This window comes from Vitis riparia, chromosome 11 (genome assembly GCF_004353265.1).
Source record: "Vitis riparia cultivar Riparia Gloire de Montpellier isolate 1030 chromosome 11, EGFV_Vit.rip_1.0, whole genome shotgun sequence".
NCBI classification, from domain to species: Eukaryota; Viridiplantae; Streptophyta; class Magnoliopsida; order Vitales; family Vitaceae; genus Vitis; species Vitis riparia.
In genome coordinates, this window is record NC_048441.1 from 11,780,846 (window position 1) to 11,852,934 (window position 72,089).

Consider the following 72,089-nt stretch of genomic DNA (forward strand, 5'->3'; position numbering starts at 1 on the left):
TCCCAAATATAATACAAGAAAGGGAATGGGGTATAGTTCGTTGGAATTCAAAAGTGCAATAGAGTCTAAACAATTAGAGATTAGAGCCAGGGTGAAGTGGCAGCTGAAGTTTAGGAAAGGTAATTGAGGAACAAGGCTGATCTAACACTACAAAAACGTCTAACCATTGGAAGTACTAATTTTAGGAATCAATAAAAAGAATAAAATTGATCAAGGAACTCAAAATTGAAAAAAAATAAATGAACAGGGCAACAAATGTATTGGAAAAAAGAAAAAAGAAAAAAAAAAAAGAACAATCATAGATGATTTCAATCTCTATGCATCACAAAAATAAAATATCATTTCCTTGTACCCTTTTTCCCTTAGCAAAATGAAAGAAGAGAAAGGTAATTTATAAGTAAACTGTGTGCAGAACTTCAGTTTTTCAATCATTCAGGAGGAGAAAACCCAGCTTCTGAGAAAATTCTTAAATCAAGCAACTGTTGATAAACTTGCCCTTTTTCAAGTCCAGAAATGAATATAAAGAGATCCCTCTGTGAGAGGCAGGAATAAAGCAAGGCAATATTTTTGAGAGGAAAAGCAAACAAGAACTTCAAAAACATAATATTAAGACCTCTCTTAGGAGACTAGCTTGGCCAAGAAAAATGAGGCAGGACACACTCTGTGTTTTACGTTCAATGGAGGTTTGTAAATCTTCTAGTAGTACTGCCGATGCTGAGAACCACCAAGAGTGGGCTTTGCCAACAAATATAAAATCCTGAATGGCCATGACTGGCATGATGCAAACATGCCCAGGTTGAAAGCTCTGATCCCAATCATATTAAATAACAACTGTTCACTATCTGAGTTTCATACATCTTGCCATCAACAAAAAGAAATGAATCCTGTTGTTTCTCAAAGATTCATTTTGTCCTTTAGGACATTTCCCGAGGTGATTCTCTCTAAATCTGTCTCCACAAGCTCTAGACACCAAGTTAGAAATCAACTTGTCACAAGGAAAGCATTTTTGTCACAATCTTCACCTTGATAAGCTTCTGGGAAACTTCTCAAAAGCGATCTTAGCAACTTCTATTTTCAAGCTCCTTACAGAAGAGCTATAGCCAAAAAAGAACCAAGCTGTTTTCATAAGCAAGTTAGACCACACTTCTTTTCTTCACATTCTTTTTACTCATAAGATTTCAGTAAATTTATCAGAAGCAATTAATCAGGAATTTGAATTTCATATACCTCATGAAAATCTATTGGTCATGCAGCTAGCTCTATTCTTAAGAATAAAGCAGTCTATTTTCATACAATGGATGTCGTGCAATGTTCAACTTAAGACAGCATGAATTACTAAGTATTGGAATGTGTACAGTGTACACCCTGATTTTTGGGGTTCTAGTCAGACTCCATAAAGAAGAAATAAAGAGTATTACCTTTGTGGAAAGGGCACAGTATAATGACATTGCAAGTTGATCCACCTACTGGAATTCTGAGTTTGTATTGTATGGCATGCTAACTTGTGAGATAATCAGTGTCTACTGCCATGGAATTAAAATCTCACAAAAAGCATTAGCCAAAAAGGTAGTACAAAAGTTTGGTGTCTTAACCAAGCATTAGGTGTGACAGTTGGCTGATCACTGGCTTGAAAGCATATGATTATCCAGCATGCATAAAAGCGCTAAGTGGGCCAACAAACTACGGGGACTCAATAGTCCACCAGATACCTTATTCTCCATTATGAGAAGCAAAGAGCTATATCAAAGGGATAAAACCACAGAAGGTATCGCCAGTGGAGATTTTATTTTTGACATGCAGAACACTATTAAAGCAAACAAGGAAGCTAATCCAAGCACCAGATGTTTATGCGAGAAAGAAGTTGCACTTTAGACAGATCCAGATGCTCTGATCCAAGCAATTTTAACTCCCACCATTCTCTCAAGGTGAGACCTTAAAAACAGAATAATGATGCACAACACAAGGAGACTCCACATGTATTCTGAGGATGGAGAACAGAGGATCAAGAGAGCACCAATCTAATCTGGGTTTTGAGTATATGATTGCCGTTCAGTTTGCACCTGTTTGTAATGGTAACCACATTCTTATTGCATGCTACTGTTTGCAAGATGAGGGAAAGTGGAAGAATGCTATGAAGGAAGTGATTCTCAATGCACATAAACAATTGCTTGTAGAGCTACCTAAGGAAAGAAAAGCTATCAGTTGCAAATGGGCCTTCAGGAAGAATGGAGCAACATTACAGGATGAATTAAAAATTTCAAAGGCATGCTCAGACAGGAAGAGACTCACTCCAGAAAAATCTAGTCTCCCATGCTGAAGCGGACTTGTTTTTGGATTATGTTGCCATGGTACTTAAGTTTGATCTTGAGGACATTTGAGTTCAAGAGATCACTTTGTGAACCTAAGCCACCTCTAAGTAGTGGCAGAAGCATTTCATTGTTAACAGAGATGCTCTTAAATGGGTGTTCAGAAAAGAGTTTCTGGTGGCTCTTTACAACCTCACTAGTGATAAAAACCCCTGGTCCTAATGGATTTACTATGGCATTCTGGCAAAAACTGGGGGTACACAGCAGAGACATGATGCTTCACTGAGGGATCTTCCTCCTTTTGTTTCTATTTGAGAAAAGTTCTAATGCTACCTTTGTGGTGTTGGTGCCAAGAAAAGGTGGGGCAGAGGCCATAAAAGATTTTAGGCCGATTAATTTGGCTAGTAGCTTGTATATTCTGCTGACCAAGGTCCTAGCAAACAAACTTAAGAAGGTAGTTGGAAAGTTTCGGATTCTTGGAATGCCTTTCCGGGAAAAACAGATCATGGTATTATATCCTCTTAAGGGGGTTTATGGTGGGGGCAAAGGATGAAAGTTTGGAGTTTTTCCACTTGCCTTATCTTGGTGACGCTTCATTATTTTATGAGGTAGATTTTGATCAAATCCATTATTTGAGATGCATTCTCCTTCAGCTTGAGATGGTTTCTGGTAATTTGGAAAAGACACGGTTGACAATTGTGAAGAATTTGGAGTTAGCTATTGAGTTTGGGGTGCACAGCAGGTACTAGGTAGTTTGCAATCCAACAATTTGGGTTTGCCTTTTGGATGCTTCTTTTGAGGTTTGCTAAAAGGTCTTGCAACCTAGAAATGGTGGTGTTTCTCTATAGATAGTTGGCAAAAGCATCATGTCTAGTTCATTTATCTATTGTATGTCCTTTTTTGTGATGTCAGTGTTAGGTTGCAATGTGCTTGAGAAACTTCCCATGGGGACATAAGTGGGAATGTGAAAAGGAAGGTTCACTTGGTTAATTGGATGATTGTTTGCACTTAAAACTAGAAGGGTGGCTTAGGTATTAAATGCTTGTTGATTTTTAAATTGGAAATCTTAAATAAGTGGCCATGGAGATTGCTTGTGAGAGAGGACGACTGCAGAGGAAGGTCATATTGGGCAGATTGAAGAGGAAACATGGGTTTGGTGTCCTAGAGAATACAAACCTTTGGTTCAGGTGTTCTGGGAAGTTGTCTGAGATAGGTGGAATGTTTTTAATCCTTTTACTAGTATGTTCCTAGGTAACAGGCAAAGAAAAAAGTTTCAGACTGATTTTTGCTGCAAGGAGTCATCTTTGAAGGATCATGTTTTCAGTTTTGTTCAGTATTGGAGCTGAGAGAGCGGCAAAGTGAGCAAATTATTGACATGTGGAAGAGGGTTGTGATTGTTGGAACCGAGGCCCACTAGAAATTTTATTAAAACACCCAAAGGTGTTTATGCAATTGAAGGAAAGATGGATTAGTTTGGAAGGGTATCTAGGGACAGTTGTTTTACTGCTGAATTCTATCACAGGGCCCTTTATCCAACAAGGCCTTCTTGGGGATCCTTTGTGCCTTCAAAGGTTGGCTTCTTTGCTTGGGAAACAACAGCAGACTGGTTTAGGACTTCAAAAGCCAGTCATTTTGGGTTATCTGCACCCTGGGGCCATTCTACTGAGGAGAAAATAGCTACTTGTTTCTGGTTCTGTGGTTGGCATCATGAAAAGTTTGTTGCCGTGGTTTATATAGTAGACCAGACATCTCTCACCAAGTTAGAGCCATTAGCATGTAAAAATGGCGACTCTAAGAAAAGACCATGACATGGAAGGAATTTATAGATGTTGGTTCTTATTTTTACAAGCATAAGTCAAAAAAAGAGTTGACTGGCACAAACTGTCTAAATTCATTTTGGCTAGTAGGCCATTAGTTGGTGATCCGGTAATCCCAAGTTGGTTCATCTATATCTGAGACAGTCTACGATAATTGTAGAGGCAAAGAATACGGCTCTGGGGTTGCCCAGGTTGGTCATAGAACTGAGGAAGAGGCAGTATCAAACAGTACTGCACTGTGACAGCTAGAATGCTTTTCACTTAACCAAGAATAAGGTCTTCATTTCAAAGCAAGGACATTGCATTGACATGCAAAGCATTATTGGCTATTGAGCTAATGATAGATAACAACATATGGATGTGAAAACAACAAGAAAAAAAGACCTAAATTCCAACTATTTGGGCAGAAAATATAATGACACAGCCGGTTATAGTTGACAAGCCCAGAAGTTCTCTCAACGAGGCATTCTTTTCCAGGATCAGTGAACCAAGTTACTCAGGGAGCTGAAGGCAGGGAACCTTGCTTAAAAGAGGTCTAGTACTTTGACAGCACAAAGGTGTGAGACATTCTATAATCTATAGTGCAAAAACCCTTTAGAGGAGGGGCTTCCAAAGTGCCATCCAAGGTTGCTTCTTTGCTTGGGAAGCGACTTAGAGAGAAATTTTGACAATTGATCATTAAATAAAAAGAGGATAGACTTTGATAAATAGGTGTTGCTCATACAAGAATCAAGAAAAATAGACTAACCATATTCTCATCCAATGTGAGTGGTCATACAATCTTTGGTTTTTTTATTTTTTGTTCGTTTAGGATGGTGCTGGTCCTTTAGAGGAAGGTCCATGATTTTGTCACCTGGTGGTATGCTGTTTTGTGGACCAAAGAAAGAAATTGGCATGGAAAGTGACCCATTTATACTTGTTTTGAACCATTTAGAAAAAGAGAAATAGAAGAATTTATGAAGGCACTATGCAAACTTTTTCACAATTAAAGACACATTTTTAAAGCCTTTGATCTCTTGGTCAAGCTGTTTGGCGATTGGAATCAAATATGCTTTACATGATTTTGTGGTTAGTTTGTGCATGGAGTAGCAATTGGTGGTGTTTTGGTTCTTTCTTTCTTCACCTTGGTGTGCATAGTATACTTCCTATGTGGTAGTGTGGTGCCTCCATTTTGTTAGGCACCTTTTAGTTCATATTATTTTTTTGCCTATCAAAAAAAGAGAAAAAAAGGCCTAAAAGTCTCATTCCTATTTATGGAGTGCTATTTATGTCCCAATCAAGGTAAACATATAAAATGTTCTATGACTCTGATTAATGTCAGGTCAATATCCCTCTAATGTAATTTTGTGTTTTATTTGTTTCAATGCTTTAGATACATACAAGATGCTATCTATAAATCTACAAAAGATGAAGCTTTATTAACAATAAGCAATGCTTCCTCATACAAAGCCTTTATAAACCACTTAGGCAGTGGAAACTAAAAGATGAACTTCATTCTTTCAAGTGCTCATGCAGCGACCCAAGTCAACTGCCTAGAAATAATTAAGAAAATGGCCAGAAAAGCATACAAACTTCAGGAATCAACAAAAAAACAACATCAACAAGTTTGACATTTATGTTCATTATTCATGATAGAAATACATTTTGTGAGATCCACATATATTGGTGCTTAAGTTCATTGATAATGCCAGCAACGTTGCAATCCAGGGAATCACCAGTTTCCTAGTGTTGCATCAAAGCCCAAAAACCATTCAAGAACTCCTCACTCTAACTTCAACTTGGGTTAATGATAAAAGAGTCACCCAATAATTTATCACATTGATCCATTAAACATTTGCTTCCATCTTCCTTAGGCAAAGCCTCACAACCCTGCCAAAGTGGATTAACCCAACCTATGAGCGTATATTACACTTCAAGTATACCTAGAATATTTGTTGCTCTTGAAACTCAGTCATCAATTTTCATAAGGAAATATTTCACCAGCCAGTCATTCCTTCCAAGTTGAGAAAACCATTATATAGATAATATAAAGATTAACATGGAAATTTAAAAAAATAAAAAAATAAATAAAAAATACCCACAAGAACAAGCAAAGATTTTCATATTTGACCATCACTATTCCATCTTAAATTCATTTTACATTGCAAAAACCAAAAAACTTGACGCAGGACAACAGATAATTTTTTAACAAATCAGAAATAGACAAACTGGAATTCAAAATATATATAAAAAAAAATCAATCAATCTCTCTTGAAAGTATAAGGTTGTGGAAGCAACAACGGACCTCTTCTGGATTCATTATCATCCAAAAGCCTCTGAACTCTCTTCTTGGAACAATACTGCCGATCAAAATGCTTCACCTAAAGACCAATGCAACAAAAAAATCACGTCAGAATTTCAAAACTAACTAAAAAGGAAAAGGAAAAAATAGAGGTGAGTCAACAAATGGTTTTGGTACTGACCCAAGTGGGTCGACACTGGCTCACATATTGAGCCCTTGATTCCTTGCATTCGACCGGGTAGAGGAGGCCCACTGACGCGATTTCCGTGGGTTTCTTGTTCGATTCCTTTTCCAAACATGTGTAGAAAGCATCACGTGCCTACTGGGTATAATCGATTGATCAGAGTACAAATTCAAAATCAAATTAGAGAAGAGAATGAAAATGGGAATGAAGAAAATGACCTTGTAGCAGGCTTGTCTAGCCTCGGAGAGAACGTCTGTATGGATTGTATTAGGGTTTGTCGATGCATACTTCTCCAAAGCCATTGCTCAGCCTCCTTTCGCCTTCTTCTTCTTCGTCACTTCTCTGTATCTTCACCTGGAGCCCATTAAGTTGCATTAGGAAGAAATGGGTCGTATGGGCTGGGCCCAGTCCGGAGATTGGCCTTGGATGTCCACTATAAAGCTTTAAGTCCATTTCCTAAAGAAAAATGATTAATTTTAATTCCAAGATATTCTAAAGGCTATCTAATATATTTGTATTTATTATTTCAAAAGAGTAATAGAAATATTATTGAAATTATATTAATAATAAATCATGAATCTCATTAAAAAGAAATATAAGAGCACATATTAGAAAAACCTATTCTTTCTTAATATTATTAAGAAATCACATGAATTGGACTCTTCATTATTGTGATTACTTGAGTTTCAGAATTGTGTTCTTGTTGTTAGCTAGTCCCCAAGTTCAAGGACTTTAAATTTATAGTACATGAAAAAAAATCCCAATAGTTGAACCCAATGGAAGTGGATGAAAATCTATTTCAAGAAAAAGAGATAGAAATGAAGTTTGTTTGTAGTTTTGATATTGAATTTTGAACTAGGGGTTGAAAAATAAAAATAAAAATTAAACAAACAAAAAATAGTTAAGATTTTGATTTGCTCTAGGCATTTTTCTCTTATGACACTAAGTTAGATAAGCACCATACCATAGAGTTTTTGCTCTTTTTGCCCATTTCCCCCTCAATACACCAAATACTAATTCAAGTTAGGCTTTATGTTTATAAAATTTATGACCCATATCTATATTGACACTGTTAGAAGGGTTCTCACCTCCTCAATTAATTGTACAACATAAGATCGATCAGGTCTTATAAGAGCTCCACACCTTGATCATCATTCCATCAACTACCACCCGTTCAAGACATTTTCAAAGAAAGATGACACATGGTGACAACGATAAAGGTGTTGGTCTTTACCCTAACCTGCCTTAACTAAGCTTTGATGAATTGAACATGAACCTAATGTCACGGACTTAGTCTTTTCCTAAGCTCGTGCGACACTTAGACAAGTCAAGACACTTGGTCTTGCTAAGTCAGCCTTACTCCCGATGCTTAACTTGTTAGGCTAAAATGTTCACGACTTAGAAGCTTTAAAAGACATAGTAGACAACTCTTGAAGAATGGAAGCTTTTATTGCTCAAAGAAAGCTTTACAAGTGCTTAGGAAGCTTACTTGCTTGGTTAGGAAGTGATTTGGGTGGTGCCTTGGCTAAATGAGGCCCTTACCTATTTATAAGCACCAATGGAACTCTCTGGAACCCACAAAAGTTCCCTACTATTCTAGAATTATCTAGAAGACTTTATACAGAAGTTATGTACAAGTATTTACAAGACATGTTTGGAAGTCTCTAGAATATCCCATAAGTTTCCCTTATCTTCCACCCTTGATATAGAGGAGTGTGGGTGTCTCTAACCTTTTTTAGAACCTTTCACACTCTTTCATCTTGTAGCTAAGTGTAGATGACTCCAAGGGTCTCTAGAAGCTTCCTTCCCCTATATAAGCCCATGGGGAAGGTCATTTGAAGCATCTTTTGACACTCTCCCCCACTCCTATTGTCCATGTCCCCGTCGTCGCCTCAACTTGAAACCTCTCAAAGTGTTTCTAGAACTTTCTCAAGACATCCACATGTTCCCAATTTGCCTATTTCTTAGGTAATCATTTCCATCATACTAGATAGTCTATCACATGAGAGACCTCTTGTCTCCTGGTGATTCGTTCAACCAAGATATTCTTCACCTCCTTATCTTGTGAGGCCTTGAATGAAAGCAGACACCTACACTTTCGATGTTTGGAGTGTTGCTTCCTCTTACCCATTGAGTTCACATTTCCCTTGGTAACCTTGTCCATGTGTGGGCAGGCTACCCAGCTCACTCTCTTTTTACATTCTTTACTTGCACCCTTGATAGAAAAGAAGTCTTAGGTGTACTACGCTTTGGGTTGACTTGAAGGACACTAATAGTTGCATCGAGCCCATATATGCTTCATCTTCCTGTTCCTTCTCCTTGATCATGGCACTTAGTGCCTTCCTCTTTAGACAATCTCATGCCCAATGTGGACCATCACACAAGAAGCACTTGATTTTAGGCATAAAATCCTTCCTTTTCGTCTTACATTTTTCTTCTCGAACGTTAAGCGTCTTGTTTGATCCCATTTTAAGAGCATTGTGGTCCCTCGAAACCTTGTCTCCCTCACCCATGACATGGTTATCCTTCAAACACTCAACCTTGGAGGAGTCTCTCTTCTTATAATCTATCAAAGACTCCACTACTATCATAGTAGTGGCTAAGTCTTGAACACCTTGACGTCTTAATTATTGCTCGGCTCATTCTTACAGGTTATCCATGAAGTTGAATAGCAACTCCCCCTCAGTCATTTAGGAATCTCAAGCATAAGCGAAGAGAATTCCTTGACATAGTCGCAAATTGAGTTTGTGTGCTTGAGACACCTCATGTTCTTTCTAGCCAAGTAGATACAACTGTATCTTGATCTCCCTCTTAAAGTCATCCCATGTGTCTATGGTGAAAATGCATTTTTCTATATCTGTGAATCTCTGACGCCACTATAGAGCAGCCATGTTAGTAAGGTAGAGAGTCGTAGTCCTTACCTTAATCGCCTCGTCAATTAGTGTGATAACCTCGAAGTATTGCTCCATATGCCATAAGAAGTTATCCAACTCCTTGGGATCCTGTTTGCCACTAAACCCTTATGGATTTGGCACCTCCACCCTAGATGTCTCCCGTGTGGCCATGACTCACGTGGACACAATGGCCTTGTAGATGATCAGCTCTTGTAGGGACTCCATGCGTGCAACCAAGGCTTCCATCCTTAACTTCATGCTAGCAAACATACTCATGACCTTGTCTTTGAAGGACATGAACTCCTCATGTGACACCGACTAAACTTGTGAGACAAGCACCCCCTCGTGAAGGTCCTAGATTTGCTCACTTAGATCCTCTAAGCCTTTTTTCATGCCTTAAACAAGTCCACCATTTCTTGGGTGCCTACCATGGCTAGCTTCACTTTGGCTAGCCTCGCCTCTATGTTGGCTAAGGTATCATGAGATTTATTCTTCCTGCCTCAGCCTCATGCAGCAGGCTCAGTCTTCCTCCCATAGGTTTGCTCACTAATCTCATCCACGTTGGAGCCCGACATGCTTCTTTTACTATACCCACTTCATAACCACACTCTGATATGAACTATCACAGACGTAAGTCTTTTCCTAAGCATCGAGAGTAAGACTGACTTAGCATAATCAAGTGTCTTGATTTGTGTAAGTGTCGCACGAGTTTAAAAAAATGCCTAACTCTATGACACTAAGCTCACCCTCACCTTAAAAAAGAAAATCATACACTTATGGTACCAAGGAAAAATGATAAGATTAAAAATAAAAATAAAAATAAAAATATAAGTATAAGATTACAACTACACTTAGAGGAAGATGAGTTTTTCCTTTTTATTCCTCACATTCTCTTACTCTTATACTATTTTACTCATTCTTTCTTTATTTTTATGTCCTCCATGGCTAGCTATTTATAGAAGGTGGAGTGAAGTTGAAGAGCTATTACTTGGAAGGTAAATAGAATGTCTCTTATTTGAATAGCTTGCAATATATACAAGGTGACTTCCTATGACTATTAGGTGTAATGTATGTCATGCTAGTTGGGGCTTTGGTGGTAACTCTAAATTGTCTCTCAAGGCATTGATAATGCATCCGTGGAGCTCACTAGCAATAGAAAGAGTGAGAAGATGAGAGTTGATAATGCGAAGAAGCGAATGGAGCTTCAAGTTTGGAGCTCAAATCTCTACTAGGAGAATAGAGAAAAAAAATGAAAAGTAGAGAGAGAGAGAAGATTAGGAAGGTCTCAAGGCTTTTAAGGCTTAAAAGAATGAACAAAAACAAGAAAAAAAATTGAAAATTGCAAAGAACAGTCATCTAGTTAAAAGCTCTAATCTAGCAAGTCTTAGTGTTTGCTCAACTAGCCTAGTATAACCTAATGAGTAGGCTTTTTTTTAAATGCTTTTTTGATGGTTTTTGAAGGGAAATCAAGAGATATTGAATCATTTTTCTTTATGGGTTACTAACGACTGCAAATCTTTGTTGTAAATAAAATACTAACGTCTAAATACATGATAACTCTGGCAAAAAAAAAACATAGATAGAGTTACCAAGATTTTGTAGTATTCTAGGTTGTCATCCTTTGAGATTAGCTCTAATATGCTTATTTGTTTTTAGATTCAAATGATTAATTATTTACTAACGGTAAAAAATACTTAATTCAAATAAATCATAATGAAATATGGATAAATTTTTTCAAAATAAACCTATTTATATTAAAGAATAATTATTGATTTTTAATTCAATTAATCAAGATTGGGGATCCACAATCTAACTTCGAGTATAAACCTTGAAGCGAAACAAGGGTATATAATTTAATAGTCTTAGAATAATTAAAATGCATGGTCTAACAAGATCAACCTAAGTCTCATACCTCAGAGTTGATCTGTATTATAACTTTTAATATTTTATTCCATTGAATAATTACTTAACAAATTAATGAACATGAAATCTAGGTTTAGGTTTAAGGTTTTTAGGCTTTTACCACTCTATATAGATTTATCTTATGATATATAACAATGACAAAACATTTGATAACTAGGGATCAAGAATTACCTAGAATCCCTAGTATTAAGGAACATGCAATTGTATCATCTCCTAAGTCAAACTAACTTTAGAGGGTGTTTTGATCTCAATGCTAGTTCTCTAACATTTCATTCATTCTATTGTTTCACCCATTGTTTCCTTTTGGATCTAACCCTAGGTTTTCATGTTTCATCCCAAGATGGCTTTTTAACCTCTTATGGGCATGTCCTCACATACATAGGCCATAAAAAAAAAAAAAAAGAACCATTCTTAATTTCAAAGAAATTAAAAACAATAATTTATTCGATAATAAAAAGAAAAAAGAAAACAAACAAAGAAAAACTTTCAAAGTCTTCTTCTCTCCTCCTAAAAATCATCAAGCCATTTCCACTCTTAGGAAAAATCCAAAAGTCCCTAGAAAACCTAAATATCGAGTTTTTATAGTTTTCACCAAAAAACCTAACACGTGACATGTTTCTATTGGCCACTTATTTTATAAATAATTACCTAAAATAATTAAAAAATAATAAAATTATGATTTCTAGTTATATGGTGCCCACTTGGGGCGAATGGAGTGCCTAAGATACAATTCCTGATGTAAAGGAGGTGAAATATCAATGTGGCAGTCTATGATTTCAAAATTGGGATAATTTCGAATTGGATTTCAAATTCATAAGTTGAATTTTGAAATCATTTTGAAATGGTCATTTAACTCCACACAATTGTTTTTAAACAATCATAACTTCTTTATTTCAACTCCGATTTATACACCATTTGAAGCGTTAGATTTTGACTTCTAGAGCTTCAAAATGATATATGGATTGCCTAAAATGGACTTTAGAAAGTGCTCTAAACTTTGCCTTAAAGCCAAAACACATGTTACTACCAAATTTTGAGTTCCAAATTTCCATGCAACTTGATGAATTTGCTTCATGTCTCATTGCCCATGTTTACGTGCCTTATTTCTTACTTCATAATGATCAATCCTCATCTCCCAAACTCATGACATCCTCGTCTTGCCTTTCCTCATAGTCCATGAGTCTTGACTTGCTCATTTCCTCATTTAACATTTTCTTGATCTTTCAAAATATAAAGTGATTGAATTTGCACCATTTTCTTCCCTTGAACCTAATATAAATCCCCAAAATGCAAGTTAAACTCATGGTTATGGCTTTAACATCGATTTGGGTCAAGTCGGATGATTTGAAGGAATTATGGTGTATAAATCATATTGAATACATGCCATTAGAACACATATTTTGGATCAAATCAACTAACTCTTTCAAAGTGGTTTGTTTTAATCACATTTGACCATTTTTCTTGTCAAGGCTAGATAAACCGATTAAAACGCCTTATATTGATAAAACATGACATATACCCTTTTACCCCATCTGCAAACTTGAAAAATATACACTTCCTTACTCTTGGTTCTAGCTTGCCTTCGTCCTTCACTCACGTAAGCAAAAACAAGACAACAAAAAAAGTATCAAATTTATACATTTAGTAAGGGAACCAGGTCATACCTCTTCAGGAATCCTATAATCAATAGAAATTGTTGAAGATACATTCATAAGATAAAAAATTGAATTAACTACTTAGCTCAAAATCCTTCAACAATTCTATATTTAAAAGCATATAATGTGCTCTCTCTAAAAGAGTTATATTAATTCATTTTGCAATACCGTGATGTTATGGAGCATGACTAACCATGCAATGTCTCAATATACCTTCGTCTTAGAGAACTCATTAAAATCTTTTGTAAATGATTCTTATTCCTATTAGTTCTCAAGAGCTTATTTTGTTTTTCCATATGCTTTTTTTTTATCATAGCCTTATACCTTTTAAATTTTCCATAAACATTATTATTATACTTCCAAATATAAGCTCAACCTTTCTAGAATAGTCATCAATGAAATTTGATATATATATATATATATATTCCACCACTATTTGATATAACTTGAGAAAGGCTCTAAAGATCTGAATGAATATAATGCAAAGTACTTTTAATCATATGAAAAATTATACTAAACCTAATCCTATAATATTTCTCAAACACACAATGCTCACAAAAATCTAACTCTTTCAATTCTTATCTATCAAGCAAACCATGTATGCTCAAAATTTTCATCCATCTCTCACTCATATGCCCAAGCCACAAATATCATAATTTGGTGGAATTTAAAATTGATTTTAAGGTTAAAATAGTGGTTGCACCTATAATCATGTTACCCTCACTACAAGAAAATTGACTTTTAGCGACAAAATATTTTGTCACTGAAAGTCTAAGTTTCGTCTATAAAAACATTCCCCAACGAAAATTCTTTCGTGCCTTATTCGTCGCCCTAGACCCGTCGTTAAAAGTTTCGTGACAAAAATCTTATTTCATCGTCCAAAGTTTTCCTTGATGAAATAAAATTTTGTCACTGAAGGTGTTTTCAAACGAAATATTTCATCGACAAAAGTAAGAATTTTTGTCACAAAAAAAATAAAATTTGTCCCAAAAGTCGTCAATATTTAATGCCGACGAATTTTATTTTTATTGCAAAATATTTTTGGTAACAAATTAATTTCGTCGGTGATAGTCTACCGTCTTTGTTAGTTGTCTTGGCCATGCCCCAGACCTTTGCCATTCACCCACAGTGCTAGCTCACCCGTCAAACATGTGACCAAGCTCTGATACCACTTGTAGATCGAGGTGCTCCGTACTTCCCAGTGGGTCACTCATCCTAAGATTTCTTTGACTGCAGCACGCTTAACCATAGAGTATTTTATGACAAGGCCCCCATTTGTTTTGAAAACCAATTGGTGATCAGAATTGGGACCTTATATTATTTAAGGTCACTCTCCATAATCGACATGAATTTGACTTGAACTCAATTATACTCAACCCAAAATCATGAAAGGGTGTTAGATTCAAGTCATATTGACAAGTCATATCAAATTTTGTCACCTCTAAACAAACCTAATGTTGAATGAGAACAAATTAGAGGACTATAGTTTATTAATAGCTAGAATAAATTCAATTCCAGACTTATGGATTAAAGTGATAAATTTGAAATATAAAATAAAAGTATAATTGAAAGACAATGTTAGGAGAATGCCAAAGTGTAATACTCATATTGACATTAATAAAATAATGATCAAAATGAAATTAGGATTCTACATCATTTTTTTTTCTTTCCCTTTCTCATCTATTCCAAACAAAAATATCAAACATGATGAAACACTATAAATATAAATCATATAATAATTTATGATATATTTCAATTATTTTTATAACTACATTTGTTTTAAATATTTGATTAAAAATACATACAAGTATAAAAACTCCTTTACAAGTTAGTAGCCATAGAAGTTACTATTTTGCAGTATAATTTAAGATTTTATTCTTAATAACTAATCAATTTTGATAAATTAGTAATTAATAATTAAAAATAATAAATATATAATTGATCAATAAAAAATAAAATAACCAATTATTAATAAAGATGTGGTTGAAAACTTTTAAAAAAACTTTATATTTATATAGAATTTCATAAGTGCTATATATATCAGACATTTTTTATTTTGTAAATATGAAAATAGAGCTAGGCATATAGTACTTACAATATATTATATCATATAATATTTAACTTATACTTATTTATTTATTAATAATATATGATATCTTCGTACACATAAATAATATTTGGAATTTTATGTAGGTAGAATGTTTTTATAGATACTAGACAATTTATTTGAGAAAGTTAATTCTGACCAATTATTTAAAAACCAAGTAATAATTAAAAAAAAATCTATTAATTTAAACTAGGTAACTAAATGTTAGTATAAATTTACTTCTTGAGTGGATAATGTATGATTTTGAATAAATTTACTTATTCATAGCTAACATAAATTTAATACTACATTGGACTTGTATGGATAACTTTTACCTAATATAATAAAAATCATTTAGTAGTATTTATGTATGTGTAGCACCATATAATAATATTGAAATTTAAATAAATTTATATCATAGGATGTAATCTTACATATCTTGGATTTTCTATTGTTATTATTTATATATATATAAATATAAATAACATATTACACTATAAATATTAATTGCTTAAATAATTTACATTTTTGTTATTTGATAACAATACTATTATTACATAATAGAACATTTAAATTTAAATAAATCTACATTCTAGTATTTAATTTTGTGGATCCTTAATTTTTATTATTATTTATATAAATAAAATATTATAGTATAAATATTAAGTGTCAACAAATATATATTGTATTATTTCATAGTATAAATAATCTACTTATTTATTAATATTCTTTATTAATATCACAATTTAATAACATTATTTGGTGACAAAATTACTCAATTTGTCAGGAAATAATATAATTACCGATGAAACCATTTTGTAAGCAAAAATAGATAAAAGGTTGTAACTTTTAGTGAGGAAATTATTTTCATCACCAAAAATTATAATTAGTGATAAATATTTTCATAGGGAAATAGTTTATTTTTGTCACAAAAGTGTTTGCGCCAAAAAAAAAGCGCCAAATTTTCCCGCCACATCTTTTAGCGACAAAAATTTCAAATTCGTTAGGAAAAGTTTGTAGAAAATTTGCATTATCGACAACATCTAAAATTTCATCGGTAAAAGTTACTTTTAGAGACAAAATTAGAATTCGCCCCTAAATTTTTGTCACGAAAAGTACATTTTCTTGTAGTGCCTATTCTATAGAAAAATCATTAATTTTCTATCTTTCTTATTGCAATATTGCAATAGGAGCATCCTTTAAGATTCTTATAATTTTACTTACAACTTAATATGTATACCTATTAAAGTCAAGTGTATCCAAAGAAATTAAAATTTTCTTCAACATTGGAATATGTCTTACGTCAATTAACATATTTACAATATGATCATATATCTTAATTTGAATTGTCTTTATCCAATAACATTGTATGCTATTTTGTTTCCCTTAAGAACCTTGCTACGATCTATAACTTGGTAGGTACCAAACGAATTCCTGTTTGTTAGACATATGATAAGAACACCCTAAATCAAGGATCCACTTATTACTTGAGTTATTAGCAATAATTTAAAAGATATTTGTATTATCTAAATTTTCCTCTAAATATATTACATCACCAAAATAAAATTTTCTTTTATTCATTCCCTTTACACTCTAGACAATTCCTAAAATTGGGTCATTCATTATTACAATTGGAAATTATTATTTTTTTATCATGATACTTCGATTTAAATCTAGATTGAGCTATCCAACCATGGTATTTCTTTCTTATTCTCCTTCTTGCTACCAAACTTTCATCTGGATTTTTTTCTATACTCCCAAACATTTTTTTCTTCAACTCTTTTGAGTTTAGGGTTACCTTGATATCTTCTATGGAGAGAATATCTCTCTTATGCATTAAAATATCTATAAAGAGCTTATAAGAATTTGGTGGGGAAACACAACAAGTTATAACTTGATCTTTATCATCAATTTTGACATTAATATTCCTTCAATCCATAATAATTTTATTCAATTCATCAAAATGGTCTGATGTGCTTTCCTTTATCTGGAGTGAATAGCTATTATTTCAAATATAAGCAATTTGTAAAAGACTTCATCATATACATACTTTCCAAATTCAATCATTAACTTGATAATCATGTCATTTTCAACAACTTTATGAAGTACTTCACAATGGAAACACAATAGAATAACATTATACATTTTCTTTATAAACTCATTATTCTTTTCATTAAACATGGTTGTTGATAGCATGTCCCCAACTTGTAAGGCTTCGGACAACCCTAGTTAAACCAACAACACATGTATCTTAATGCAATATAACATAAAATCATTCTTCCATTAAATTTTCTAACCTCAAACTTTTCACTATTCCAAGTTCAACAATTTTAGTTTTTGTAAGGAATCCCAAATTAATCAATTTCCTAACCTTGGATTTGATTAGGAGCATGCAATCTTCCTAGGGCTTCTAGATCATAGCAACAAAAGCAAACATAGCATCTGAAACCTTTTAAGACCTATATGTAAGGATTTAGATGTGTTTACCAAGATTCGGATGTTCCTAGACCAATTCCTATCAATGTAAAAAGCTTCAAAGCTGTAGAAGATCTCATAAGCATAGTAATCTTCCACCCAATGACTCATTCTTGAAGCTTGACACTACGATGGTGGAGATTTTAAGATGATGAATGTTAGGGTTCTATTTTTTTTCTCTCTCACTCTTTAATACACAAGAAGTAAGACTGTTAAAAGTGAAACCATAACCCCTAAAAGGAGTATTTATAGGCTTCCCTTGAGCTTAAGTGATCTAAGTCCATTTTAGAATCGAATCACTTAATCCAATAATTGATTAATTAGGTCAATTGACGATCAATTAATCAATTAGCCTAGTCCAAAAAGACTGTTTACTAATCCCTATACAATCTTATATAATTACTAAAATGACCTTATGCACATAAGTGAACTAAGAACCAACCAAACTCTCATAAACCATACCATCAAAGAATATCAGCTCAAGTGAGGACCGTTGGGACCTATAGGAAAATACTGACTTCTTTATAATCCAATTTTGAAGTTGGTTCAATATCCCTTAACCATCATTGTATCTTACCTTTCATCACAAGGCTTTAGTTGTCAAATCATATATGAATCTTTTCATATAGAGTATAGATCAATTGACATACCAAATACGTAGAAGCTTTGTTTCCTTGACATTTATATAATTTATAGACAAGAACGATCCTTGCAATATAACATTTCATGTTAAAAAAAAAAATTCATGATTAAGGTCATTTAATGTGTATTTTTTTAGAATTCATAAAATACTTTTGATAGAAATATGACATTTTAGGAGAATTTAAGAAAATGTGAATTATCAATCATTTATAATTGTTTTCATCATAGATGATTTTTTATTTTATTTTTTGCTTTAAGATATGTGTTGTTTATAGGACTTTAGAGTTTCTTTCCATGTATAATCTATTTTCTTATTTTTATTTTAAAAAACAAACAATAGTTTATCAATGCTAACATATTGGGGATCTTACATGTGTGATTAATAAACTATTAATATATGTCTATGATTAGTTTGTCTTAAAAATATGTATCACATGATTTTGTCTTCCAATTTGTAATTATTATAATTTGTTTCCCCTAATCCTTTGTACCTTTTTGATTGTTCATAAGTTATTTTTGTACATGTGTTCTTTTTTTGTTAGATAAGGTACATTTGCCAAATTAAGTGTATACTTTAATTTTTTTCTTTCTTTGTTGATTCAACGTTTTTTCTAAGATATGGTGTGCATCTAATAGATTAAACCTTCCTAGATTTTTTTTACTATGTCAATTTTCCATGGATTTGTGAGTCTATACCTTCATTCCAATTTAACAAAAAATATATCATGCAAAATGATTATTGCTACTCAACTCATGTAAACTTTTTTTTCTCTTTAGTATCAACTAATATATAAGTCATTTAATACCTATTTTAATTGAGCAATCATAAGATAGGACTTCTCAGACATGCTTTTGTAACTTCTAGTAAAACATAAGACTTTTGTTATAGGCCTAATTAGACTCCTCCTAATTAAATCATTTTCTCATCTTTATTAGTTAAAATGCTCACTTGGAAATTCAAAAATCAAAAAACAAAAAAAAAAAAAAAACAAAACAAAAGTAAAAGTTTGTGTATTATTTTTATTAATTTTACACATACAAATAATTTGAAGAGTTTCTATACCAGGGTAAGAATAAGTATGATATTTTCAAAAGTTTCATTTAACTCAAAAGTTATTTATAATGTAATGTTTTATATTTAACTAAAAAACTTCATTATAGCTTAATAAGCTTGTTAACCAAGAGTTTGATGATTGGATCACAAATGCATTAATAATAAGTTCGTTCTTTTATGTTGAATCGTTTAAGTTATTATATCTATTAGTAAATAGCCTAATCATGATATGAATTTAAAAAGGATGATGAAAATTCTGAAAATCATTAATTGTTTATTATTAGTTCTGAAGGGAAATAGAACGTCATCTCATTAGGTTAAAAATCAAATATGTTAAGATAATGATAATGTTATTATTATTATTATTATTATTAGGATAGTCGCACAAATGCCATAATCGTGAATGAGGATATTTCATATGATGATTTTAGCCCTAAAGAATGTGTTAAACTAAACATTGATGTAAATTCACAATGAAATTTGGTCCATCTTGCTTGCTACCTTTGAATGATGTTACATCCATTGCAAAGATTTTATTATTCAACATGTGTTGTTGTGCATATGTGTCTTCATGTACTCCCACAAAAGATAGAATGCTTACACCTATTTGGTATGTGAGGAGTTCATCCTATTACTATAATTTCACAACTATTTTAATGGTTTCATCATATTTGTTTCTTTTCTATTATGACAATGCCCCTATAGTAGTAAATGCTTCTAATTTTTCATATGTAGGTTTCCTTTGTGGAAATAGCATTGTCTCTCATGCTATAGAAATCTTAAATGACTTTATATAATTGAGTCATTCAGGTTTTCCCACAAATATGCAAAATTAGAAGTTGTTCTACTCGATTCAACCTACTTTGGGATTGTTATTATAGTTAATGGGCAAACATTTTGAAATATTGTGGAGTTTCATGATGTTGTGTACTTAATGTTATTAGTGGGTAGATTTTGTTATTTGTTTAAGAGAAAAAAAAAAGGCAAAACACATTAGTGTAATTTGCACAGTTAATGAATATCTTTGGAAAAGTAGAGGTTATGCAATTGGGGACTCAAATGTTGTTTAAGTACACACATTTAGAAATTTTAATAACCATAGTTTGAATGATGTGACTTCATTCTAACCTTCAGTATGGGATAAAATCAAGTCTTTCTTATTATTGATAATGTTATTTGATCTACTCTAGATTATCATCCTTAACTAATTTGTTAAGACTTCATACAACAACATGGAATGAGATTATTCTATAATCAAACTTGACAATTAAAGGAAAAGACAAATGAGAGAATTTAAAGACCTCCAAAAACATTACTAAAATTTATTATCTTAGATGTGTGAGTGAATAGTTCAAACTAATCTATGAACAATCAGGGAACTTGCCTATTCAAATGCCAACCATTTTGAGCAATTGATTATTGTACATGCAATTTTTATCAAGGATTTATAGTGGAGTGTCGACCAATTATAGCAATAGTTACATCATCACATGGAGAGGCTAATATGGTAAAACTTTTTTTTTTTTTGGTCTCATTTTATGATGCAAATGATTGCATGTTCCCAATAGCATTTGGAGTGATGAGCTCAAAGAATGATGATTGGCTATAGTTCTTAGAAAACTTGAAGAATGTGGTAAGATAAAAGTAAGTTGTAATAATTTTTGGTAAGTACTCCGAGCTCTTTTTCTTAGTGTACCTAGTATATTTGGAGTTGAAAATCATGTCTATTACTATAATCATTAAAGGAATCAACAAAGCATAACACTAAAGTGAACAAGGTAAGGAAACACTCTTTAATGACTTACTAATGTTGTCTATGTAGGTTAGAACATGATCATAATGTTTTCATGGTTGAATTAAGGAAATTCAACCTTGTGGTGCGAAGAAAATGAACTTAAACATGGGCAATGTCTAAATTTTCTAAAAAAAAAAAGGGACAAAATGACCACAAATCTTACAGTCATTTAATTCTTGGTTTGGCAAACGAATGTCATCATTGCTTACTTGTAACTTTCTCATGGAACACATGATAAATTTGGGATCCTTTGTAGTTAAGCATAAAGAGGACTCAATAAATTGGCAAGAATCTATAGACCCAAAAATTAAAGAAAAAAATTATGATAAATAGTGTCAAGGGTGAAACATTACGAGTTACTCCATTCATAAATGGTGTTTTTGGGATTTACATAGGGAAGACATTCTAAAATGTCAGTAGAATGAATTGAACATATATGCATATATAGGGCTTGACAAATGACTAGATCCTATGTGAGCATGCTTGTATGGCAATACTTTCAATAGGACAAAACTAATATGATTTCATGGAGAAATGATACAAACTTCTAAAATAAGAATTGATATACTTAGGATACTTTTATGATATCAAAACTCATGACATGTCAAAAGTCGATGAAGATAGTGTTGTTAAAACTCATCCCATAGTAATCCCGAATGAATGACAAAGACTAAAGAAAGGAAAAATATAGTACATGTAAAAGAATTCAAACTCTCTTATAAGGTTTATCATTAAAAAAAAAAATACATAGAAAATCAAATATAATTATAAAATTTATAGGATTTTAAGTTACTTGTCCTTTGAATATATAAAAGATGAAAGAAGAATTATGTAACAAAATTTTATTCAATTTAAACCTTATTTTTATTTTTGTTGAATTTTTTCCTCCTATTTCCTTTATTTTCTTTCCCATATATTTCCTCTCAAACTTCACATGATCCAAACAAAGTATTAGGTCATTTTTTAACACAGTTCTTGAAAACAATTTTCTATATTTTATAACAAAAAATAATTTTCTAGCTCAAAAAACACAATTTACAATTTTTGACAAAAAAAACAGTGTTCTATAATTTGTTCTAAAAATATGTTATTTTTCATAATAAATTTTAGGTATTTTAAGTTGTTTTTCACAAAATATTCCGAGTAACAATTGAAAATATGAAATTTTTTTTAAAATTTTTTATATTATACATAAATATGTACTATCTTTATAGAGAATAAACTGAGAAAACCATTTTTCATATTTGAATTTACAAACATAATTTTATTTCTAAAAACAATTAACAATATTCTTAAAAATCTTTTTTTGGAACTTTTTTTTTTATAACATTATGAAACAAATCCTTAATAGAGTAGAAACTCCTATAATAATCTTAAAACCTCCTCAACAAAGGTGCAATCTTTGATCCTGGATATAGAGATACGATGTCAAGCTACCTCTTCCAATCATAAGATTAAAAACTCTTTCACCACTCCTACTTCTTATGCAATCCATTTATAAGCTTGGTCATAGCATTTCGGTGGGAGTTGAGAGCACCTATTATATGTTGTGGATCGTTATCAAGGCAAAAATTATTAGTTGGACTTAAATATTGTTCAATATCATGAGTTAGGCTTAAAGTGAGTTGCTTCTTATCCACTTTATACAAAACTCAAACTCAACTCAATCTCATTTGTTTTTAAGTTGGGATTGATCATTTTAGTTTTGGATTGATTGGATTGTATGATTTAAAATCCATCAACTAAAACCCTTTTTCTATATATTTATACTAAAATTTCAATAGTAAATAAGAAAAATTTCAAGATAATAAGAAACAAAACAAAACTAAATTTATATATATTTATGGAAAAATAAAAAATTATACAATTATAATTTGATATGTTTTTAAGATCTAAAAATGAAGAATATTATTATATAAGATAATATACATTATAAATACTATAACAAAATATTAAATCAAATTTAGATTCAGATTAGGTTTGGATTGCCCAAACCTTGGTCCAGGTCTAATTTAAATTGAACTCAGGTTAAAAAAAAAAAGAAAAAAGAACATAACTTAAGTTCAACCCAAATAAATAAATAAAATGATTGCCCAAGTTCGCCTATACATTGGATTGGATGGAACCAACTCATTTATGTTGCGCCCCTTCTCGACCTCAAAGCATGGCCCAATAGATTGGGCCTGAATTTGACCCTAGGGGAAGGTTGGTCCATGATTCCATCCTACTCATGTCGGGCTTTTTTAACTTGTACGACTATTTTTTTTAAAAAAATCTTAAAAAATGGTACTTTGAAAAAAAAATATTAAAATATAGTAGTTACAAAACTATTGATAAATCTATAACACTTTTTACCACTTTGAAAGATGTTTCTTAAAGAGACACCTTCCATATTTTTTATATCAATAATACATGTTAAAAAATAAATAAATTTACATTAAAAATGTCTCTTAAAGAGACACCTTCCATAATTCAATAAAATTGAATTTATGTCAAAGGTATCTCTTCAAAAGACACTTTTCCATAATTTTTTTATTAGTCACGTTAAAAAAAAAAAATTGAATTTATACTAAAGAAATATCATTTTCACAATACCATAAAATCAAATTTATATTAAGGTGTCTCTTGAAGAAACATTTTTCACAATTTTCATATCAATCACATAATGAAAAAAATTGAATTTACATTGAGAGCGTCTATACAATTCCATAAAATTGAATTTATGCTAAATGTATATTTGAAAAACACTTTTAATATAAATTCAATTTTATAGAATTGTAATAGATGTCTCTTGAAGAGACACTTTTAATGTAAATTCAATTTTTTTTTAACGTGTGTTATTAATATAAAAATTATGAAAGATGTTTCTTTAAGGGACACCTTTAATAAAAATTCAATTTTTTTTAACATGCATCATTGACCTAAAAATGATGGAATGTATTTTTTCAAGAGACACTTTTTAAAGTGATAAAAAATATAGTATATTTGGAAATGTTTTTCAATGTACAATATTTAAAAAAAATAATTTTAAATTCATAGTATAATTATAAAAAATCCCCCATATTTGAGTCTCCTCATGAGTAATAGAATCAATGAGAGCTTGTTATTTTACATCTTAAAACGAAGTTATTGTACAAATTCACCTTATAAGGTGTTAAAGCGCAAAATTTCATTGTAAAATAGAATGTGGTTCCATGAGATGAAGTAGTTTTCATTCCCATCGTATGTGATAAGTCAACTATGAAACAATGGGAGAGTAATTCATAAGCAGTCAATGTAAAATGCCAGAAAAAAAAAAAGGAGCCAAAAACCAAGCAGAAAGAAGGCAGTGGTAGCCATAATAGGCAACTCTAATAATTACCCATGCATTCTCCCGCTCTAGGCCGTAGCCAAAGCGGCAGATGAAGCAGTCACAGCAGCAGCAGCAGCAGCGGCATTGATTGATGCTAAGCAACTGGACGAGAGTCTGGACTCTGGAGACAAAGCAGGGCGTACGTACGGCCTAGTTTGGACATGGGTCATTTTAGGTCCATAATGCAATCCCATTCCTCCATTTAGTCATTAGAATATAGCTTATAGCTTATAGCTTCTAGCAGCAGCCTCGACAAAGCAGCTTCTTATGTCAGCCATGCTTTGACTGCCTCCCCACCCTAACATCTCTCCTCTCTCTCCCAGTCCCACTCCCTCTCTCTCTATATTGAATGCATTCTTGATGTTTTTTATCTCCTCAATTACCATTTCTTTCCCATCAAGCACCTCTGCCCTCTCCCACAACTTGCCTCTACTAGGCCCGTACTTGCCGCGGTTTTTGTCTCTCCTTTCCCATTATTAAAGTTGGGATTGAGACCCTTCATGATATTCTACCCACTTGCTAATTTCATTTTACCAAAAATATAAATCCCTTCACTCAGTAGGTGGAGAGCCAAATGACTCACTGCTTCAAAGATGCTTCTCTGACTAATCAAATGATAAGACGCTTTGAATTATATTGAATACAACCCTGTCACTGTCCACCATCACTCCTCATTTTCTCTCCTTAATTTCATGGCTGATATTTAAGGTACAAAAAATTTATTATTCACCATATTTTAGGGTCCTTTCTTATTTTTTTTCAATGAAATTGATGCAAAAGTTTCAAGGATGACTGGATGAGTCTGTCTAACATCATTGTATTCCTAAATGATTGGAAAGAATTCTAATTTTCCACGTCAGAAATTAAAGAATATAACACAAGTGTCATGTTTGACAACTCCACGTAATTTATGTTGCTCATTTATATTTTATTCAACTTTTTTTAATTACCAATTGTAAAAATCATTAACGTTTACAATAATTCATCATGTATGAAATCTCGGATCATATGAACCTCCGCAGAAGCATTCATTCCTGTCACATTTGGTTAGTTCAATCCATCAATATTTCAGTCTTTAAGACTTTCTCTTTCAATCACATGAACATCCATGCATCCCTATCATGCTTCATTCATCTTATCTATAAATACTCTACTTTCCAAGATTGACTCTTTCAATGGCCTAGACATTCATCCTTAGCTACCATGTTTCATTTGTCCTATCTATCAATACTTCAATTTTCAACTGCATTGATATCCATCCCCATGTTCATCCTTTCTATCTTCATCCTAGCAAGTGGGAGCCTCTCTATGTGTGTTAGTGCACTTGCTTACACTTATCCATAGATTTTATTACCTAATAATTTTTTAATATGCTTTACAATTGATATGTTTTAGAAAAATAATTTTAAAATCATTATGAAAAATATATATATATATTTTATCACATTTGGGAAGTTGGCATGCTAAAGAGTAAGACAAAAATGTTTAAAAAAAAAAAAAAAAAGTTAAGGGTATGTTTGATAACTGTTTTTAAAAATAATTTTTTAAAATTATCCTTTAATTTTTATAAAACAAAAGTTTATTTGAAAACTTAAAATGTTGTAAACCTATTTTAACTATTTTTTATATTTAGAATTTTATTATTTGTATAATTATTTTTTAAAATTGTCCTTAGAAAACAAGTGAAAACAATAAAAAAAATAACTAAAAGATGTTTTATAAAAATATCATATTTTTCACTCTTAAGAACAAAAAACTAAAAATGGTTTTTGATTGTTAAATATGTTTTTATTTTTTATAAATATCATATTTTTCGTTCTTAAAGAACAAAAAACTAAAAATAGTTTTTGGTTGTTAAACATATTTTTATTTTTTATTTATTTTTAAATAAAAAACTATTCTTAAGAACAATTCATTGGATTCTAAAAGTCTTTCTTCATTTTTTTTTTTTAAATACACTCCTTTTTATATATAATTTATCATATATATATATATATTCAAATGATACAAATTCAAAACTTAATTTGAAAGATTCTTTATTAGTTTTCTATATTTCCATTGGAAATATATTTCAAGTTCTTACCTTCTTTTAATAAAATTAAAATTATTGAAAATGGAGAAAAAAAATTTCAAGTTTTACTTTATGTATAAGAAATATGATTGAAAAACTTAAAGTCAATCCGACAAAGTTATTTATATCAAGCATTCACATTTGAATTTGAATTTGAATTTAAATTTGAATCCATTCCAATAGTTTAGATTGATGAATTGATATTTGTCTTTCAAAAATTTCAAACATTACCCTAGTAATCAATCAAGGACAAGTATTTTTTCCAACTATTCATAACCAACCATGACTATAAGTTTTGAAAATTCCCACCCATATGGACCACCCAAACCATTTAATTAAGCTCTTTCATGGCGACAACCTTTTATATCACCAATAACATGTATAGGCGTAAAAGATGGCCATAAAAATTATATAAATAAAAAAATAAAAAGGAAAAGAAAAGAAAGGGGGAATGGAAAGGAGCCGTGCTAGTGAAGCAAATATGAAAATAGCGAGTGATGTGAAAGATCTTGGATGTTGAATCTCGTGTTCCCCTCCCTCCTATGCCTGCCCGCAGGGCCGCACCCCAACAAACTTATCTACCATTAATCTAACCAAGTCTTGTCTCCCAGTCTCTTTGTCTATGCCTTTTGAAATTTGAGCTTCAGTTTAACTCCTTTTCTTTCTTATTCAACGTCACCTTCGAGACGCCCAATTACTGAACTCCTAACAACCCTATGTTTCATCATACTAGATCAGATGTACCAATTCTTTTTTACAGTCAAGAATTGACAGATAGAAGAAATAATTCAGAAGAGATAACTTTTTTTTTTAAAAAAAAATTTTTTAGACCATATTTAATTAATAAAAAATTTGATATAACCAAACATAACCCAAAAAAAAAAAAAAATCTTCTTCTTCTAACTATTTATTTATTATTTTTTAAAATTTTTATTGCATATGATAAATGTTGTGGTAACTTGCTATATTTAATTTATATATATATATATATATATATATATATATATAAACAAAAATAGTAAAACAAAACAAAATTTATGGACTATATATGCTTCATCAATCACACAAATTGATACTAATAATTAAACAAAATGATAAAATTAATGTGATGGTTGTTGAAGCCTCGCGTCACTGGGGACACTGCAGCTACCAGGTGGACGCGCTTCCTCAATTGAAGATGGTACTCGCTTCAATCAACCTGCCAAAGATGTCTGGATAGGGGATCTGGACACACCTTCCGATGGTTTTGTTAGCCTTTATCTCTAACATTTTGTCTATTCTCTCTTGGGTTCTCCTTTTTTGGGTAAGAAGGCTTACCTTCTTTCACTGTGTGAGGGCCTTTTATAGTGTCAGGAGCTTTGTCCCTCTTAATGGTGGGAAGACTTTTTGGCTTGTCATGATGGTGCTAAGGTAGTGGCAGAGTCATCATTGTCCTGCAGGCGGCTGTCAGAAATTATGGGAGGGATGACTTGCCGTCATCCCTGTCTTTTTGCTCTGCAGGCGGCGGGGTGTAGGCTGTAACAGGTTGTCTGAAGTGACTTAGGAGGGTCCTGTCGAGCATGCTTTTAGTAGTATAGACAATGATGGCCCGCATTTCGTGGCCAAGACTTTTGGTTAAGACGCTAGCACTGGGTTCGGACGAGACGTTCGGATAAGAGAGTGGGGTCATCCGGATGACGAATTTAAGAATGTCGCATGCCCCCTGAGGGAATCCGGACAGAGAGTTGACGTGCCACGTGTCCCATGAAGGAATGCTCTGCGGGGTTGCCATGTGTGCGTTCGGGGGTGGTCCCTACAATGGTGATAATAGAGATTGACAAAAGTGAAACATGATTACTTGTGAGTCAAAAGGTGAAAAGATTAAATATCTTAATCAGGGTGTATTTAGTAACGGTGGCATATGTCATTTTGCAAAGGGGGCAGGCCATGGAATTCATCTAATGATTTGGACCATTCAATTGTCGCAACTCAAGACCAAGTAAATCTAATAAGGTATGGTTCTATTGGTTTTAATAAGTTAATACAAAGCAATATGCACTACTTAGCTCATTTGCTCATACAATATGCTTCCTTTTCACTATCCCTTCCCCAATTCAATGAATTGGACATGTTGAGACCCCACATGTCTCCTTTTTCACACTAGGGATTAGGGCTGTTGTTTTCATTTATGGAAAACTATTAATTTCTTTATATGCTTCCTCCCTCACATTGCTTTCATAAATTTCATAACATTGTGCATATAAAAAACATTTTTCTACCTTATTATTTAGAAGAAGCAACTCCATATTGTAAATATTCCATGTGTAGCAAGATTCTTAATTTATATTAATATATACTAAGATATATGTCCATCCAATAAAATGATACCATAACGTTGAGAGACGTGGTAGTTATATTATTTCATAGTGTAATAGATCGATTTTCTTTTCTAAGGGAAATTTTTCGTTGAAGAAAAGATGGATTGTTACACTAAAATTTGAGTTTATTATAATTTATTTTAATCATTTTTAAGAATCTCCATGGTGATGTTAAAGTATCGCAAAGACATAATATCTATACATTCAACTTGTGGATCAAATGAAAACAAAATCTCTATTGTTAATAGTAAAAGTGAATAGTTTCTTAGATGGAATCAAAAGATACCTTTTAAGGACTAAGCAATCTAGAGCTATTGAATGTACTATAAAACAATAATTATGTAAACTGATTTAATTATGTAGTCAAATCTTTGAGAATATTTGGCTATAATTAGTATTTCATACATGCTAATTTTCAAATTAATGAATACTCATGTTCAATGAAAATTGTATATTAATCCTCAAGTGGTCCATTTGAACCTTAAATTCTAGTATATTATAAAGTATGATTTCCTATTAGGCTATATCGTTTTCTTATTCTAATTAAAATCACAAACTTTTGCAGATTAAATAAAAATAAAATCAAATTAAAACTTAATTTGAAAAAAATAATTAAGGAGGAAAATTTAAAGTTTATTGTGGTTTCTTTTAATTCTTTTCAAGAATTTTCACGATGATGTTAAAATATCACAAAGACATTATACCTACCCATTTAACTCTTGGATGATATGAAAACTAAATCTTTGTCGTGATCAATGAAAGTGAATAGTCTCTTAAATGGAATTATATATGATACATTGAATATAATCAAATTATCTCTTAGCAATAGGGCAATATGGAGCCATTGAATGTACTAAAGAAAATAGTTATGTAAATCACTTTAATAATATGGTCAAATATTCGAGACTATTTGGCTATAATTAGTATATGAAAACCACTTTAATAATCTAGTCAAATCTTCGGGAATATTTAGCTATAATTAGTATATTGTTCATAGATGCTAAGTTTCAAAATAATGAGCACTCACCTTCATTGAAAACTCCACCTTAATACTCAAGTGGCCCATTCCAACCTTATATTCTACTACATTATAAAGTATGACATCCTATTCAACTATATTATTTTCTTATTGTAATTAAAATTCAACACAAACTTCTAACTGTAAAACAAAAATAAAAACAATTTTAAATTAAACCTTAATTCTAAAAAGTAATTAAGGAACAAAATTCATATTTAAAAAATATTATTAAAGTATAATCCATTTTTATTTCTTGTGCCCATAAAAATCCTAAACATTGGGGGAAATTAGAGATAGGTTTTACTTAGAATTAAGGTGAGCCCCACTGTTACAAATTCACTAAGCTTATAATATAAACTAGAAAAATTTGAACATAAGTGTGAAAGGCAGAAGATGCAATGGAAAAACCCAAAGAATGGGAAAGGATGAAAAGGATGCAGCAGTTGAAAGTAAACGTAACTATTAGTGAAAAGGGCAGATGGGAATAAATGTTTCTGGGAAAGGGTTTGCGCCTTGAGCTTTCACTCGAGGATAGGATGGCAATGATACGGCCATTGAAGGAATGACAGGCTGCTATTGAGCCACACATTGTGTCATCAGTCACTTACAACTCATCACCACAGAACCTAATAAATAATCTCTCCACCTCATCATCATCTTTATCATCCATCCTTCACAATCTCCTCTCTCCTCTCTCTCTCTGTCTCTCTCCCTCTTCTTCCCATTTCTCCCCCTTTCTTTTTTTCACTTTTATATATTATCAAGTTAACTTAAAATAAAATCATTGTGATGATTTCATTAATATATCCCATGAGTACTGTTCTAAACACCTATGGTTTCTATTTCTTGACATGACTTTCACTTCAAATTTGAAGGAGAAGAAGTAATGAATGATGAGGGAGGAGAAGGATATAAGAGGTGCTCCCACCAGACCGCATTAATTATATATTCATTAACCTGAAAACTAAATGCCAGGCACAACAACATGGAGTCCAAAGGATGAAGGAAGATGAAAGATCGGCTTCCACCCAACCCAAAGTCGCTGATGATCAAAGATGAATTGCCCACTAACAGCCGGAAGATTAGAGATTTAGCCTGAATCCATTGATAAAAATTGCCCACATAGATTTGGTTGACGGAACCAAGATTTGGCATTTGATTAGTGGATAGAATTTTAATTCTTTCTTTTTGACCTTAGGTTAAAAGTCCAAAGCTGAAAGCGTGTATCCCTTCCCGTGTGTAAGAGAATGAATAAATGGGTGTCACTGTCATATACTACGTGGTCTTTTGTGCATCCCTTCTGTTTGGCACACAAGTGATCTTCATCAAAATTCAGGTTTCTTTTTCTGTTCACAGAGTCTAAGACAGTGAAATGATGGTAGGTTCCACTCTTGGGTTGATATCCACCGTCTCCTTTTTTGAGAAAGTTGTAGAGAAGGCGTGAACCCAATTAATTTGTTCAACCCCAGTAATCCAAACGATGTTTGAGCACTTTTTCTCCAAGGAATAGAGAGTCTTCAACCCAATGAATGTGTCTGCAACTTCACTGGCGAGTAGTGGTCAGACAACATGAGCACCAGCCACCAGCCACCAGCCACCAGGCTCCTTCCGAGTTACTGCAGTCCACTTTGATCTCGGCTGTACATGTCAGCACTTACCCTACCGGAGAGCATAGGTCCACCCCCATGCAATTACAGATAGACACGTGGCTGAACCCATAGACTAATAAAAGTTATTTCTCCTTCAAATAATGGCCGTCTTTATCTTGTCTCCCCGGTATGACGCAGTCTCATCTGCCCCATTTCACCGACACCGGGCCCGCCAATACCGTGATCTGACGGTCCATGCCGCTCCCTATCAGTCAAATCAGAAGCCTTAAATCCATCATGATGATGAAAATTAAAAAAAAAACAAAGTCAATTCAGTCCGCACCACTACCACGTACCCCACTATTTCCTTCTCAGCCAATCGTACCTTGACAGATCCTCCCACAACTGTTTCCGGAGGGCCTCCGCCGCTTCCCCAAATTTACCCACCTCAGCATCGTGGAACAATTAATAGGTCACCTGGCCTGATGTGATTGGCTAATGGTTGCTGATGAGCTACTGAAAGAGGACTACTTGAGAGGACACCCTTCCACTTGGACCAAACGACAAGGGAATGCAAATTGCAAAAGCACACCCCATAATCTCCACACCCGGCCTCACCGCCTCTCTCTGGCACGAATCTCTTTCTCTCACTAACTTTCACCGGAGATGTGGGTGGTGGGAGATGGGTTGGTGTGAAATGGAAGGTGGAAGAGAGACGAAAGTGAAACAAAAGGAAGAAAAAGGCGAGGGAGATTTTTGAGTGTGGGGCTTTGGGGGGATTATGGATTGTGGGAAACCCTAATTGGGTGTTGGTGTATGAGTGTGTGTTAGAAAAGAAAAGGGAGTGGATGGTCTGGGGATTGTTGAGGGAAGGGTTTTGTATAAATGGGAGGAGGTGCACAAGGAGAAGTGCTGGGATCAGATCTGATTGAAAAATTTTGCGAAGATAAGAGGGAGACGAGAGAGAGACTGACAGAAGAGAGTGAGCACATGCAGGCAATTTGTATAAGGGTATACCTATGCCGGTGCGTGCTCACCTCTCTTTCTGTCAGCTTCAGGTGCTGCCTCTCTCACCTCTACTATCTCATCCCTTCTGCTTCTCCACTTACACTTCTTCCTTCGTTCTTTCTTTTCTATATCTATTTAGTCTATATATACTGTCTTTGCTGTTCTCCCTCTAGAAAAAAGGAAGACACCCTCCGAAATGACATATCTTGCAGGCTTGACCGATCAACTTTTGCAGTTCAGTTCCCCTCCCTCTCCGGAATCTACGGCGTTTCTCTCTCCTTACACTTTATTTTTGTTTTCTTTCAAGAACTAAAATTAAAATCTCCCTCTCTGTACCCTCGTAATGATTGGAGTTGAACAAGGCAAGAACTTTGATGAGAAGTTCATCGGAGAGGTAAGGTTGCAAAGCCACATCCACCACCAGTCGTTTGCATTTTGTTTCCTTTTCTTTGATATATATTTGGAATTATGAGCAGGCCCGGCAAAAGCCTTGTATGGCTTTTTCGATTTCTGGATGAAGAGAAATACGACCAACAGTGGTTCGAATGTATATAGAAAGAAAATTTCTTCTTTTACACTTCTTACCATTAGATAGTGTCCATAAATCTCATGATAGGTACTCAAAGATTCATACTGAACTTAGATGGGAGCTTCTGATCTAGTTGCCACCGGAGGCGACTGAGGGCAGCAGTTTAGTTGTTTGCATTTTATTTCTTTTTCTTTGATATTTTTTCGGAATATAATATTTATAATGGTGCTTGAAAGCGTGACTTTTGATGGTCCTCTTGTTGGAGAGGACGAAGTTGAAGGTACGCCTGGTTCCTGTACAGATTTAACGGAAAACTGTATTTTTTTTTGGAATATAAATTCTACATGTTCACGTTATTAGCTTGTTTCAAAAGCCCTCTCTTTCTCTCCTCCCCTCCTTTGTCTAGTGGATCCTGCGATGTCTACTGGACCATTTTCCGGAGGTAATTTCACGCTTTGCTTGTTCTAAATCTGGCTTTGATTTGGGTTTTCAGTTACTGTTACCAAACCTACAAGTGGGTCTCCAACGAAATTTATAATTTCTCTATTTGTTTTTCCCTTTTTGTGGGATGTGTAATGCAGCTTTCATATAATTCTTTGGCTCCTTGATGTGGGTTTCGTATCACGGAGTCGTTGTATGAAGAAAGAGTGGTCCTTTTGGGAATGAGTCATTGTGCATGGTTCCCAATATGGGAAGATTCCCTCGTTTCCATATCTGGGGAGATACGGACTATTTTATTGCCTTGTCCGAAAACGATTGCAGAAGAGATTTTCCTTATACAGGTTATTTTTCTTCAATTAGGAGATTTTGCTAGATTTAGATTTGTCCCTTTTTGGAAGTTATTTCTTCTTTATCGAGGTGCTTCTTCAATTATCCAACTTTTAAATGCCTCTTGTTTTATCTTACAGCACTTATTGCTTGGTGCTGGGAGCAATAGTCAGCTTCACCATAAAATCACCCAGGTATTTGTAATTAGTTTCCCTTCCTACTCTTCTGTTTGTTGATTTATACTACGCAGCACTATATATGCCCTTTAATGCATGATTTTTTGGAACAGTGTTGTATTTTCTCTTTTTTGGGATCTTCAAATATGCGGACTGAGTAGGTCCATGATTTTTAAGATGATCCGTTATGGTGAGGATGATGTTTTGTTTGGACATAAGTCACATGGTCAAGGAGGAAACTCTAGGAGTTGATGTTGGCAATAATACCAAAATCATGGCCATTAAATTTCCATTAGAAAACCAATATTCCCAGCATTATTTAGAGTATTTTGGATCGTTTGACCTCATTTTTCATTGCCCATTATAGCTTTTGATCCCAGGAACTAGGTCCTGGATGATTCTGAGTAAGCATATTGCACCATGTGAAGGTGTTGGCTGCAGCATTGGAAGAAAGTATTATTTGTGTTTTGTCAGAGGTCGTATTCAATATTTAAGTCTTGCTAGCTGGAAGGATAATTCTTCAGGCAATGTGATTGAGATTGCTTCAGGGTCCATAGTACTGTTGTGAGTAGGAGGTGATGTGGCTTGTCTATAACACTTAAAGTTGAACTAAGGCTAAAAGTCCGTAAATTGCACTGCATAGATTGATCTTGTCTTCCGGTCACGAGGCATGGCATTAGCTTAACTTTGTCTGGAACCATGGCTTTTTCAAAATATTGAAGGATCTAGGATAAGGGCATGAAGTGATTCCCATCGTTCTTCCTGTACCCCACAAAAGGAAAAAAAAAAAAAAAAAATCTTTGTAGTGGGTCTTTAAGTCTGAATTATTTATATTTTTCTCCTGTATTTTAAATGGACCCCATGGATAATGACATCCAAACAGACATTAGGTTTTCTTGCCATTACTCGTAGGGCCAAAGGACTTATGTCTTGGCTACTTTTCTGTTTTTGTGGGGATGAAGATTGGGTAATGGAGTTTGGTGAAAATTATTTAGGTGTTATAGGAATCATTTCTTTTCCTCTTTTGATGGGTGGGTGCTATAGGAATCATACTGGGAAGACTTAAATGCAATTGGAGTGGATGCTTTAGTAGTTTTTACATTAAAGATGATTGACATCATTAAGGATAGATAGGTATTGGTCATGGATGCTTTAGTAAATTGAATGCAATTGGATAATGGGAAATGTTTGACAAATTCATCCTTCCTCTTATTGATTTTTTTTTTTCAAACTTTTAGTCTTATTGCTTCTGAATGATGGTGGCATGGAAATCTATTAAGTTTACTGTGTGTTTTCTTTTTAATGGTAATGTTCTTTCTTATGTTTTGTTTTTGCTTTTTGCTGTCACATAAAGTTATTTAAGTGAAGAAGTGTTATAAAATTGGAAAGTGATATTAAGGTCAAGTTGCAATTAATTGGGATAGAACCAGAACTACATCAATTTATCGGCTTGAAACAATATTTCGTGCGCAAAATTGGCCTTGCCATTAGCTTGATAGATTCCTTAGATTATGGAGTTCAAAGGACTGTTAGTGGCAAAGTTCAAAATTTTAATTGTCTAAATTCTAAAGCAAAATCAAAGATCAACTAACAAAATTTTAGAATTCAGATGGCACACATACGTAAAATTTCAAAGTGTTAATGTTTAGATCTTTTATTCTTCTTTGTCAAATATAGTTGGTTTTCTGTTTAATCGCAAGTAAAACCATGAAGATAAACTAATTAGACAAAATATAACAAGTTCAAATGGCCATATATATAGAATTTCAAAAAAAGAAAAAAAAAAAAAGGAGAAATTAAAGAAAGAATGAAAAACATTGTTTTGAGAGACTCCATTGTCAAGAGTTTTACTCACTTCATCATGTGGCCAGTTTTTAGTTTCTTCCATATTAACTCAAACTACCTCCCTTTTGTTTTCTTCTTTACTGCCTATCCTGGGAACATGCATTTCTCTTTATTTGTGTTTACCTTTCCTTTCGCATGCTGGCTTCTTCAGAATTTCCTCTCACATCTTACAGTTTATCAAACAATAGATTTCCAAGTATAGAAAGTTTATGTCTTCTTCGTCTATGCAAGCTTGAGAACTGCTTTCTATTTGAAAATTTTGCTTCATTTCAGAGCAAGAAATGTTATCTGGAAGACTTCTGGTCTCTTCCTCAGTATTGCACTCTTCATTGGATCTTAATATCTTACCCCCACTTGGTGCCAAAGACCAAAATTTGTATCTCCACTCTTTCCTTTGTGAAGCATGTGCTGCATACCATACCATATATGAGAAGCCAAAAGCATAAACCTTAGTTGGTGCTTTTGTTTTTTCTCGTCTTATATATCTTAAAGGATGCTCCAGTTCCATATCTCTAAGACCAAAGGGATGGGCCCACTCAAGTAATACTCAACCATGGATCATGATCGGGACTGCAAAATTAAAGGTAGCAAAAAGTGTTATAGAATATTTAAAATACTTGGTGCTTTTGGTTCCCTTCTCTCTTATATTTTATCCCTTCCATATTTAGTTGCTGCATTCAAAAAATTGAGTTTCAACATAGGGTCATACTCACACTCATCACTTTTGCTGAGATGTTTTTAAACTCCTTTGTCATCCACTTGTGCATGCATGGTACTGTGCCCATATCTCTAAGACCAAAGGGATGTATCCACTCAAGTAATACTCAATCATAGATCATGATCAGAACTGAAAAGGAAAGGCAGCAAAAGGTATCATAGAATACTGAAAATACATGGTGCTTCTGTTTCTTCTTGTCTCTTTCATTTGATCCCTTCCATATTGGTCTTTGCTACTCATGAAGCTTTCCTTTCATTTATCAAGGATGTTTCAGTCACTTGTGTGTCCAAATATATTTTAATTTGATCACATAACCTTGTGTCACTGTTATCTCTTTTGAAATTCAGATCATAATGAAATGTAAATTCAATCAAATAGCAGCCAGTGGGTTGAATATTCCATTATCATCCATCAATATTCTCATATACAACTTTGGGGTCTTATTGAAGAATTTTAATTGTTTTATCCTTAAACAAATCCCCCTTTGAGGGTAGATGGTAAGTAAGAAGGAGCTCCTCTCAAAATCTCAGGTTCCCCTTGGCCACTTCCCAATTCTTAAACGCTTGGAAGAAGTATTCATGTGTGCCTGTGTTTGTGTGTGATGTATATAAAGAATTTAAGTAGAACTAAGATCCAAACTCCATTTGGTCAGAACTATCATCTGATTTTACAATGCTTTTCATTTTTTCATGATATTTTATTTTGTAGAAATTATAGGTTTGAAATAATAAAGAATATTCATGTACAGTTTGTCTTGAGTTCTAATATTTCTCAGCTTGCTTCCTGGGATTTGACAACATAATATATTCCAAAAAGCAGCCCTCACAACACTGTTACATGAGAGGATTCAGTTGGTGAAGATAAATGAGCTTGTCTATCTTATGTTTGGTGAAGATAAGAGAAGTAGTCATACAACTTATACATTAGGTTCCAACTTGACTGGATATGCTGAGAGGATACTGCACATCATCTTTAATACTTGAGTTGATTTGTTTAGAGTATAACAATATCTTAGGAGCATTTAGTTTGTGATGCTTAGGTCTATAATCTATTCGAGTCTTATTCATGTTCCCAAAAGGAAATCCATAGGATCTTGTGAAAACTTATTGGAGAAGAACCAATTGGACCATTTTTTGTGAGAGTGAAATTATTTCAATCCACTCAACCATTATGGGAAGAATTTCCTTGCATTTAAGTTTTTGAAGATTAAATCTCATCAGACCAATCATATACCTTCTTGGTTACAAATTCAGAACAAAATTTTATTGATTTGTAGATGAAAGCACATCAAGGATATTATTTTCTTCTCCTACATCATTCATGTTAACATCTTTGGAAATTTGAGATAAATCAACTTTAATAGTAGAAGTCATGTGACCATTTATGGAGAGGGCTCAATCATATTCATTTAGTGAAACTTGTTAGAAGATATATTGGACTCTATAAACAATTTATGTAATGTTTGGGTTGCTTAGGCCATTAGGCTAGGTGAGGTAGATAAAAGTTGCCTCATGAAGGCAATGCCTAGGCGATTGCCTTGGGACAAGGTACAAGGCATAGAGGCAGTTTGCCTTTTACTATGGGTTAAGATTAAATATACTTAGATTGTAATTTAATTCAATCTAACATTAAATTAAACAAAGTATAAGATGAAATATTATATCATCAATTAGAGTAATAATGAAATGGAGGGTTATCAATTTAGTCTCGATGGAAGTGATAACAATTTTAATTTCAATGATGATTATAATGATGATGCCTAAAACTTTTCTAAAATGTTCATTCTCTTATTTTGTTTTTTATTATGAATTTTAGATGTCTAGAAAATTAGAATATACATTTGGATATGATGAATTTCTCTAAACAATGTGATGTTTGGGGTATAATATTTAATATTTTGAATAATTATTATTATTTTGTTAATTTTTTACGACACCACAAGGGATAAAAAATTACTAGTGTTGATTGTTGAAAATAACACTTATATAGGTTAAGTATTGAGTAGGTGATATATGTATATTTCTAATCACCTTATTTTTCGCCTTTCGGAGTCCTATTGCCTAGACATCACCTTTTACTTTTAGCAACACTAAATTTATGACAAAATGAAAATACTAATGACCTCTACATATTTTTCACTGTTAATAAATTCCTTTCACCCACTGGCCCTTTTTTAACTTCAAAACTAAAACTTGTATTTTGCTCTTCTAAATGTTCAAATACTTTTTGGCAATTATCTGACATAATGTAAGTTGCATCTCGTTGTTCAAGCACATCCAAGTATAAAAGCTACCTATAGATAATTCTTTCTTCTCAATTCATTTTTTGGACATTCTTCAATTGGAATCTATGTTCTCTCTCTCTCTCTCTCTCTCTAGGACCACATTTATTGAATATCTACAATGTTGAAGCATAATTCTTTCTTCTCAATTCATTTTTTGGACATTCTTTAATTGGAATCTATGTTCTCTCTCTCTCTCTCTCTCTCTCTCTCTAGGACCACATTTATTGAATATCTACAATGTTGAAGCAGTATTTAATGGCATATTCGCCATGCTGAGGGAGAGCTTTTAACATCACCATCCAACAACATGTATCTTTGTGTGTGTGTGTGTGTGTGGTGTGGGTTTTTTTTTTAATCTCCTCCACCCCTTTCCACTTGAGCTAGCCTTCAAGGTCCCTACTGCAATTCTTGAATATTTGCAGTGTTGAAGGAGACTTTTCAACATGTATCACTGCCCGACAAAACCTTTTGCTCTTATGAAGCCTTTTAATGAATTTATGATTGTGCTTAAACTTTCAAGACCCTACCCTAACAATCTTGTCTCCCCAGCTTGTCTAAGAATCTCATCATGATGTGTTGTGGGTTCAAGAAAACACTAAATTCTCATTAATGCAATTTCCATTCTTTATCAATTTGTGTACCATAAGGCTCATATATCCAAGGTTTTGGACAGAAATCAAATCTATGTGAAGTTGATAACCACAATTTTCCTTAAAAGCCGTTTCATTAGAATAAATCTGGACACAATCTTTTGAATCATGGGTTATGAATTCAGTCGCCCTTTGATTGCATTACATTGCTAAATCTTTTAAATCGCTCCTCGGGTCTACTGAAAGGATTATGGGAGAGTCACTTTTTAATTTTTCCCAAAATGGTATTAGACATCAAATTTGGCCTAATTGGTTCAATTGAGCTTGTTTGTTCATCACAATATCACCCCATCATTGGCAAAGATCTTATTGTGGATATAATTGATTTGTGCTTATTTCATCTTTTTTTCGGTACTTCCATGATCATTTCATCCTTGTTTTAGTACTTCCAAGTTGTACCTCTAACCAGAAAGGCAAGAACCTTCCATTAAGATAGTTGGACTTTCTGTTGCCACCCAATCCATTGGTCTGCAGCACTACTGCAGATCAAGTACATATTATCCTCTATTCTATCTTTTCCTAGTGTGCTCTGAAGTTTCTCACTAGCTTGCTACGAAAAAAACAGTATGCCACCCCATATTCATAAAGCGTAGGTGTCCTTGATCAAATCTGGATTCAGGTCGAATCCTTTACTGTTCACAGTTTTTTTTTTTGGCGCATGACATTGACCCACAATTCAATGGCTTAGAAGTTGGACAACCTTTTTCGGTTCACAGTGATGAGGGCATATTAACATTATGCTCCTCAGAATTTCAATGATATGGATATGAAATTTATAGTATGATGAGGTTGATTTTTCATTCCGAGGTTGTAGATTTTTATAGATGCAACAACATCGGAAGATGAAATACTGAAGCTGTGTTCCCTATGAACTCATGTTTGGGGCTTATGCAGATACCTATATAGGAATTATGAGAAGAAGCATATATGCTAACATGGAATTCTTTAAAAATCATGTCTCTTTTAGCAACAGAGAAATTTGTGAAGATGAATGTTGACTGTATTATTTCATAACCAAGTTTCAAAGAAGACATTTAAAAAGAGGTCTCACCTTATGATGTTTGATGGCTGTTAACTGAAAGATTGTAGTTGATTTCTAGATTGTTTACTTGGCTTTTGATATACTGAAAAAGAATATATGGCATGGTCTGGGAATATGCATTATTGCCAATCATGGAAGAGAGGATATGCCCTTAGATTTCAGAAAGATCCCATTTTTCTTCTCGTTTTTTTTCTCCTTGAGATATCTTTTCAAATGCCAGACATCAATGGTTACTGAATGAAACTTGAACTGATTTAGTTGACCATCAAATAGAAGGAATGTTTTATAAGATGACAGAGGCCTTATGGTCTGCTATGCTATTGGTGAAGAATAATATCCATGGAATGAGCTCAGATGAAAAGAAAGTGTTGAGATGGTTGAATCTTTAAATAATTAACGAACTACAGAACAATAACAGTGCTCCATTTGGGAGATCAGAGAAACTGGTTTAGATGCTTTGATTCTGCTACAAAGACTTTTGGCCGCACCATTTCTATCATCATTAGCCTGGTCAGTCAAGTCTGATATGTATGATAGCCTAGCTTAATAAAAATTCCAACACTATCTATCTCAAAATTTTCTCCTAGAGGATAACCAAAGTCGCTTATGCCCATTGGTAAATGTTGATTCCTATATAGAACTATTCCCAAATCCCATGTGCTTCAATTGCATTTATGATTAATTGAACCCCAGAGTAAATGAGTCATTTAAGTACAAATGAAGTTCTCCTGTGTTGCAAATTAGTTTGATATCAACCATTTGATAGTTAGACTTTGGAAAGAAATTATTAAGTAATTATATGCCTAATGGGAAAAAATGACAATTGAATACAAATTAGTTCCATCTGGGATTCTGCAAAAGGAAGCAGTATATTTTGTAATATGAGATCTCTACAAAAGGATCGAGTATATTGTGTAGTTTGAGAATTCTCTTGCCAGTGGTTGCTCATCCAATTCAACAATTTCTAATGTTTGTTTCAGGGATCTTTCATGCCCTTAGTTTCACTGAGAAAAACCCCTTTCTTGGACAATGCTTTTCTTGATTAAGATGGTTTGTTGCACATGAAGGATCTGTAACTTCCACCTTTACCTTAGAGCCTCACTGTGTTCCTCAAGATTTCTGTGCTGGTTTTGAACTAATGAACTGCATGAACACCAGAGGCCATTTGTGACAGTAATTACTTGGGCATGTGAGCTCTGGCAATGCAACCACAAGCAAATTTTAGAATTGTGCCTTTTTTTAAAAAAAAAAAAAATTTCTTTGACCTCAACTTCTCATACAAATGTGTTTGCTGTTCTCAGTAATGCTGAAATGACTAATGAACAAAAATTCCAAAACACTATTAAGGGACAAGATATCTGCCCTGTCTCTTCATTTGGGGAGTAAGCTACTTGACATCCTCAAATTTTTTGGACAGCTTGTGAAAATCTATTGTTCATGGTGTATAAACAGAGCATAGGCAGGGGCCATGGTCCCTCCAAGTTCTTGCAACCTTTTTTTGGTTTGTGTTTCAAAATAACCCCTGTAAAATTGCATAATTAATTTGATCACCTTAAATGGGAAAATTTTATAGGTCTGCCAATCATTAAAAAAAGAAAGAAAAAAAGAGAAAGAAAAAGAAAGAGAAAATTTATGAGTCTGACACTGGCTGTGTTGTGTGCTTCTATAAAGTTACTATGTTAATGTTTATGTTCATCTGTGTGTGCATGTGAGGAGCCTAGGAAATAAAATAGTGAAGAATATAATTGCTTTAAAATAGGTTCTACAACCAAAGGGATAAATTAACTTCATCTTCTACATATTACCAAGTAAATAAAGGTGGGCTGATTTGTTTTCCTGACAGGTAGAATACAAGCATACATAGTTTGAGTTGCCAGCTATATAACATGGCAATCATTGGTATTGAGAAGTATCCTTAACATAAATCATAAGAGTGCACCCATGTTAGACCATAATTTAATATTGGAGGTTTCTGCCCCACTGGATAGTTCTCTATGTCATTTCTTTCATATTGCAAACATTTGCCATGTTGATCTATCCTTTGATATAACGAGAAGATAAGATGAGGTTAGTTGCTGTAATTTTTGCTTCTGAGTTGTGGTTGTTTGTTTATGGTTAGCCAGTTATGTTGGTTTTCTTCAGTATTTCAGGGCTCACTGGGATCATTGTGATTTATATGGTTTTATTAGACTTGTCTTCTTATATTGGTTATTAAGCCGGGATTAAGCAGACTGACATATCTAAGACAAAGAAAGCTCTTCTGACATGTTAAGCTTCTGAAATTTTTATGATAGGCTTCATTGGTCAGTTGTATTTCAAAGAAATGTACGAGGCGAGTTTACAGAAACATTTGTTTCTAGGTATGAAAGGTCACTCGTGAAAATTCTGTGTATTGTCTTCTCACTTTATTTCTATTCTGCTAAGTGTCATGCTCAAAGTTCCATGTGGGTGCTTAGGAAAACCTATGTCCATGATGTTGAATGCTGACTCCAGGAAAGTTCCAATCCATCGACATTCTGGAACTCCAACTGGATTGCTATGATGTCTAATTAGTCTAGTTTTATCCAGTAAGGTGTGAGAAAAGGCTGGTCATATGACCAGAAGAGAAACAAGGATGTTTTGGAATTTTTTTATCATTGTGCTGTTTTGATTTTGTGATATAGATGTATTAATATTTAATTTACTTAAGGAATCATTGCGAGTCAGCAACCTTAAGTTTGATGATAAAAGGTTTTACTGAAATTTGGAGGAGTTAGGCATGTGGATTGTAAGCTGTCCCTATTTATGAGGTAAGGTAAGCAAAGTAGAGAGGCTGGAAGGGATTAGAGAGACTAGCAATTGCTCAAGTGGAGAATTTGTAAAGCATACTTTTAGAGTGAAAGTTGAATTGTAGAAGAAATCCAATCATTTCAAATATTAAGTCTTTTGGGTTATCAAGGTAGGATATATCAACTAAAAAATCATGGACTGGTTAGATGATGGTGCATATAAGGTTACTTTTTCCCGAAAATGTGGTGGCAGCAACACATGTTCCATTAAATGGTCCCTCATTTCTCTCAATTCAGCTGAAATGGGCTCACCACTTTTTTGTCATATACATCTCAACAGAAGTTGAACTCTTAACCATCAAATTAAGATCCTTGAACGTCCCAAGTTGATGATAAGGTGGGCCAAGTACTACTGGGTGCTTGGACCCTGCTGTCAATTCAGTTAGGAGGTACCTTTGAAGCAATAAAAAGATGTTCAAACAACACCTTAAGGCTATAAAGAGACATGCAGATGAGATGAAACACAATGCCCTATCGATGACCTTGTAAGAAGTGAACCTACTAATGATATGGCCTCTGAAGTGCATATATGCATGCTCAGTCTGTGACAACCAACTTGTGGCACACTTTTGTATGTCAACATGAAATTAGCCATCAACAATTAAGCCAACATGAAGTTCTAATGACAGATAGAAAAGTGTTTAATGAAATGCATTCTTGGTGAGGAAATTGATATTATCATTGTTGTTGGTCCTTGTTTATCTTTTGCCTTCTGCGATGATATTAGAGTATAAGATTATCCCTTTCTCGTTTATTCTCCATTCTTTCTTTCTATCTTGGCCAAATCTAAGGTGTCGTATTCCTTCCCTAGCCAATTTAATCTAAAGTTTCAGAGTTTCAAAGCTCTTCATGAAGTTGAAGCTTTTGAGTTGGTTAGTGGTTAACGATAGCGTCAATATGAGTGCCCTTTTTCTTCAACTATCAATTGTAGTGATCTTTTTCTTTTATCTATCAATAAGATAATGTTTATATATGAGCCTAGTCCTTGTGATAGCCAACAACTCTCTTCTTCACAATCCTCCTAAAATAGAGGCTAACTTAACCATTTTGTTAAAGGTTTAATCCAAGCCATAGACACAAGATTAAACTTAAAAAAAAACCTATACCAAAAGTCTACACACACACTGAAAAAAAATAAAAATAAAAACCCATTGAATATTAAAACTTAACCCTCTTGTAAAATATACATGAAAATCCCACAAAGTCCCCAAACCATTAAAAACCTACAGAGTATTTGAGGTTTAAGCCTCAATGACCTTGGGGTTATAGACTCAAGGTCCTAAGCCTCAATATGGTGAAACTGAAGCTTCAATTACCCTAACACTATAGTCTCAATGCTAATTCACATAGCCTTGAAGCAAGGATCAGGGTGTATGTTTCAATAACCCTTTAAAACACTAGGGAAGAGTCAATGGATCATCTTTTCTTACCTTGCCTAGTTGCATTAGCCTTATATCTTTAGACTCGCTAGTTGGCCCTGGTTCTTTTAGAGAGATGCTGGCTATGATAGTGATTACTTTTCACAGTTTTAAAGGTAGTGTCATGAGCAGGGTGCTCTAACATGTGTGCCCATTCTTTCTTTGCTTTTGGTGATTTGGTTAGAGAAAATGCTAGAATCTTTGAGAATTTCTTGTATTTTTTTATTCAAATGGCAATAAATGTTGCTGTTGTTCCTAAAAAAAAATGTAATTTAGATAAACTTGGAAGGATCTTGAAAGATTTTGTTCGTAAGAAGCATTTGTTTTCTAAAAAGCTGTGTCTCTTTGGCATATTGGTTGATTCAGTGCCAGGACACTTGCAACTGCTGTGTTTTATGTTCAGTCTATACTATTCTTGGCATTCCACCTTTTACAGAGGATTCATACTAACTCCTCTCTGCCAGTGTTGTATACTGTGGGTGCTTGTATTCTTTCAAGTCTTTGGTGGTGTTAGCTAGTTTGAATTATGAGAATGTAATTATTTGATTGCTTTCTTCCATGTTCTTAGAAGGGAGTTTGGACCCTCTAGAGCCTGTGATTATCTAGACATAGAACTTGAGGTCTTCCTTTAATTTGTTGAGAGAGATGTTAGTGTTAAGTTACTAATTTTTTCCTATAAGCCTAAGCTCTTCCCTCATTTGCAGCAGCTTGGAGAGACAAATTAGGTGCAACAATAGATAAATATATGGGGATAGAAACAGTATGGGACACTCAAATTCGAGACCTCTAGCTCTAATTCCATATTTGACTACCTGCTTTCCTTAACCGAATAGTAAGAGCATGTAAAAAGGATTCCTTAAGTTCTGGTTTGTCTAGAATTGATTGATCAAGAGACTCATATATGATTGGTAGATCTCATTTTATTTCATGTCAAAAGTTGAAAGGCCAATGTGCAAAGGCTGGAACTGAAGGTGTGGTTTCTTTCTTATAAATGGAACAAATAATAAATGTGATCTCTTCAAATGACACCAAGGAAATTTTGAAATCTCTTTCTGGAAGCCCTTCAACGAAAGCATCTCACATCCAACTTTATTGAAAGGGGCTTTCAAGTTTCAAACCTTTCCTAGTTTAAGGTGATTTAGTGGTAAACCAAACACAATCTGAGTCTCTTTTAATAGTTAGAAAGAGCATTTAAGCATTCAAAAAGTTGCATCAAATGGGGAACAGGTGTAAAGCATTCATGAAGTTATACGAAGTTAGCCCTAAATGTTAAGAACTTGACCAATATGCCAAAAACCTACGGACCAATGAAACTTGTGAAACAAAGTCCTATGACCTTATGGCCATTTAAGATTATAACTGAAACATTAAGAACCTTACCAATATGTGAAAGATCCCAGAATTTCTGAAACATGTTAATTAAAGTCTTATAACCTTCTGTGTTTGTAATATGCCACTGCACTTCTAAATCTGACATCCTTGGAAACTCTTGCTCCAGGCGGCCAGCCTAGTTAACCCTTTTTGCATCAGCTCCCTCTCTAGTGGTAGGCAGCCATTTTCTTTATCCTTTTGGGATGGCTCTCCCTTTACTGTCCAAGCAGCCCTTTTGTGACTAGATTTGGGACCTGGAAGCATAGATTGGATACCAAATGTTAAAGAGTCTTGACTAGTATGCCAGAAGTTGTAGAGACAATGGAACAAACCAAATTGTAAGTGCTGTAAGATTTTGGGATCATAAGAGTCATGAATGAGGCATGATGGGCAGATTATTGGGTTTCATTTATGGTGGTGTTCCATGGTTGGAGATCGAGGAAGCGGTTTCTTTCTTGGATCATGTCCAGATGCAAGAGCTGTTCTTTGGAATGGAAGATACTATTTCTTTGGTTGCTGACTTTGGATAAGTTAGTCAATCCTCATTTATAGAGTTGGTCAGTAGTTGATCGGACTCCTAGCCAAAGGCATATGGTTTCTAAAGGTTCCTTTGGAGTTAGTACTTTTTACGTGAACAAAAGTGTGGGAAAATATCTATCAAATATTTAGGAAGAAGATTTAAAACCATCCCAAATTGGTGTTCTATGTGTTAAAGGGACGGAAAGATTGTAGATCATTTTATTGATATATTGCTTTCTGGCATGGGCTGTGTGCTTAACATTTCTCTACATGTGAATTCAGTGTGGGTCTTCAAACCGTTCAGCATCTATTAGCTAGTTAGCATATAATGTTTGTGGGGAGGGGAAAGCAGAATACCTGAAATGCAGCTCCTTTCTGGATTGCACAGAGTTTTTTGCAAGAACAGAACAGATTTCAAGGAGTTGAAGTGTCAAGGAGGAAGCTTAAGGTGATGGTATCTGACCATTTCTATGTGATCAATCCCAAGTTCAAGTTTGAATCCATGAAGATTGTTTATGGACTTCATGGATGGTGAGGATTGAGTTGTTCTAGTGTTGCAAGGAGTGTTTTTCTAGTTCTCTATTATCTCTTTCTCTTGGTTTTTCTACCCCCTGCAGTTTCCTGTTTGTATATGTACGTAGGTTGCTTCACTTTGTAACTTCAATATTATCCTCTTACATGGAAAAAAAGGAAAATCACCTGCAAAATACAAACAAACATGAACCAGGGGGCAAGTTGTGGTGGCTATCTACTTGTGGTGAGGCTAATCTCTCAATTTATCTTTTGTCAGGCTAGCATTATTAAAAAAAGGGATGCTGTTTTATGAGGCTTCCTTTATTTCATGGTGAGGGCCAGAGGTTACATTGGTAGGGAGTTGCCACAAGCACATGTCATCATCATACCTTCATTTCATTATCCCTCAGCTTTTGCTGACAGGTTATTGGTTGTAATCTATCACATATGAGTCTTAGTTTTCCCTTTGACCTGGGTGTTTGTCATTTACACATATCTCATTCTTCATGATGGTGTTCTGAGTTGGAGGTAGTGTCATGCATTAACATGATCCTATCTAGCTTTCTGCATATCTGTTTTTGCAAAGTATTTTAACCATTTGACTATTGTCCAGAAATCTAATATCGTGATTCTTTTTGGTGCATGGCACACTGCATCCCTGTTTTCTCCTATTGGATTAATTACATTTGAAATGCCTGGGAAGTTTGTGTTTCATTGAATAAGTCATTGGCGCTTCTCATGCCATTCAGCAATTGAGGAACTCTATTTGTTTCCAATGGGTTATGTCCATCTCTACTTTAATTTTTTGATAGATAACATTTTTTCTTCTCTCCCTGCTAGGATTAGACCTGGACATTTACACAGTCCCACTCCAACCATTTGCCACCTGAACCATCTATCTCTAGTTTATGCATATAACCTGTATGGTGATGTCACAGTGATGTTGAATCTCATAATATTAGTTGAAGTTGTGCATCTGTTCTTGTTTTTACTATTAAATGTTTCCTCCATGTGTTTTTATAAAAAAAAGAAAAAAAATTGCCTTAGTAAGTTTCTTGGTTTGAGAGCAATTGAATTAGTCTACGGATAAAGAAGGGCTATGTAATATAGCAAGAATGTTAAGAATATTTCTTATCTTGATGTCTAATATGGATTGAGAGAGTCAAACAATGGTGGTTGTTGGTTGTGGTTTTCATGTGGTTGAAGTACCTAACAACAGCTGATGCACTATATTCCATAGGCGTGACTGAAAGCACATCTAACAGATTTAGGATTGAGATTTTAATATGAGAATGAATTTCTTTTCCACAAAATTAGCATCAGTGGTTCATCTACATTAGAATTATTTTTTGATTGTTATGATTTGATAAACCTTTCACCATTGTCTAGTTTGCTGCATGGTTGGGAGATCCGTATGTGGGGAGGGAGTCTGGGAAGCTGTTTCCCTGCTGTATTGAGTATTTCTGGCCATTTTCTTTGTGCTTTCTGGCATTGTTTCACCTAATGGAGATTGTAGTGAAGGATCCCATGAATTGTTGAAAATGTCTGTCTGTTGGTTGATACTTGATATATCATGTCATGTCATGTGTCATAAATGTTCAAATAAAATTGACTCTAAGTGCAGCTGGTGTTTCAAAGTATTACCCAATGGTTAAAGTACCAGTTATCATGCAGGAAGATTGATGGTTAAAAACATCTTCTCCAGGAAGGGACTGCCATTGCAGCCCCCTGCTGGGGTATTATGTAGAAGAATGATAGAGATGTGAACCATGACTTTCTAGTTTATTCGAGTGTACTAACTCAGTGTAATAAATTTCCTGTATATCATGTCAATTCTTGATTCATTAGTGTTCTCTTTCCAGATGTATTGGTATTCTAGTCTAAGAACAGAAAAGTTGTCCAAATATCATAATATTTTGCCTTTTGAACTTACAAGGAGTTGGGATGGAACAAAATGGTAGGAGACTTTTGAATTGATGGTAGACCTGCCTGTTGGTATTGACATGTTTGAGCCAGTAAACTGCTTAATAGGACATTCTTGAGATGAGGAAACATTTTGTTGTCATCAGAGTGGCATGTCCTCCCCCTTTAACTGCAACTGAAGTGATTTGTGCCTTAAAATTGTTAGTAAGGGATATCCAAGGCCTGGAAGAATTAGGGGATTTTTCTTTCATTTGCCCTTGATTCTGGTGACCCGAGCACCCTCCTAGGATGATACTTATCTGTCAGTGGCCTCTGTTTGTGTCCTGGAATGTCCCAGTGAGTAAGAGAACACATCTAGACCAAATTTTGCATAAAGTACTGTAATTTGGTTACCATCTTTGTTTTATCTCTGTCTTTTGTTTTCTTAATTTTGGTGTATAAAACTGATACAGAAACAGCACATGAAGTGGCATTTCTCTTCCTGTTTGAATGTAATATAGAACAACATCAAAATTTTAGATGTCCCATTTTTTTTTAGATACTTTTGAAGTCAATTAAGATAATATCTGATGTGACATTCAAGTTTGAAGGCTTTTGGGCATTGATTAACTCAATGAGTATAAGGTTTGATGGAACCCTACAAACTTCTATTTTTTTCATCAAGCTGGCATATTTTTTATTGTTTCTAATTTGTCAGAGTTGATTTTGGAGGTGCTAGTTGTTATTTAGTCATTTTACTAATTCCTTGTCTATGGATTTAATGTGTCAAAGAATGTGAGGACATTCTGGAGAGTTTTTGGCAGTCATTAAATCTATAGGGTTGTGAGCTTGATCTTGATCCTCGCTTAATGAGTTGGAATATACCCATCATGCTTCAAGATGTGTTTTCTAAGTTTGCACTAAAGCTGCAGTTTCAAGATGTGGTTTCAAACAACTGTTTTTTTTTTTTTCTTTTTTTTCTTTTTTAATATATATATATATATATATAAAAGAATAAAACAGGTGACCAAAGGAGCCATTTTAAACAATTGTTTTGGAAGGGGGGCAAAACATATATTTTAATGGTCGAAAAATAGCCAGTTTAGACCAGAACTCCTAATATTGGCTAGTCCTTGCTGGTCTGTAGCCATCAGCAAGTCTTTCGAGTTTGCACATGGCAGATAGCTGTTCAAAGTTGTAAAGTTGTATACTCTGGTCAAATGGTTAGCAGGCTCCTCCAGCCATACCAAGTTTGGCCTTTGCACTCCAAACTATAACCATCTTATGTGCAGTGCTTGAATGGGAGTGGTCCATACTAGGCGGTCCATTTGGCATTTAGATGGTGTAGCCAGGTCAGGGGTGTGCCTAACTCATGCCCAATCCAGCCTCAGAATGAGACAGGCTAGTGGTTGGAGAGTCAGGTCAGGCTGGGCTGTTGTTTGCTGGACCAAAGCGGCTTAGGCCATCTTCAAATATCTATTAGTCTTGGGGGTTATTTGTCAGGCATCACATTAGAAGTGAACAATGTGTATTGTATTTCTTTATGGTCCCAAGGAAGTTTTTCCTCTCCAAAGCCAACTTGTGTGCCTGGCATGTGAAAAAGGGTTCAGTTTGAGTTGGTTGCTGGCCTAGAGTCTGAGAGCCTGAAGAAGAGCATACTGCTATTTTGGCTTAATCCTCAGTAGAGCATTCAAATTTATTAATGGGATGCTTAAGCATAATGAGCTAATCATCCACTATAGGATACCGACCTGCTGATAAAATGCAAGAAACAACAAACCTAATTGTGTTAACTTGGCCACCTAATAACAGCAGTTAGGGAATATTGCTCACCTAGTTCTTTTCTGAAATACTGGGCATTTCCCTGGCCTACTCCTTCCCTGATTTCTCCTTTGAACTTTTATAGGCATTAAATTTCGTATGCATTTTCAAATTGATATATTATTTCAATGAAAGTATTATTGTGTCTTTTATTTCATCTGTTCTACTAGTTAAACTCATCTTTCTTCCCATTATTTTCCCTCAGAATTAGAATGGAAGAGGAAATATTAAGTGTGATATCAAATGGAGGAACAAATGTGATTGTAGAAGCTTCAGATTCGAACAGCAGCAGTCTCCCATTTCATGGAAGCAAGCGCACAAAACAGGGTATTAGTGTCTCTTCTGGAAGGTTCAAAGGGGTTGTACCTCAGCAAAATGGGCACTGGGGTGCACAAATATATGCCAACCACCAGCGAATTTGGCTTGGTACATATAAATCAGAAACTGAAGCAGCAATGGCTTATGATAGTGCAGCCATCAAGCTCCGAAGTGGGGACAACCACAGGAATTTTCCATGGACTAACCTCACCATTCAAGAGCCCAACTTCCAAAGTTTTTTCAGTACTGAAACGGTAGTAAACATGATTAAGGATGGCTCCTACCCATCCAAGTTTGCTGAATTTCTGAAGACTGAATCACAGAGAGGAGAAACAGAAGTACTCAGTCTTGACCAAGTGGGTGTGCACCGGAATGGAAGGTTTATGTGTAGGCTTCTTTTCCAGAAGGAGCTTACCCCAAGTGATGTGGGTAAGCTCAACAGGCTTGTGATCCCAAAGAAATATGCTACTAAGCACTTTCCTCCTATTTCTGAAAGCGTGGAAGAAAATGAGGATGGTGGTGCAGCGGCCGACATGCAGCTGGTTTTTTATGACAGGTTAATGAGGCTATGGAAATTCCGGTACTGCTATTGGAGAAGTAGCCAGAGTTATGTCTTCACAAGGGGTTGGAATCGGTTTGTAAAGGACAAAGAACTAAATGAAAATGACATTGTTACTTTCTACCTGTGTGAGTATGGACAAGGGACAAAAGAGGGCCGAACATTCTGTATGATTGATGTAGCTTATGACAGGAACACTGATGGCCGGGATGCAAACAATGGTAGCTTTGTTGAAGGGCCTAATCGATATGTTGGGCTGCAAATCGAGTTGCAACAAGATTTGAAGCAAAATATCGGGTATAACAAGCATGAGAGGAAATCCCAAGAAGAGGAAGAGTCTGTGGGAACTGAACCAGCACTTGAGGGGCAGAAAAAAGGTCTTAGACTTTTCGGTGTACAAATTGGCTGAAAAGAACATGGTTTCGGCACTGATTTTGCATCTCTTATTATTTCATTGATCACTTTCCGGTGATATTGTTAGTTGAATTCATTACAGGAGTAGTTTAGGTGTTAAATGGAAACAGTGGCATCCTTGAGGAGGATACTTGTTGAGTTCATTTCATGAGTAGTTTTGCTGTTAAGTGGAAATAGTAGTATCCTTGAGGAGGATGCCGATAATTTGGCAGAATATTGAAATATGTACTTTCCATTGTCCCCCAAAACAACAATTGGACATCAATCAGTTTTCATATGTATAAATGTATATATGTGTGTATATATTTGCTAATGTGGGATGCATTGGTCTCATTAAGGCCTCCAAACTTTGTACACGTGATAGGAGCAGATTAAGTAAAGAGTTGATGTAGTCATATCTAATATCTTATGTTAAATGATGATTCTACAATTCATGTATGACCCAATTCTTGAATAAATTGGGGCTCCAGAGCACTTGTCTAATTCGTCGCTCATGAAGTTTGATTTGCTACAAAGGGGAAGGGTCAAAACCCAGAGTATGCACTCCCCTGTTTCAAGATAGCCCATATGAAATTCAACTGTGGATGGTATCTATCCAATTTATCTAATGCCGATAAAGCATTTTCAACTGAAAAAAGGGAATGCATCCCCTGTTTCAAGACAGCCCATACGAAATTCAACTGTGGATGGTATCTATCCAATTTATCTAATGCCTATAAAGCATTTTCAACTGAAAAAAGGGAATCCAAAGTGTGTGGTACATACTTTCAATTGAACTAAAAGCCTAGTGGTCTAGTTGGATAAATTCTCATTATTCTAAAAAGGCTGTTTATACGCCAAACTAAGCCATCCTAGCTTCAAATGATGTTAAATTTAGGTTGATGAGCGAGCATGCAAGTCCAATAACAGCCACATCTTTGTTTTGGGTGATTGGGCGCCGGGTGCCCTTTGACTATACCATATTGATGGTTAAGTCATGAGTAGGGTATGGGCACAAAGGATTGGCTCAATGCTTGGGGGTTATCAACTTAAATGCTTATTTTAGAGCTCTAGTAGTAAGGTAGTTATGCATGTGCTCCTATTGGGGTTCACATTTCGTTCTCAACAAAAGGTGCTATTTGATAATGTCTGTTTGGCAAACCCCTCGCTAACCCCAACGAGCATTTAAATATGTCCTATATTTCATTCATGATGATACTTCAAATGGGTTAAAAACTATATCATGAGGTTTTCTATCTTGAAAATAAGGTTTATCTTGCCTAGGCAAAATTTTGGAAATGATACCTTTATATTCATGTTTTCTATCTATTTTATCGCCTACTTTGATTTCATGTTTATGTGAAATATATACATGAATCCTTTTTGAATTATAACTAGAACCACCCTTTTCTAGATCCATCACACATCAATAACTCAACCTTGACCTCTTATAGGTAGTTTTAGGCACATTTCTTTTAAAGTGTATACATGAATGCCAAGTATGAATTGCAATAATCTATCTTTTGGGGCACATGATTCTTTCACCTTCTAAGGCATGAATTTACCTACTAAAATATTGCCCATCTCTACCCGAGATCCAGTAATGCAATTACATTTTTGTCTAAATTGTGGAGTAAATGTGCTTCCAAATGCGGTTTGAGTAGGTAGGGGTCCTATTGAACAATGGGAATGGTGCTAGGCCATTTTTGGTTGGTCAAACCTACTCTCATGATGGCTTTGTAGTAACCATGCTTGAGTAGAAGTAGAACTATCCATGCAAGACTCAATGGATAATCGAGAATGTCTCATATTGATGGGGTATGTCAAATTGTGGACAAGTACCCATCATGGTTGTGCACATGCCACCAACCTAGCTACTAGGTGGTTTTCTTTTTCTTCGGCATTCATGTCTAGGAATTGGGTGTTTTGTGGACACTAGTTTCAATCTTAGTGGGCCGCCCACATGTAGCTAATTTATGGTGGTGTTTGGCTTATTTGGCTTGGCCTTGGGATAATATTTCTCCTAATTGGGTTAGGCTCCTTCAATGCCTTTTTTTCCATTGAGAGATGTGAGCATAGTTAGTCATTAGGAGTTGGATAGAATGACTAGTCAACTTTCCTAATTGGGACGATTAGTGTACTAATTTAGGAATTTGGAATGACTTTTAGGTTTTGAATAGAGGGACATGTGGTGTCTGGAGGTGTTGTACTTTTATTAGGGTGTTGAGTAATGTGCCTGTAAATATACATTTGTCTTAATGATGTCACAATAGGCCACACACTTTCACATGCTCCTATATATGTCTATTTTTTCCCTTCTCTTCATGTTCTCTTATTTCCATCTTCCTATTAGTTTTAACTCTACACAACTATTTTGTAGGCCCATTAATCTTCTTTCCATAGTTGGTCTCCATTAGTTTTTAGGTAATTTTCTCATTCTCTATCTTTTTCTTTTGTTTCATTTTCCCTTATTTCCTTTTTGGTTGTTTTTCACTATCAAAGAGCATCATTTTCAATCACTGGTTTCATAGTCATAAAACCCTTGAGGGATTAGGTTTTCCATTGGAAATGTCTTCGTAGGCACCATGTTGATCTAAAGCCAAGGCTGACAGTCAATTTATTTCTAAACCTAAGCGATTCTTAGGGTTTTTCTTTATACTAGAAAATGTTTTATTTTTGGAATAGATGAGGGGTTATATTTAGGTAAAATTTGTTTATCTTGCACAATAGGCTTCCAAGTGTAGTTATTTGCCTACCTTAGTCAACTAGTTAATGGCTTCATCGTGGGTGGCTCTAAGCATTAAAGTTTTTTATTAGGTCATCCATCACCCACTTCACTTTGCATTTAGGTGATGAAAGAGTCACTCAAACATCTTTACTTGAGAAGTGTTGATTGAGAGAGAAAATGCATTGGCACAACTTCTTGATCATTAGTTGTTGTTCACAAGTTGTAAGAGGCCCTTCTTGCCTCAGTATCCATGTAAACCACCTAGGAAGTTCTTAGTAAGCAAAAGGAGTTTTCGAGTTTTAGGCTAAATATTCCATCTTAGAGAACATCGGTATTCACTTCTCTAATGACCCCAACAAATTGGAGTCAATAGGGAGTTCATTTTCTTAGGAAGTATACTTCATTAGAGAGACGTTTAGGGTCAAACTACATTTACCATTATAATATTTAGTGAGTAATTTTTTTATTACATGGGCACCTATCTTATGTATGCTCATTTGAACGCCATTCAAATACTAATAGGATGATTTATAATGAATCATTTATAAAAGTTGAGCATCAATGTTCTTGAGGTCTTTTTCATGTACACTTTGAAGTTGAATAGTTTTGTGATGTTTACCTTGTCCACCCAATGCTAGTCTTTAGAGTTCATAAGCAAGCTTCCAAACATAATTAAAGGTTGAAAGAAAGAGAATGTTCTTATAATTGGCTTCTTGCAGTTCCATGAAGATAAGCGGGATAAGGGGTTCCTTATCAATCAATCCCTTAATTTCCCTGGTAATTGTGGCTATGTTTCTTATCATTCAGGACAAAGCATCGGACTTACCATTTTTACATAACTTTCCTCATTTCCTTTTCTTTGTTTTCCATGGGTAGCCTTTTTATCTATAACTTTTTAACTTGATTTTGTCTTTTCGTAAAGAATGATAGAAATACTTGATTTAAGGTATAAGTAAAGAAATCTTCTTTTTATCGTGCTTGCCTATTATTTAACATCAACATTGGCCAATGTTGGCCAATATCCTTTTGATTGTAACAAGCCTTATGGACATTCTTTCACACTTGGACTACTTTGTATGATAATCTCAAAGCCACCTAACATTCAATTGGAGAGTACCTATAATGACCTAAATTTAATTAAGAGTTAAACTAAGTTTATTTAATCTCTTAATGAAGATTAATGATGCTAACATATTAAGGTAATTAAAATATGGTTAAGATTTAAGTGGTGGTCTTGGTAATCTTCTTATGGGTAGCAAGTCGATAGCTAATCAATGACTTTCTTAAATGAGTAGTTGAGAATTCAATAAAGGGGTGTTAATTTATTCGGTAGTAAATAAGTCATTTTCCACCTTAAATTTTAATTAAAATGGCTAAAAATGGATGTGAGAAATTAGTTAATAGTGGAACACTTAGAGTGTTTTAAAATTGAACACATAGCAACTACTTCTTGAAGATAATTAGTTGCAAGCTTAAATCTCTATTTTGTTTAGGAAAAAAAAATTGTAACATGAGAAGGAAGAAAATAACAAGTTTTCTCTAAAAAAACACGAGACTCAATTGAAGAAAAACTAAGGAAGAAATTGAAAGTAAAAACCAAGTCAAATTGCTCTAATAGGTAGGAAGGTTTTGTTTAAAAACCTTATTTTAGTTTTTATACAAAGTCTGGGAAAAAAAAAATTGATATATGTGGCATTTGTAATAAATTGAGATGTGAGGTGTGCATGTATATGGGAAATTTTGAGTATAATTACTTATTCTTGATTGAGATATCCTTTATTTATTGGAACTAATATGTTGATGCAACAAAAGCAATATGGAGATTGCCAATGGTATTGGTATGCTTTGGTGTAACGTAGCATGATAGGTAGCTTGATAGAAATGTGAAAAATAATATGGAGGAATAGTCAGTAAGTGAGAGTCCTTAAAAGAAGGTTCAAGTACCATAAGGTGAAAGACTTAAAATCACCCCAAGAAGATCCATGCATGAATTACCAAGGAACCATGGGCATATGTCTTTGGGTGAAAACCCAAGAATACTTTATGTATTGCTATAACTATTATAAGTATAGAAAGAAATTGTTTAAGAAAGGTACATAATGTGTTATCTATTGTTGGATGTGATATAACAATAATGTGAAATGAAAATTTCTTGTTTATAAGAATTATTGCTTTGAGTTGTGCAAAATATTTTACACAAGTGCTTTATAAAATTATTTTGTAACTATCAAACTTTTCTTTACCAACTAGTAGCTTAACCCTTTTATGTAAGTTATTTTATATAAACAACGCTAGAAAAAATCAAGAAAGAAGAAAGAGTATAGTTATGGTGTTACAGAGAGATTTAGGATGTTGTGTTGTTAGAAAAATTTTCAAATATTAATAAAGATAGAGAATTACAACTATAGGTAATAACTATACTAGTTTTTGTAACCTGAATAATATGTATAGTGCTTAAAGAGAATAAAATGTAAATTTTTTATATTCTAACTTAAGTTGTTTTTATGTGGTTTGGGTTAAATTAATAATTAAATTTTGACATATTTCATAATCTTTAATATAGGAAGCTTTAAGGTGTTAAAGGTTCCTCAAAAGGGAGAAAAATAACCATTTGCAAAACTTACATAAATGTTCAAACTACTAGGTTAAAAATGGGGAAAGAAGATTGTGCATGTGGTTTAGGAGTTGGTGTGCAAACCTAAGATGAAAAGAAAAGAAAGTGTGCAATGTTTTGAGTTGAAGAGTGTGCAACTATGGTGTGTTGGTTAAATTAAAGGAAAAATAGGTGCATAATGTAACTTGCATAGCGTGTGTTTAGAAGTGAAGATGAAAGATGGTGCATAATTTGAATTGTAAGTATGTAGGATGATTTAAAAATGCGATGAGCATAATTTGAGTTAAGGTGTGCAAATTTTAAGTTAGGGTACACAATTTAGTCTGTAGTGCACCAGTCTTCAACTCCTTGACATAATTTTATTTACCTCAGTATAGTGTTATTTATTTCAGCATAGTTTTATTCATCTCAACACAATTTTACTTTCAACACTATATTTATATTGTAAAACTTTAAATAAATTTTATATCTCCATTTTCTTAAAGTTTACTATACAAATAACAGAATACCCTCATTTGAATCCAATAAAAATAATTTTGAAGCTGAATTCCTAGTAAATCAAAATCAAAATTTTCAATTTTAGTTATAAATTGAGAACTTTCATTGAATTTTTTCAAAATTCTTTCTTGCCTTATGTCAAATTATTCAAGACAAAAATATAAAGAAGTTATCTTGAGAATCATGATGTGAAAGTAACAAAATCTACTAATTTTTATCTTAAGTTTTGAAACTTTTAAAAATTACCCATTTTCCATACATAGTGAAATTTTTGCAAAGTTAAAACAATATACTGGGTGTATTTAAAAACTTTCAATCCATTAGACTATGTTATCTAAACTTTGAAAAGAAATATAATTTAAAATTTAACATTTTAAAAATAAAGTGTTGTGTTATTATTATCATTTAGAAATATATACTTAATAATAACTAATAAAAAAAAATTCTAGTTGTTATTTGTACATCAAACTAAAATTCATGAATATGAAAATAAATGGCTAGCATGTTATATTACAAACATTATATTTTATTCATAAATTCACATTTCAAATTCTAGAATTTGGAGTTGATCCTTTGATATAATAATCAACCATGGTTTTAGAATTTTGGATGTGACAAATTGGTATTAGAGCTAATGGTATTAGGTCCTAAGGGAAAAGTATGACTGGTTAATATGTCTTACGTACTATAATATTTAATTTGAGCATATACATATATTTACTTGTTTGATGAAAATTTTAATTTGTTAAATATGATAATAAGAAAGTTGTTATATTGATAAAACTAACATATTTTAAGTTACTATAAAATTTAAATAGGTAAGATTGTTTAAAATGTGCATAACTTTTGTCTTATCTTGAAAATATTATAGCTAAAAAAACAAAAAAAAAGTGTTAGCGTGAGTCATAGATCAGCAAGTTCATAGAAACGTTAGTTGTAGAAATTCCCTTATTCAATGGTCAACCATAATTCTAGCCATAGACCTTGTATAGGCTAAGAATAGCTTCCTGAAAATCTATTCTTGTATCTATATATCTTGTAACCCATTCAAAGGAAAAATATATGAGAAATGAATATTGTGTGACATGGTATCAGAGCATGGTCTTGGGTTCCCTGCATCTTAACCAAGAAGGGAGCCAAATAGCTCGAAGTCCATGGCAAACTCCACCGACCTAACACAACCACCAATCACCTCCATTGAATCCATTCTTGATAGTTTGACAACCAAAATGATTGAGACTTTGACTAAGGCTCAAACTTCTTCACAATCACCCACCACTAATTCCTCGACATTTCCTATAAACATCAAGTTAGATGGCTCCAACTATGCTTTATGGTCCCAAGTTGTTGAGATGTACATCTCGGGTAAAGACAAATATATGAATTTAGACTCTCCCTAACCGCTAGAAATAGATCCATCATTTCGAAAATGGAAAATTGAGAATGCCATTGTGAAATGATGGTTGATCAACTCGATGGACTCTACCTTAGTCGCGAACTTTATTTGCTTCCTGACGGCGAAACAGGTATGGGATTCTGCGACTATAAAGTACTTTGATGGAACTGACACTTCATAGGTGTGTGATCTCCAGCGTCATGTGTCTAGGATGAGACAAGCAGGTGGATCCATTGAGAAATACTATAATGATTTATAGGGTTTGTGGCATGAGATTGATTTTCGTCGCCCTAATCCCATGGAATGTGCAACTGATATACAAAAATACAACTCAATCTTACAGGAAGATAGAGTCTACACCTTTTTGGATGGACTTGATGATCGCCTAGATAACATTCGAAGTGATGTTCTGCAACTAAAGTATTTTCCTATAATTGAGCAAGCTTACGCTCACATTCGTAGGGAATATGTTCGACAACATGTGATGGCATTTGGAGCTGAAGCTATCTTTGGTGGTGTTGTTAAAAGGATTAAATTTGGTCAGTTTGGATCACTCTCTCTGAGTGGTGGGAAACCAAATTCATCCAAACCAAAGGGCCAATATGATGGGAGTAAATGTATTCATTGTGGTAGTACAAAGCATACATGTGATACTTGCTTTAAGCTACATGGGTACCCAGATTAGTGGCATGAATTACAAGCCCGGAAGAAATGAGACACCTCTGCAATTGATGCAAGCGTGGGTAGAGCAACAATGGTTACTGTTGAGCCTCAACTTTCTCTCATTCCCCGGGCAGAACTCTCAACCTTAGTCACAAATCGAGGTAACTGTGATCAAGTCCTTTTTAACTCTAATTCTCATACTGATGGCACTTGAATAATTGACTCCAGGGCTACGAATCATATGACTTTTGATCCCAATGACTTATCCCTTATGACTCAACTAAGGCAAACTTGCATTTCCAATGCCAATGGAATTACATACCCAGTCACAAGAGTTGGAATTGTGTCATTATCTCTCTCTCTCTCCCCCTGTCTTACATGCTTCTTGTTCCATCTCTATAAAACAAGTTGATGTTTGTGAGTCAAGTCACCGAAGAGCTCCATTGTACAATACTAATGTACCCTATTTTTTTGTCTTCTTTAGGATATTCCCAGCAAGGAGATCATTGGGCGTGGTACTAAGAGAGGGGGATTGTATTACTTAGATGACTTCAGCTCAGGAGTAGCGAATCATATGCACTACCAAGTAAGTAGCAAGGAAATACAGATTTGGCTATGGCATTGACGCTTGAGACATCTCTCATTTGGTTACTTACGACATCTATTTCCAGATTTATTTACAAATTTGCAGAATGTAGACTTTACATGCTATACATGTATTATGGCTAAGATCCATAGAGTGTATTTTCCAGTTAGCTTGAATAAAAGTGATATTCTGTTTGCCTTAATACATTCTGATGTGTGGGGGCCTTCCCCAATAACCACTTTCTCTGGTCATCATTGGTTTGTGATTTTTGTCAATGATTGCACCTGCATGACATGGCTCTACCAAATGAAGACCAAAGCTGAAGCTTTCACAATTTTTCAAGCATTTCATGCCATGGTCTAGACACAATTCTCAGCCAAGTTTCAAATCCTTTGTTCAAATAATGGCGGGGAATTTATCAATCATCAATTTCAGACTTATTTCCAACATCATGGCCTCGTCCATGAGACATCGTGTTCTCAGACACCGCAACAAAATTGCGTTGTTGAGAGAAAATTGATATCTTAGAAACAACTCGTACTTTACTACTTGGAGCTTATGTGCCTAGTCACCATTGGGGGGTGCAGTGACTACTGCTATGTATTTGTTGAACCGTATGCCTTCCAAGGTCTTAGATTTCAAGACTCCTCTACAAGTTCTTTCTACTCATGTTTCTTTGCTTACTATGTTGATGCTTTCTCCTCGCATTTTTTGGGTGTGTTGTCTTTGTCCATTTCCACAAAAATCAACGTACTAAACTGGATCCATGTGCAGTTTGGTGCTTGTTCTTGGGCTATGGGTTACATAAAAAAGGCTATCGATGTTACGATCCCTTTACCAACCGTACCTATATAACCATGGATATTGCATTCCTTGAATCTGAAATATTTTATTCATCATTGATACCCAATTCTCCTCTTCAAGGGAAGACTTAGGTTGAAGAGCTGAATTGGATGATGACTTTAAGAGGTGAGATGACTTTAAGATTTGAGACTGAAAAATGAAGAAATTGAACCACAGATGCATAATGCAGGTGCAAAACTTAGAAATGAAGGAAATGAAGCACTAGAAAATGGAAAGGTTGAAAATGAAGAACTCGTCAATGATGAACGTCCAGCATGTGCAAAACTTAGAAATGAAGCACCAGAAAATGGAGAGGTTGAAAATGAAGAACCCGTCAATGTTGAACCTAAAAATACAAAACCTCCTCCATCTTAAGTACCCGAAGACTCTCCTCCTGGGAATATTTTAGAGGTAAGCACTCCCATCACATCTTTACAAACTAATGTCTTGGAGACACCTATAGGTTATGTTTTGCTTTTCAGACATAATTGTGACAAATCACCAAATAGATACTCTTCCAATGAGAAAGAAAGAAGGTCCAAGTACCCAATTACAAATTATGTGTCCACTCAAAACCTATCAGAACATCTCAAGAAGAACTAGAGGCTTTACAAAAGAACAATACTTGGAAGTTAGTCCCATTGTCAGAAGGGAAAAAAAGTAGTATGGTGCAAATGGATGTTCTCTATAAAATATAAAGTTGATGAATTCGTCGACCGATACAAGACCAGACTGGTGGCGAAATGATTTACACAAATATATGGTATAGATTATTTGAAAACTTTCTCACCAGCGGCCAAACTAAATACTATTAGAGTTTTATTGTCTCTTGCAGCAAATTTAGACTGGCCATTACACTAGCTCGATGTAAAGAACATCTTTTTCCATGGCGACCTTGAAGATGAAGTATACATGGACATTCTTCTCAGATATACAACATATTTCAAGACCAAGATTGTTTACTAATTGGAACCAACGTTGTATGGATTGAAATAGTCACCTCGGGCGTGGTTTGACAAATTTAGTTATACTATGCGAAAGTATGGTTATCATTAAAGCAATTCTGACCATACTCTTTTCCTGAAACACCGACAAGGCAAAGTGACAACTCTAATAGTCTATGTAGATGACATGATTATCATAGAGGATGATGTAGAAGAGATCTCGAGGCTACAAGAACACTTGGTTACTAAATTTGAAATGAAGAACTTGGGAGGCTAAAATACTTTCTGGGAATAGAGGTAGCAAGATCATAAAAAAGCATATTCCTATCTCAGAGGAAATATATATTGGATCTACTATTAGATGTGGGATTATTGGAGTGCAAACCAGTGGATACTCCAATTTCTTAGAATCATAGGCTTGGGGAATACTCAAATCAAGTGCCAACTGATAAAGGGAGGTACCAAAGATTAGTGGGTAAACTCATCTACTTATCCCACACATGCCCAGACATTGCTTACCCGTAAGTATAGTGAGCCAATTCATGCATTGTCCTAGTGAAGACCATATGAGTGCAGTAACTTGAATCTTTCGATATTTAAAGTCCTCACCAAAGAAAGTGTTGATGTTCTCTAAGAATAATCATCTGAATATTGAAGGGTACATAGATGCGGATTAGGCAAGGAATATCTTGGACATGAAATCTACTTCGGGCTATTTTACATTCGTGGGTGGTAATTTAGTTACATGGAGAAGCAAGAAGCAAAAGGTAGTGGCATTGTCCAGTGCGGAGGCTGAGTTCCGAGGCATGGCAAAAGGACTCTGTGAGCTCTTTTGGCTTCGACGATTACTAATAGAGGTTGGTTTTGCCCATAGTTCTACAATGAATTTGTTTTGCGATAACAAAACTGCCATTAACATAGCCCATAATCCAGTTCAACACGATCGTACCAAGCATGTAGAGTTGGACTGACATTTCATTAAATAAAATCTTGAGGGCAAGATTATTCAGTTTCCATTCGTCAAATTAAAAGATCAGTTAGCAAACATACTTACAAAGTCAATTTCCTAAAAAAACTTCTATGACTCCCTTGACAAGTTAGGCATTAAAGATATCTACGCACCAACTTGAAGGGGAGTGTTAGTGTGAGTCATAGATCAGCAAGTTTATAGAAACATTAGCTATAGAAATTCCCTTATTCAAGGGTCAACCATAATTCTAGTTGTAGATCTTGTATAGACTAAGAATAACTTCCTGAAATCCCGTTCTTGTATCTATATATCTTGTAACTCATTCAACGAAAAAATATATGAGAAATGAATACTGTGTGACAAAAAAATGTCTTTGACCCCATAACTACAAATTCTTATATGATTGAATTTTCTAGAATGAGTAGAGATATTGTAGATATGTTGATACAATGAGACAGTAGTCCTAGAATAATCAATTATCCAACCAATTTTAAAAGAATATCTTTAATGATAAAGTAGTAGGATATTTGAAAAAGTTTTTTAAATTGGAGCCTTATCAATTCCAAGGGGAACTAAACTTTAAGAAAGCTAATAAGTGAGTTCAAAAGGTGAAGAAAAATCTTGAAGTACTGCATACCTTTGTAAAATTAAGAGTGAGTTTAGTACTTATTTGTTCGAAAAGGATGTGAATTATTAGTGAGACATGGTTGAGAGGTGTCATAATGATGCAACACATAATCATCATTAGTTTTTATTTTAAGTTCATTATTAGTTTCCTATTTTTTTTCCTAGTTTTTCTAGTTTCCAATTATCTTAGTTTCTCATTTCAATTATTTCTTTTATTTTTGCATTACAAACATTATTTAAAGGCTTATTGTAATTGTTAGGAGTTCAATATAATTTTTCAGAATTATTCCTAATTTTCAAATTCTATTGTAATCTTTGTGTTTGTTTTTGAGTGGCTTTCTATTTTGTTTCAAAACAAACCTTCAATTGCACCAAAATTAGTATCAAAGGATTTTTAACTCGATTTGATGGCTAATGAGGGTTTTAGTGGAAAATGAGCCATCGATGATGAATGATAGTTCAAAAAAATCGAGCAATGACTCGACGAGATCGATAAAACTTTTCACAACCTCATACAAATGGTGGTTGCGTTGGTTAAAGGGAAATGTGAACCTATGGAGTGACAACAAGACCAACATAATGACTGGGAGGAAAGCGACTAAGACAATTGACATCGGCCACAGATCGGGCCGAAAATTGATGATAGAGATGCAATTCACGCACAAATCACAATTTTCACAAGCTCATTCCATTACGGTGTATGAACATCGGAATCGGGGAGCTCCTAGATGGCGTGACAACGATGACCTCCGACAAGGGGTTTTTTATGAACAAGATGAGTTTTTTTTTCACATTTTCAAGATGGTAATGATTTTCGACTTTGACAACAAAAGAATATTCAACAAAGGCAACAACGGAGGTTGGATTGTTCATCTGGGGAAGATGATTTCCATTTCAATTATTGGGCTAATAATCGAGGTCAAAATAACCAAGAATTTAAGGTCAAAATGGATTTACCAAGTTTCGACGGCTAACTACACATTGAAAATTTTCTTGATTGGGTTTATACAATTAAAAACTTTTTCAACTATTTGAATATTTCATAAGAAAATCAAGTAAAGCTCATGACATATAAGTTGAAAGGCATAACTTCTGCATAGTGGGAACAACTTCTATATAATCATCAATGGCAAGAAAAACAATGTGTTCATACTTGACGCAAGATGAAATAGTTGTTACAAAGATGATTTCTTCCTCCAAATTATGAACAATTTTTATACTAACAATATTAAAATTGTCAGCAAGCCAACTGTATTATAAACGAATACACGAAGGAATTTTATTGATTAAAAGTCCAAGTCAATTTGTTTGAGATGGGAGATCAATTAATTGCTCGTTATAGTAGAGGCCTAAATCTAATTATTCAAAATCAACTGGCTCTTCAAGGGGTTTGGACCATGACAAATGCAGTTAATTTGATGATGAAAATGGAAAATCATATCAATAAGTCCACGATGCAAACTCAAAATAACTTTTAGTGACCAACCCAAGAAGTTTTTTCTGCTCCAAATAGGTCAACAACTTTAGGTAGCAATAATAATAGCAATAAAATGCCCCTTCAACTCAAAATTCGACACAAAATTAAAGTGGAACTTCAACTCCTGTTCAATCTAATGCTCAAGGCAAAAACCAACAATAACAAGTCAACAATGACCCTTATGTACATCCAAACCTTGAAAAATCTTTTTGGTGCAACCAACCAAGCCATATTTCAAATAATTGCCTGAATAAATGATATGTTAACTTTGCAGAAGAATGTGATAATGAAGAGAAACAAGTTCTTGAAGAAGATATCTACGAGGGTGTTGAGTTTACAAAAAGATATATAAGAAAAGAAGTGGTGTGCATTGTCCCATGACTTTTACTTACCCTAAAGAAGTCAAACGACTCTCATTGATATAAAATATTTCAGACTCAATGTACTATTCGTAATAAAGTATGAAATGTGATCATTGACAGTAACAGTAGCAAGAATGTTGTTTCCAAGGCTTTGGTGAAAATATTAAATTTGAAGACTGAGAAGTATCCTTCTCCGTACAAGATTACATGGATTAAGAAGGACCCAGAAGTTCAAGTGCTAGAAGTTTGCGAGGTTTCTTTATCAATCAAGAAGTATTAAAAAGATGAGATCATATTGTTGTGGCATTATGATATTGATGTCACTTATAAGGATCGAAATAATACTTTCATGGTGGTTTGACAAGAAGATCGTCTTAATGCCATAGTTTCAATTATTAGAAAACGATTCAATTACTAAGAAAGATAAGTCAATGTTCACCAACATAACGTACCTAGATTTCTTTAAGAAAGTTAAGGAGTCGCACGCATGTCCCCCAGATTAGTTTTCTTTGCATCCATAAAACTCAAGGAGGAGCTTTCTTAAAGTAAAGGGGATTGATACAGCACACAATCATCATTAGTTTTTATTTTAAGTTCATTAATCTCCTTTAGTTTTTATTTTAAGTTTATTATTAGTTTCCTATTTCTTTCCTAGTTTTCCTAGTTTCCAATTAACTTGGTTTCCTAATGGTTGAAGACTATGGTTGATGTCAATGAAAATAATGAATATCTTCACAATAGTCTCACCATTTCTTATGTGAAATCAATCATGGCTACCACAAACAAGAATATTAAATTTTGATTCTTAGACTTGGTTTGTTTTTTCATGGGTTATCTCAGGCAATCACCATATTTCTTTTGTCGATTTACATCGACAAACTCAATTTATTAATCTCTATCTATGGGACGATATAGATAACAAATGACTAGCATTTATTTGAACTTTCCTTTTGTCATGTTCATGTCATCCATGTCTTGGTTTAGGTATAGCAACCTCATTTTTTTTTTTTTTTTTTTGTAGGAATTTATAGATCATTTTGAAAGAATTCCCAAAAATCATCTTCAATGGATTTTAAAAGCCACATCATTTTAATTTCCAATAGTTACAATCAATTCTAGTAAAAAGAACAAAAAATAAAAATCTAATATCGATGATACTCTTCTTTATAGTGATGAGCTTGATGATTTTTTTCATTACACTCTTAGACAATTAAACCTATTCAAAGGTTCTAGTTTTGATATCAATTAGAAAGTTAACCAACCTAGGTATATACCAAAGAGAAGGGAAAGAGGAGAAGACTGAATTAGATGTTGATCATTTTTATTCAAATTACTAGATTAATGAACAATTTAAAAGCTTAAATAAAATGCAATGCAATTAATATAGGGAAAACAAGTAAAAAAAATGGTGAAGAGAAATTAAACAATGATATAACATGGTTCAACATAACCTGCTTATTGCCATGACCTTAAATTCCAATCTAAGCCTTTAGGTGATAAACTAAAATCAAGGATCCTTTAATCAAAGAAATCCTTCAAATTTTACACTTGGTTTGAAGTACAAATTGACCTTTATAAATCTCTACAAATGAAGGCTACTAATTCGAAATCTCTCACATTACATAATGGAGGTAAGTTGCAATGAACATAAGATTTAGTTGTTTACACTAAAGTATAAGAGAGGAAAGAGTAGGCTCTAATGGTGCAACTATTATTGTATGCAAGTTTGGCAACAATAGCATTTAAGAGGATTAAAAGCTCATGAAAATAGATCACCACTAATATTTAGGTAGTTAAGAGGTCAAAGATGAAATTTAAGAGCCTTTTATATATATATAATGACCATAAACTAGTCATTATATAGCGATTTGCTTGATAGATCAATCATCTAGTTAACTACCTAACTAGCCATTAACAATAAATGCTTCTTGCATGTAAATTTTACAGTGTAAAATAGGTTGATTAGTTAATTGCTCAATTGAAAAATTAATCTTCTAAACCTGCATTTGCTAGTCATTGTCATAGGAACAAATTATGAAGATGCCAACATTGGCAACCAATCAACTAACCAAGTTACTATCCTTCATAGAATGACTCTTTGAGGTTCCCAAACAATTCACAAATGCATGTATCGACTTCTTGATTTATTTTGAAAACAATTAGAGAATGTATATAAGAAAATACTTAAACTAAAACAAGTTCTTCATTCGTACCAACTTAAAATCATCTTTAATTTTAATTGATTTATATTTTCATGCTTAACACCTACATGCACATGAGTGAGATATTAAATCTTAATTCTTTGTTTTGTTGACCATAGACTAACAAGAGGTAATCATGATTTGACTAGTATTGGTTGATCAAGACTATCTATGCAATATTCAATGGATACATAGAAATGACTAACACTAATGGAACCAATTATGAAAATATTGGTTTTGATGGATATATCGATAATTTAATTTTATGGATATATTAGGAACAAAATATCGGTATTGTAAAAATTAATAAAAACTTATAAAAATATTATGAAAAAATCTATAAAAAAAATTTATATAAAAAGTAATAATAATCATTTTGATTTTTTTTTAATAATATTCTCTATGTTGATAAAAAAAAATATAAATTTTATAAGTGAACATTCATTATTAAGTTGCATTATATATATTTTTTTACAATGATATTGTGATAATATGTCTAATTTTAAGATATATTTAATATTAAAATTATGAGCCATTTTAATTCAAATGTATTCAATAATATAAAATAAATGATGATATATATATAATTTTTTAAATATTTTTATTTTTATTTCATATTTAATAAATATATAAATTATATGAAAAAAGCCTATTAAGAAAATTATGCTTATATATTTTTTGTAATAAACTAAATCAAATTTTAAAATAAAATAATTAGAATTAATTTATTTAATAAAATATTTTTTCAATATTTTGTTTTTAGGACAAATTTATAATATATATACATGGAAGGTTCCATGTGAAAGAATCTAAAAAATAACTAAAAAGTCATGAGATTGATATTTCTCCATTAAATTTCATTTTGATGACGATTGAAATCTAATATTTCAACAAAATATCATCAATATATCGCAATTTTTCATCATCATATATGGCGACTTTTCATCTTTAGATGGAACATGTCTGACACTTGGCTTAATCAGGCCACCTCCAATTGGGCCAAGCTCCTTCACTATTGTATTTTAGTTGAGTAGTTTCACCTATTACTTTAACTTCAACTTGCGTCTTGTGAGGTTAGTTTTGGATAAGGTTTTTTTTTTTTTTTTTTCGTTTTTGTACATTAAAAGTCATGTAAAAATGGGTTGTTGGATTACATTGAAGGTATATTTTGCTCCAAAAATTTGAAGAAAATACAAGAAAAAAGAAAATAGAATAGAAAAGTAGAAAGGAAAAAAAATTGAAAGAAAATAAAAATATAGATTTAAAATTAATAAATTATTTTTATATATTATTTCAAATTTATTTCATTTATTTTAATTTTTCAATAAAAATTAGATAAATTTAAAATGCATAGCTTTCTATTTAACTTTAATCATATTTGATTTTCTCTTATATTTTTTATAATACAAACCTACAATCAAATAAAAAAATAATTTTTCTTAACACTTGTTTTTCTTTCTACTTTCCCAAACAAACGTTACTAAAGGAGTTCACAAATAGGGAAAATACGAGTACAAATTTCATGAGGCAATTAATCAGCCTGCGTGAGAGGGCAGGGCTGAGTGTGGAGGCATGTGCCGCTTCATTGACAAACCCATGGATCTTTCTTGGTCAATCGACCGGCCAACTCAGCCGCAAGGAGTGCCAAAAAGCACCCATGCCATAGGCTGCTTCAACTCCAAAGTCCCACACTACTCCCACCAATCTCAAGTGTAGTAGAATATTTTCATGATTGATTTATTGACTTTAATTATTTTCTGATTACACATTTCATGATTAAGAATCATGACTTCTTTACTGGCTTTTATTCTTTTCAAATTGCTTAAGACTCTACCTAATTGGATTGTATATGGTACAAGCCACTAGGGTTCTTGATTTTCATATTACAAAACCAACTTGTTGATCATACAGTTTTTTTACTACCATTTGCTATGGTTTTTCTAGAGAGAATTCCCATTATTTTTATGTTATGACAAATCATACCCCTTCTCTCAAAAATTTGAGGCCACCCTTGCAACAAGTTGCATGGTTGATGAAAAACTACAATGGGTGCTTGATTAAAGGCTCATGGTTTTTCAACTTTGAAGGGGGTGTCTCTCATGTGTGATTGGCTTTAGTTATAGGAACTTCAATAACTTTCAACATTTCAAATTTGGGAGACATCAAGTTACTTCATGTTATGGGAATGTTGTGTTTATGTTGAGAAGATATTTTGAGAAACGATAAGTTACATAATTCATAACTATCAAACTTTAAATCTCGACTATTAGATAAAAATACAAATATATGAGATTAATGTACAAACAAATGAAATCAAAATACGAAGTAGTGAGACTCCTTGTGTGATACAAACGAGTAGGACTCGGATAAAATAATGAGACTTAAGTTGTCTGATTATCGTTCTTTGATTGATTTTTCGTTAAGTACCAAAAAACAACACTTCGATATTTTTATTTGAATGTTAAAAATTTCGTTAGTTCACTCATGGATCATTGAGAATGACTTTGCATGGACTATTAGCAAAAGGAATATGAGTTTTCTAATCTACGGCCCGCTACATATATATGTGGTGTGAATGTGACGAGTGAGGGGACAAACCCACATGGACTTGTAGAGAAAAAAAAATACAAGAGTTCAATTCAATGGTGAGAGGGCATTCTCCCACTGCCACTACTTCTCGAAGTTTTTGTCCATTTTGAGACTATGGACATCTTGCAATAGGGTGGTTGAATTGGCCCATGAGCAGGTCCCTCCTCAAACTCACAATCATAGCACGCAAGACATGCAGCGGGCCCTGAAAGTGAACTCTGGGCCCATGTTTTACCCTTTCTCCCTACTCCTACCAATTATTCTTCCATCCTTGCTTTGGCCCCATCTTTCCTTTCTACACTCAATGTCAAAACCATCTTAATGACAACCCTAATCAACAACCAGAAATATTAAACCTCTCAGTGGAGTCCAATCCCCAATCATGTCACTTTGAAAATACCCATTTCTTCTTTAATAATGGTTGGTAACACTCAACATTTAGGTAGGATTCCTCACATCACATTATTAATGAAAATTATGAAGCACCATCTTCAACAATTATGTCAAACTTTAAATTATTAGGAATCTCATTAGTATAACAGAGTTGGAAACCTAAGCCATATAACTATACATCATTCATTGCCAAAGCCCACAAATCAACTTAATAGCATAGTAATCACCTACTTGAATCTAAGTACCTTCCCCGGATTAGGTCAACTAGTGGGATTAAAACCTTGTCATGAGTCTCTTTTTTTCTTGCATATACAATTCTTGTTTGGACAATGATTCCTGTTCACATATACATACACCCATAGATTTGTACGAGGTTTTGGACTGCCATTTGATGTGTTCAAACATGTTGAGGGTATACATTCTATATGACCTACATGAGAAACTTTTGTCATTAATTGATCAAATCATGGAATATTGTGGATTGGATTGTCTCTTTGATGGGGTTTGCATTTTATGATCAGTGTCATTTAAGCATGGTTGTCCTTTTGATTATATTCGTCGAAAGTACAATTATTGTTTACCCTAATTTACTGAAGTTTCATGTGTTAACAAGTAAGATACGAGCAAATATGCATAAAGAACATAGCGGTTATTTTTACTGAATGATCTTTCAATATGCTAGTTTCAATGATTCTCGACTAATCATAACAAGGGGGTTTTTGGAAAGGACCCGTCCCCTTTGGAGCTTTGCTTCTTGGACGTTAATATAGCTCAAGATCAAAAGCTGGAGTTCAACAATTTCTTGGTAGGACTTGACTACCAAAACTATCTAATAAAGCATTGTCATTTGTGTAAAGTACTTTGTCATTTTGGTAAGCCTAATATTAGCTATTTACTGCTTTTCTTACCTGGTCTTTCCATTTCTGTCGCCCTTCAGAGACGCCAAAACAACCATGCAAACATGAAATCGTGGCTAGTCTACTAAAAGTATAGAAAGATAATGTTGGGAGGGTCTGTTTGGCTTGCCTGAAATTACC

The 72,089-nt window shown here is 33.7% G+C and overlaps 2 protein-coding genes across 6 annotated transcripts; one reads left to right on the forward strand and one right to left on the reverse strand.

Annotated features, from left to right (window-relative positions):
* Positions 1-796: 796 nt before the first annotated feature.
* Positions 797-6,958, reverse strand: LOC117924616. 3 transcript variants are annotated; one of them, XM_034843292.1, is made up of 4 exons: positions 6,807-6,958; positions 6,586-6,723; positions 6,408-6,483; positions 797-1,116 (listed from the first exon to the last, which is right to left on the reverse strand). In XM_034843292.1, exons 1-4 carry the CDS (start codon positions 6,888-6,890, stop codon positions 1,019-1,021), a joined length of 396 nt encoding a protein of 131 aa, XP_034699183.1. In that variant the 5' UTR covers positions 6,891-6,958; the 3' UTR covers positions 797-1,018. The 3 variants fall into 3 exon arrangements, with proteins under 3 accessions (XP_034699183.1, XP_034699185.1, XP_034699184.1); XM_034843294.1 differs by lacking the exon at positions 797-1,116 and adding an exon at positions 5,513-5,992 and having other exon boundaries at positions 6,807-6,950; XM_034843293.1 differs by lacking the exon at positions 797-1,116 and having other exon boundaries at positions 6,125-6,483; positions 6,807-6,952.
* Positions 6,959-32,038: 25,080 nt separating this feature from the next.
* On the forward strand, positions 32,039-52,577 carry LOC117925261 (AP2/ERF and B3 domain-containing transcription factor At1g50680-like). Of its 3 annotated transcripts, none has more exons than XM_034844223.1 (5): positions 32,039-33,478; positions 33,618-33,818; positions 33,945-33,998; positions 36,099-36,409; positions 51,097-52,577. In XM_034844223.1, exon 5 carries the CDS (start codon positions 51,104-51,106, stop codon positions 52,175-52,177), a length of 1,074 nt encoding a protein of 357 aa, XP_034700114.1. In that variant the 5' UTR covers positions 32,039-33,478; positions 33,618-33,818; positions 33,945-33,998; positions 36,099-36,409; positions 51,097-51,103; the 3' UTR covers positions 52,178-52,577. The 3 variants fall into 3 exon arrangements, with proteins under 3 accessions (XP_034700114.1, XP_034700113.1, XP_034700112.1); XM_034844222.1 differs by lacking the exon at positions 36,099-36,409 and having other exon boundaries at positions 32,042-32,901; positions 32,984-33,478; XM_034844221.1 differs by lacking the exon at positions 36,099-36,409 and having other exon boundaries at positions 32,042-33,478.
* Positions 52,578-72,089: the final 19,512 nt, after the last annotated feature.

What these genes read in the sequence shown, in the direction of transcription:
- LOC117924616 (XM_034843292.1), bottom strand. Translation starts at nt 6,890, where the DNA reads ATGGCTTTGGAGAAGTATGCATCGACAAACCCTAATACAATCCATACA. An exon ending in CTAGACAAGCCTGCTACAAG is followed by an intron (nt 6,724 to 6,806) that starts GTCATTTTCTTC and finishes TATACCCAGTAG; the next exon opens with GCACGTGATGCTTTCTACAC. An exon ending in TGATAATGAATCCAGAAGAG is followed by an intron (nt 1,117 to 6,407) that starts GTCCGTTGTTGC and finishes TTATGAAAACAG; the next exon opens with CTTGGTTCTTTTTTGGCTAT.
- LOC117925261 (XM_034844223.1), top strand. Translation starts at nt 51,104, where the DNA reads ATGGAAGAGGAAATATTAAGTGTGATATCAAATGGAGGAACAAATGTG.